General features: G+C 45.1%; 2 protein-coding genes across 2 annotated transcripts; one reads left to right on the forward strand and one right to left on the reverse strand.

Moving 5' to 3' along the window:
• Nucleotides 1–11,451: 11,451 nt before the first annotated feature.
• LOC309568556 (uncharacterized protein) lies at nucleotides 11,452–17,022 on the reverse strand. Its single transcript, XM_082274256.1, has 2 exons — nucleotides 16,373–17,022; nucleotides 11,452–12,744 (listed from the first exon to the last, which is right to left on the reverse strand). Exons 1-2 carry the CDS (start codon nucleotides 17,011–17,013, stop codon nucleotides 11,697–11,699), a joined length of 1,689 nt encoding a protein of 562 aa, XP_082130382.1. The 5' UTR covers nucleotides 17,014–17,022; the 3' UTR covers nucleotides 11,452–11,696.
• Nucleotides 17,023–26,129: 9,107 nt separating this feature from the next.
• On the forward strand, nucleotides 26,130–59,055 carry LOC309567676 (interferon-inducible GTPase 5-like). Its single transcript, XM_082273112.1, has 3 exons — nucleotides 26,130–26,270; nucleotides 51,437–52,092; nucleotides 57,400–59,055. Exons 2-3 carry the CDS (start codon nucleotides 51,440–51,442, stop codon nucleotides 58,511–58,513), a joined length of 1,767 nt encoding a protein of 588 aa, XP_082129238.1. The 5' UTR covers nucleotides 26,130–26,270; nucleotides 51,437–51,439; the 3' UTR covers nucleotides 58,514–59,055.
• Nucleotides 59,056–72,089: the final 13,034 nt, after the last annotated feature.

Here is a 72,089-nt window from a genome sequence, read left to right on the forward strand (position 1 = left end):
TGTCTATGGGAATGTTTGACCATTCTTCCAGAAGTGCACTCCTAAACCTTGTGGACAGCCTTCCCAGAAGAGTTGAAGCTGTTATAGCTGCAAAGGGTGGGTCAACTCAATATTGAACCCTACAGACTAAAGCTGGATACACACTATACAATTTTCTTTAGATTTTTTCCTTTAGACTTACCAAAACCATATAATATGAGGTCGAACCTAAACACTTTCAATTTGTATGCAATTAGGCAGGCCCTTGCACTACATAGTTGAAGGTAAATCTAAAGGAAATCGAACAACAAAAGTTGTATAGTGTGTATCCAGCTTAAGACGGGGATGCCATTAAAGTTCATGTGTGTGTAAAGGCAAGCATCCCAATACTGTTGACATTATATAGTGTGTGTGTGTGTGTGTATGTATATATATATATATATATATATACACACACAGTATCTCACAAAACTGAGTACACCCCTCACATTTTTGTAAATGTTTTATTATATCTTTTCATGTGACAACACTGAAGAAATAACACTTTGCTACAATGTAAAGTAGTGAATGTACAGCTTGTATAACAGTGTAAATTTGTTGTCCCCTCAAAATAACTCAAACACACAGCCATTAATGTCTAAACCGCTGGCAACAAAAGTGAGTACACTCCTAAGTGATTAACCATTTTCCCTACTGGTGTCATGTGACTTGTAGTGTTACAAGGTATCAGGTGTGAATTAAATTTGGTGTTATCACTCTCACTCTCTCATACTGGTCACTGGAAGGTCAACATGGCACCTCATGGCAAAGAACTCTCTGAGGATCTGAAAATTTTTTTTTTGCTCTACATAAAGCTGACCTAGGCTATAAAGAAGATTGCCAAGACCCTGAAACAGCACAGTGGCCAAGACCATACAGCGGTTTAAGAGGACAGGTTCCACTCAGAACAGGCCTCCCCATGGTCTAACAAAGAAGTTGAATGCATTTGCTCAGCGTCTTAGCCAGAAGTTGTCTTTGGAAAATAGATGTAGGAGTGCTGCAGAGGTTTAAGGGGGGGGGGGGGTCAGCCTGTCAGTGCTCAGACCATATACGCCGCACACTGCATCAAATTGGTCTGCATGGCTGTCGTCCCAGAAGGAAGCCTCTTCTAAAGATGATGCACAAGAAAGCCCACAAACTGCTGAAGACAAGCAGACTAAGGACATGGATTACTGGAACCATGTCCTGTGGTCTGAGGAGACCAAGATAAACGTATTTGGTTCAGATGGTGTCAAGCGTGTGTGGCGGCAACCAGGTGAGGAGTACAAAGACAAGTGTGTCTTGCCTACAGTCAAGCATGGTGGTGGGAGTGTCATGGTCTGGGGCTGCATGAGTGCTGCCGGCACTGGGGAGCTACAGTTCATTGAGGGAACCATGAATGCCAACTTGTACTGTGACATACTGAAGCAGAGCATGATCCCCTCCCTTCGGAGACTGGGCCGCAGGGCAGTATTCCAACATGATAACGACCCCAAACACAGCTCCAAGACGACCACTGCCTTGCTAAAGAAGCTGAGGGTAAAGGTGATGGACTGGCCAAGCATGTCTCCAGACCTAAACCCTATTGAGCATCTGTGGGGGATCCTCAAATGGAAGGTGGAGGAGCGCAAGTTCTCTAACATCCACCAGCTCAGTGATATCGTCATGGAGGAGTGGAAGAGGACTCCAGTGACAACCTGCGAAGCTCTGGTGAACTCCATGCCCAAGAGAGTTAAGGCAGTGCTGGAAAATATTGGTGGCCACACAAAATATTGACACTTTGGGCCCAGTTTGGACATTGTTCACTTAGAGGTGTACTCATTTGTTGCCAGTGGTATAGACATTATTGGCTGTGTGTTGAGTTATATTGAGGGGACAGCAAATTTACACTGTTATACAAGCTGTACACTCACTACTTTACATTGTAGCAAAGTGTCATTTCTTCAGTGTTGTCACACGAAAATATAGAATAAAATATTTACAAAAATGTTAGGGGTGTACTCACTTTTGTGAGATACAGTGTGTGTATATATAAATATATATATATATATATATATATATATATATATATATATATTGTTCACGGCATTTGTAGCTACTGAACTACTGTGCTGTCCTGACAGCTGTCTAATGATATGCTTACATGCTAGAACCACACACCTTCACATGCTATACAGACATACAGAATGTAAACACCGCAGTCATGTCATGTTCAACAGCAATTTCTTTATTAAGCAAATTACCATGACGAGAAACATGACGATATCTAGACAGCCATGTTATCGGCGTCTTACAACAGCGCACATCTGTTTGCTAGCAACATTCCTAAACACCCCCCCTAACAATGACATGCTGTAATACAGTAGAGAGACGATCTTTAATATAGAAAACACAGAGATGCGTATTGAAAGAGCTGTGATCGTAGGCGTGCCAGACTTGTACTGTGTAATAAAAATCTATAGGGCCCATTTACATTCTGTACTTAAAAAAATGCATGCCTTTTTAATATACTATTTCTTGTGCCTTACTCTGTGCATTTCCACGTGCATTTCTTAAGAAGGAGGTGACCAAACTTTTGCATGCAGCTGCAACAATGGAGGTGCAGGTAAATGCACTTTTTACATGCAGTGTCATTCATTCCAATGGAAGACATGTCTCCAGTGGCTCAATCCTTCCTGGTTAGAATTGCAGCGACTGGATTTGTGCAAGGCAGCCAATTGGTGACTCTATAGCACGTAAATTCCCCCCCTTGCTGTGGCTGTGACCCGAAGGAAATGGATCAGGCTACTGGATAGGGTGGGGAATAGGTGCCACTTATACTGCTCTGTTTAAGTAACAGAGGAAGGGTCTAGAAGAGAGTTATCTTTAGAGCTACTTTAAGGTATATCTAAAACCAAAACTTTATCTTTTTTTATTTTGTATAGAATAGGGAATGATTAAAAACCCTGTTAAGCTTGTTTTGCATTCTGTGTCCCAGTGCTTTAAGTGGGCCGGTATGCACTGGTACTCAGTACCGCCACTTCCAAATATGGCTCTTAGCATACCAGTACGCTCATTTTGGACATCTGCGCCCTCAATTGCCCCCCCAAGAATATTTCCCACTCCAGAGCCTGACCAGTCACCACCAGTGAGTCCCCCTGCTCTGGAGTCCCAGCCCAGGCCAGGGGGGGTGCTCTGTGGGGACCCTGATGTGGGGTGGGGGGCGAAAAAATGTATAGGCTTTAATAGAGTACCGGCACCTCTTTTGGGCCACTTAAAGCACTGCTGTGTCCCATTGGGTAAACTTCCCTTCACCCCTTGTTCTTTGGATACAATAAGAGGTCAGAAGGATGAAAACTGACATAACGAAGACCTTTATGACAGACTGTAGCATGTCACTAGACCCTCTCCTACTTCTTCCACTTAGTTTCTCTCTATAAGCAGCATAGTTATGACTAAGACCTTCATAACGAAGACCAAGACCTTCATGACTTAGACTTTCAGGACTAAGAAGGTAGCACATAGCCAGACCCTTTCCTACTACTTCCATTTGTTGCTCTCCAATAGGGGCATAGTTAAGACTAAGAAATTCATGACTAAGACCAAGACCTTCACAACTAAGAAGGTAGCACAAAGCCACACATTCCACTAGTTTCTCTCCATAAGGGGCATAGTCATGACTAAGACCTCCATGAGTAAAACAAGACCTTCATGACTAAGAGACATAGCTAGATGACTAATACCTTCACGACTGAGATGGTAGCACAAAGCTAGATCCTCTTCTACTACTTCCACTTGTTTCTCTGCATTAGGGTCATAGTTAGGACTACGAACTTCATGACTAAGACTGTAGCACATAGCTAGACTTTCTCCTACTACTTCCACATGTATCTTTCCAATAAATGCATAGTTATGGCTTAAACCTTTATGACTAAGACTGTAGCACATATCTAGACCCTCACCAACTTCTTCCACTGGTTGCTCTTCAATAGGGGCATAGTTATGACGAAGACCCTAATGGCTAAGGCTGTAACATATAGCTAGAGTGCTAGACCCTCTCTTACTGCTTCAACTTGTTTTTCTGCAATAGGGGCAGAGTTATGCCTAAGACCTTCATGACTAAGACCAAGACCTTAATGACTTAGACCTTTATGACTAAGACTACATAGCCAGACCCTCTCCTACTACTTCCATTTGTTTCTCTCCAATAGGGGTATAGTTATGAGCAAGACCTCCATGACTAAGACCCTTAGCTAGATGACTAAGACCTTCACAGCTAAGGATGTAGCATATAGCTAGACCCTCCCTTACTACTTCCACTTGTGTTGTTTCTCTGCAATAGGGGCAGAGTATTGACTAAGACCTTCACGACTAAGACTGTAGCACATAGCTAGACCCTCTTCTACTACTCCCGCTTGTTTCTCTCCAAAAGGGACACAGTTATGAAGAAGATCTTCATGACTAAAGCCCCGTACACACGAGAAGAAATTTGGCCGGGAAATTTCGTCCGACGGCCGATCTGCCGATTTTCGGCTTGTTAGTATGGTGCTTCCGACAGCCGACTCCGACTTTTCGGCCGAAAAAATCCTGGTGTGCAGGCTATATAATTTTTGTCGACCGTCAAAACACGTCCGATTTTCGTCTCATTAGTACAGATTTCGATGGGGAAAAATCTTATGAGCAAGACTAGGCATGCTCAAAGATGAAAGAACACATAGAAAGCAATCCAACACATGACATCACTTCTGAAGTAGAATTCTGTCGTACGGGAAAATTTGTGTGCAGTCTAAAGTACATTCCAACCAACAGACAGGACTCTGGACAAAAGATGGACAACCGGTCGGCGGAAATTCCTTGCGTGTGTACGAGGCTTAAGACTGTAGCACACAGCTAGACCCTCTTCTACTACTTCCGCTTGTTTCTCTCCAAAAGGGACATAGTTATGAAGAAAATCTTCATGACTAAGAGTGTAGCACACAGCCGAACCCTCTTCTACTACTTCCACTGGTTTCTCTTCAATAGGGGCATAATTATGACTAAGATTTTCATGGCTAAGAGCTTCTTTACTTATTAGACCTTCATGACTAAGCCCGTATTGAAGAAAAACACATGGAACCAGTAAGAGGGGGTCTGGCAGTGAGCAATGTTCTACAGTCTGGCTGTGTGAGTTTGTACTTCTTGCAATAATGCTCGTTGTATATCAAGAAAGAAAAAATTGGATGCACCCACACCCAATGCATGCCTGTAGGTCCACCCAGAGCAGTAATATCTTTATGTATGTTTACAGGAAGTCAGAGGAAAGCTCTTCAAAGTGAGAGAATCTTCACTGCAAAAAGTTTCTCCATCAGAAGAGTACACTACACCACCTGTTCTGGTGACACCTCAAAATTCTGGATTTTCCTTCACCTTCAATCCCGCTGACGATAATCACCAGGACAAATAGAAAGGGTGACCCTACTCAGGGGTCATGGACCAAAAAAAAAAAAAAAAAAAAAGGGTTACTAGCTCTTCCCTACTTTATCCAAAGCAAAAAAAAAAGTTTAAATACCAAGTAAAGTAAACAAATGTAAACGGGTGCCCTTGTAAAATAAAATTCTACAATTTTTAAAGCAGAATTCCAGGGATTTACTTTTAAAGCTAAGCACCCCCCCCCTTTTTAATAAATTATCAATATACAGTATATACAACCAAAAAAAAATAATAATAATAAATACCATAAAATGGCCATAAAAGTCACAGTCACTTAACCGCCCTAGTCTCCTTCTTCCCCTTTGCTAGTTGGGGTTTTGCTTGGAGCAGCAGAGAATAACTTCCTCCTGAACTTTGGATTAAGTTTAAGGACAGGTTTAAAAGAAATGGGATTCCACTACTTAGATCTGGTGGCTTTGCCCTCATCTTTTAGAGCTGTTATTATAAAAGGTAGGTGCCGATGTACGCAAATGAGAATTTATAAACGTGGCAAAAGATCTGAGAATTATTGGTCAGCCATAACAGTGAGTTATTAATGGGTTCCTCGTTTGCCTATAAAAATATACTCCATATATACACCCCTTTAGGCGATCCCTGAAAACCCTGCTTTTAGGAGAAGCTTATCCTGCCTCCACCTAACAACTGTACTTTTCTCCCCACAGCTATTACCTTTTGTATCACTTGACCCTCCCTTTTAGATTGTAAGCTCTAAGGAGCAGGACCCTTAGATTCCTCTTGAATTGTATTGTAACTTTACTTATCTGCCCTCATGTTGTAAAGCACTGAGCAAACTGTTGGCGCCACATAAATCCTGTATTATAATAATAATAATAATAATAATAATCATCATCATCATCATCATCATCATCATTCTACTAATACCATAGCCTATCATTGTGAAGTTTTTTTTTATAGCAAAACTTAATTTTCCTGAATTCTGAGGATATATGATGCCACATACAGGAAAAAAAAATGGCAGACAGAAGTTTGTGTCCACTTTCATTTCACCAACCAATATAGACATTCCACCTGATAGTGGTAAACGTCAGCCGGTTTGCAAGGTGATCAAGACAATCTAATTAAAATTCTATATATTTCAATAAAAACATATTAAAACAAAAAAAATAAAAGATATATGGTTTTGTTTTCCCTAATCATACTAACCCTAGGGGGATGCAGCATCGGTCCCCCGGCGCCTCTGCACTGAGAACCAATCGATTGAACACCACCGATCACTTGGTTCGAACAGCTCCCCGAGCAGAGAGCTGGTGACTGTCAGTCAACAGCTCTCCGCTCTACCCCCTCCTTGCTCACTGGAGCGCTGGGCTGTGGAGGTGTAGGGAGCGGCTGGTTCAGGCTCTCAGCAGCTCGCTGAGAGGCTGAGCCAGGTGTCCATCCAGGCACCTGGTGGATCCCGACTTCCATTGTCGTGATTGAAGTCGGGACCCTGGACCGACTTCTGTGATGTCAGCAGAAATTGTAATTTAGTGCTTTCTGCTGAAAACGCGTCACAGGAGTGCAGAACGAATTGCACTCCTGTGATCAATAGGAGATGTACAGCAAATGAGCTTTGGCTGTACATCTCCTTTAAGCCTAGGTTAAAACTAAATGTGGGTTTGAAATCGTGCGAGTACAGCTGAACTGGCACGATTTCAAACCGGCATTTCAGTCCGACTTTGGGGGCGATTTGAAAGACATTTGTGGGGGTTCATGCACAGATGTCTATTGAAATCGCCCCAGAAGTCGCCAGAAGTAGTGCAGGAACGATTCGGACGGTGCCATTGCCGGCAATAGGCTCTGATTTGGCATGTCAAATCGGCCCAATCTGAACGGGGCTAATAATTTCACATATAACAGTGTAAAGCCGAAGTTTAATCTGCTTATATTTTGTTTTTTCTGGTTACCTTTTTCTACCATCAACATGCTAATGAAATTTTGAAATGAGACGACAGTAATACCTTGGTTTGCCAGTATAATTAGTTCCAGAAATCTGCTTGTAATCCAAAGCACTCGTATATCAAAGCGAATTTCCCCATAAGAAACAATGGAAACTCAATTGATTCATTCCACAACCATTTATTCATACAAAAATTATTACGGCAATACAAAATACAGTATGAAGTGTACTGTAAAAATAAAAAAACTGCACTTGAAAATACAGTACTGTAGCTCTTATCAATGGCGAGAATACTGTACAGTACCTCTGTGGTGAAAAAAAAAAAAAAAGAATTACACTCATAATAAGGAGTCTGGTTTTAATCCATGTAAAGCCACTGTTGTATATAGTACAGTAAACCGCTGGTGTACAGTAAACAGTAGGGATCGACCGATTATCGGCAAGGCCGATAAGCACTTTCCCCGATATATCGGTATCGGCCCCGGAACTGCCCGATATTCTCAATATTTTTGTGACGTCATTCTGCCTTCTTAGGCCGTCTCCCTCGCATTGGACAGCCTCGTCTGGAGTCGGAACTAGTCTCGCGGGAGTGTATACCATTCATACACCCAGCCACAGCAGCCCGGTGCAAGCCAGCCACCAACACCCACAGGCCCTGTACCAGCCAGCCACCCACAGGCCCTGTACCAGCCAGCCACCCACAGGCCCTATACCAGCCAGCCACCCACACCCACAGGCCCTGTACCAGCCACCCACCCACAGGCCCTGTACCAGCCAGCCAGCCAGCCACAGGCATTGTACTAGCGAGACAGTCAGCCACCCAAAGGCCCTCTACCAGCCACCCACAGGACCTGTACCAGCCAGCCACCCACAGCCCCTGTGCCAGACACCCACCCACCCACCACAGGGTGACAGCCACCCACCACAGGGTGCCAAACAGCCAGCCACCCACAGGTCCTGTACCAGCCAGCAACCCACAGGTCCTGTACCAGCCAGCCACAGGCCCTGTACCAGCCAGCCACCCACAGGTCCTGTACCAGCCAGCCAGCCACAGGCCCTGTACCAGCCAGCCACCCACAGACCCTGTACAAGCCAGCCACCCACAGACCCTGTACAAGCCAGCCACCAACACCCACAGGCCCTGTACCAGCCAGCCACCCACAGGCCCTGTACCAGCCAGCCACCCACACCCACAGGTCCTGTACCAGCCAGCCAGCCACAGGCATTGTACCAGCGAGACAGTCAGCCACCCAAAGGCCCTCTACCAGCCACCCACAGGACCTGTACTAGCCAGCCACCCACAGCCCCTGTGCCAAACCCACCCACCACAGGGTGACAGCCAGCCATCACAGGGTGCCAGACAGCCAGCCACCCACAGGTCTTGTACCAGCCAGCCACAGGCACTGTACCAGCCAGCCGCCCACAGGCCCTGTACCAGCCACCCACCCACCACAGGGTGCCAGATAGCCAGCCAGCCATCCACCACAGGGTGCCAGCCAGCCACCCACCCACCCCTGAAGAAACCTGTTATACCTCAAGGCACCCTGGTTGAAAAAGGCTGCCCTAGCCACATACAGTACTGTACAACAGCGGCTTTACATGGATGAGCACCAGACTCCTTACCATTGTGAGTGTAATTCTTTTTTTTTTTCTACATTTAGGCTACGTTCACACGTGGGCGTGTTGGGGCGTTTTTCAGCTCTAAAGATCAGCGCAAAAAACGCCCAATAAGACAAATCCTATTCATTTCAATGGCCCCTGTTCACATCTGAGCGTTCCGACGCCTTGAGCAAAACGCCCGATGCTCCAAAAAGTACATGAGCTTCTTTTTGGGCAGACTGCATTAAGTCTATGGGGCAAAAATGCCTGTAAATGCTAGAAAGGCGATATAGAGTGTTTTACCTGTAAAACGCTTGTAAAAACGCCTATCAAAACGCCTATAAAATAGCAACGCCTAGAATGTGAACGTAGCCTAGAACTACTGCTTGTAGCTGAAGACAGATAAAAAAAATGTGCTTGTCTTGCAAAACGCTCGTATACCGCATTACTCACAAACCAAGGCATTACTGTATTCTAATTGTATTACATACCTTATTTTAGACCTAGTGACATCATCACTGGATCTCTGTGCTTCTTTATGCAATACAGGCAGATCATGACTGGTAGGAGGAGCTGTGCATGGCTGAAAACAGAAAGCTGTAGTAGAGACCACATGTGATACTGAACCGCCCTGATTAAAAGATCCAATAAATGAAAGGCGCAAGCCAGGGTTAGAAAGGCTGAACTCCAGCCAGGTAATGAGGCGGGATCTAACTAACTTGCTGCAGCTTCTAATGCATGCTGTGAAAAGCCCACTGTATGCAGTGAAATCAGGTTAAACGTTATCAGTACAACGGTGTAAGGCTGAAGGCAAGGCCGGAGTTCAGCTTTAAAAAAACATGTATGCATGCTTAAAAATGATGAAATCGTTTTTCAATTTAGCTACTGCATTTATTTTATATAGCGTCGTCATGCACCAGCTACAAGCTGACATCTGGCTTGCAATGGGAGTGTCATTTCCATATGGTGATAGGCAGGATATACACATGTGAAAGTAAACCGGTTATTTTGGCAGTGAAACTGTTTCGGTTATGGTCGGTTTCAATATATGTAGTTCAAAACTGCATTTAGTCAATTGGCTGATGCTGCCATTTAAAAAATGTTATTGATTTTTGAATTTTAAAAAAACGTAAATGGGCTTTTACATCGGTCTGGCGTTCCTCCTCATTCATTATTGCAGTCATAGGGGTATTGCAAAATCATTTACAGGCATAAAGTGCAAACATAAAACCATTGTCATACATGCTCAGGTGCAAAATAAAATGAAGCTGGGTCTCTAGGTTACCCACATCTATACTGTAGATTTAAAGGTTCAACTCATTTTTTGGGTATCCACTACTCAAGTTAGTTTTTCCGCAAGCTATAACGACTTGAGTTTCTTGTCCACCAAATCATGGGCCATTTTATTTACTGATAATTTTAAAAATGAAACTTGCACTAGATAAAAGGACAACTGTAAACTAAAAGCTTGGATATGCAGTGGTGTATTTTGGTTTTGTGCTGCCATAGGCAAGACTAAAATTGGGCGTCCTCCCCATGTCAATTTTCCCCACTCCTTTTTTAACGGATGTGTCTTCCTCCAAAATTGAAGGACTACAAGTCCCAGCATGAACCCCTGAGATCTCATAAGAGGGGGGGTGAGAAGGGGTGGGAGAGAGAGGGTGGTTGAGGGAGAGAGAGAGAGGGGGGGTGGGTGAGGGAGGGAGAGAGAGAGGGGTTGGGTGGGGGTGAGAGAGGGGAGATGAGAGAGAGAGGGCGGAATCGAAGAGAGAGAGAGAGGGGGGATGAGTGAGAGAGTGGGGGGGATGAGAGAGTGGGGGGATGAGCGAGCGAGAGAGAGAGGGGGGGTGAGAGAGAGAGAGCGAGAGAGAGTGGGGATGAGAGAGGGAGATGAGAGTGAGAGAGAGAGGGGGGTGAGAAAGAGAGAGGGAGGTGAGAGGGAGGGAGAGAGAGAGAGGAGGGGTTAGAGAGTGAGAAGGGGGGTGAGTAAGAGAGAGAGGGGGTGAGAGAGGTGGTTCTAGCAACCAGTGGCCAATAGAGTCTCAGGTGGTGGGGGTAGCTTTTTTGCTGCCCCCCTGCAAAGTGCTGCCCTAGGCCTGGGCCTTGTTGGCCTAGGCCAAAATACAGCACTGTGGATATGGTTGGCAAATACAGACAGGTCCTATTAGACATACCCTGTGTACTTGTATACAAGCCCCACCCATTTAGTATCCCCTAATAGTAATCTGAAGCCCAACTACAGTAAAAATTTGAATTCCAACATCTCCTTTATTAGGATCTAACTTGCCTACAAGATAATGCCCTTACAGCAGAGCTCCTATATTCACAGGCACTTTACCACTATTATAAAGATGGCCTACAAGAAGAGTTACCCTGTCTACAAGAGAAGCTTCTTGCCCACAGAAAGAGCTTCTTTACCACTAAGAGGAATACCTCTTTCCAAAGGGGAGATATCTCCTTGCCTATAGGATGCCCTAGCTTACACAAAGAGCCACTTCATCTAATAGAAATTCTACGATAGACCATTTATTTGATACATCAACATTTGTCACGAGATACTTTTAGGCTGAGAAAACAATCTGCACCCAAAAACTGCTGATTAAGATATTTTTTTTTTTTTTAACTACCACATAGTTTGGGGTGAAGGACAGCGCCATGCTTCCCACCTAGACAAAGATGCACCAAAGCATATATGTATAATGGTGTGCAAGTGCATTGACCTAGCAAGGTGAAGGTCCATGAGTGGTCTTGAAGATCACACGCAGGGCCAGTGACAGAAAGCAGTCCGTTCTTTGGCCACCTTCTGGTTGGTGCATCCGTGAAGCAGCACCCTCTCGGCATCCTCTGCCATCCCCCAGACGGCTTCCACAAGAAGTCGGTAGGTGCGTTCGTGAGACAATTTGGTGGGGGCCTCTTCTCCTCCTCCCCAGTGTGGGATGTAGCTCCAGACCAGCTCAGATAAAGACAGGGGCTGGGATGCCATCTGCAGCAGCTGTTCTACACCTGGGTCTTGTGCCAGGGGGCATTGTATCTCGGTGCGCAAATCCTCAGAGCTGCAGCCAGTGACTTGTGATATTAGTGTTAGTGAGTCGTCATCTAGTCCGTAGCGGGCACGGAATGATGTAAGAGTGGACAAAAGTTTAGCCAAAGCTTCAGGAAGCTCCCCTTGATATGACTGGGCACATATGTCCAGGCAAAGATCGTATATGCCCATCATTAGTCTTCTTCGCTCTCTCCTTACTAGCTGAACAATTATGGAGGAGATGGCATGCAGAAGCCTCTCTCTGACTAACTGAGGAGCTCCCTTCTCTAAAGCAACCCTTAAACCAGGAAAATCAGACCCATGGCGATCTGATTTTTTTCCCCCTTCCACATGCCCTTTGGCCTCCTGCCTATGTTTCCTCTCTTCATCTCCACCAATCAGCATACAGTGTTTGCCAGCAGCAACCAAGGCTTCAACCAGGGTGGCACGAGAGCTGTTGTCCATCCCCGAGCCTACAATCAAGTAGACATCACAAGCTTCTGTCTGTAAATTTTGCAAGTACTGTTCCACGGACATTGGTGGGGTGCCTGGACCAGGAAGGGATCTCACGATAAGTCCTGAAAGAGGGGGTTCACAAAGGGCACAAAGAATACCATCTTTATCAGTGCCAGTTATGCCTACAACAGCTGACACCGGAGGAGGGTTGTCTATAAAGATGCTGAGGAGAGAGCAGAATTCTGAAAGTCCCTCTTGATCGCACTGTACCTCGAATACTGACGCTAGGTCTTGGGTTTGAGGATCTGCCGTGTGACTAACTGGCCTGTAACCAAAAGTAGAAAATCGGTGTTAGGAAATCAACTTTCCAATGCAAAAAAAAAAAAAATGAAAATACTCTGTATTGTCAAGACATGGAATATTCTTTAAAGAAGCAGTACACAATCAAATAGAAAAGTTACAAATATCACAAATATGTATGGTAACTCCAAAAATTGCACAGAAGCTGAAATACTTTGTCTACTGACCTATGTAAGCAGCCATTGTAGACCATAACCGGAAGCACTATGTTTTTTTTTTTTCTATTGGTACACTATAATTACATGCCACGCTATGATTTTAGGATTTTCATTGGCCTTATTATTAGGCACCCCAAGAAGAAAGGGATTGGTTGGTGAAATAGGGAGTTAATGGTTAAGACCGCATCCCGAAACAAAAAAGGCCAGTGGAAAACCCCCAATGGGACTTTTAAGGTCTTAGACAATCATTTGCTGCTATAGTAGCAGTGAAAAAAATAGTAGTAATAGTTTTATATATAATAGTAGTATAATGTAATAGTAGTAATAGTTTTATATAATTTTATAATAAAAGGACAAAAAACACATACAGTAAACCCCCCTCCATTGCGGGGGGGTTACGTTCCGGACCCAGCCGCGAAAAGTGAAATTCCGCGAAATAGAAAAACCCTATTAAAATGCATTGTAGGCATGTTTATTTTACTGTCACTGTACGTGTAAAAGCATTTTAAGGTCTTTAAACACACTTTTAAAACAATAGAAACTCATTTAAACACATAAAAGATACTGAGAGACAGAGCAAGAGCTACGGAAAACACAAAAATATTTCATTTTTAATGATTTATATAGTAAAATAACATTACAAAAAAAAACGCGAATTACCGGGACCGCAAAAACTGAACCGCGATGGAGCGGGGGATTACTGTATATAGAACATGTAAAGACAAAACCATAGGGTGGCTAACCCAAAAATGACCACATCATGTAAATAGGGTACATAATAGCAAAACAGACAAATGCCGTAGGGATAGTATCTATCCCTACGGCATTCGTCGGTTTTGTTGTTATGTACCCTATTTACATGACGTGGTCATTTTTGGGTTAGCCACCCTATGGTTTTGTCTTTACATGTTCTATATATGTGTTTTTTGTCCCTTTATTATCTTTGAAATAAAATTTATATTTTTTATATAAAACTATTACTACTATTTTTTCACTGCTACTTTAGCAGCAAATGATTGTCTTAGGCCCCTTTCACACATGCTGTCATTTTGTCCGTTTTTTATCCATCCGTTGACAGATGAAAAACAGACATCAATGTATCTCTATGTAAAAACGGATGACAACGGATGATCATGAGTTAAAGCAGAGTTCCAGCCTAACCGCACACTCACCTGTCCCACGGTCCAGCGATGCGCCGTCTTCTCCCTCTCTGCTCTGCGGCGCCGGCATCATTGGTGTGGGCACCCGGCTGTGACAGTTTGCGGCTTCACAGCCGGGTACGCAATGCGCATGCGCGAGTTCGTGATTGGCCGGCAATCTTCTGGGACCTCTGACATGTCCCAGAAGATTGCAGGGAGGGAGGGAGAGAGGAGAACTTCCGCTCAGGGTGCCGCGGCGCTCCGAGCGGAAGTGGGAGCGGGTACCTGTCAAAACTAGGTACCCGCTCCCCCCCCCCAAAAAAAATGACATGCCAAATGTGGCATGTCAGGGGGTTAGGACTATTTAAAGCGGAAGTTCCACTTTTGGGTGGAACTCCGCTTTAACATCCGTTTTCATCCGCTTTGGTCAATGTCCGTTTTTTTGAACGGATGAATGCCCTTTTTTTCATCCGTCAAAAAAACGGATCGGACGAAAAACGGATGACAACGGATGAAAAACAGATGACAACGGATGAAAAAACGGATGACAACGGATGAAAAAACGGATGACAACTGACGAAAAATGGATGAAAAACGAATGGAAAACTGATACATTTTGACATGACTGAACTGATGAACTGAACGGACCGTATGTGTGAAAGGGGCCTAAGACCTTAAAAGTCCCATTGGGGGTTTTCCTCTGGCCTATTAGGCACCCCAAGGTCCAAACCCAGCTAATGGCCATGATCTGGCAAACCGTTGACAATGGTACAAACCATATTGCCACTTCAAGTGTCACCTTCCTGCAAGACGGATGACCACTTTCCTGCATGATGTCTAGTCTTGGAGTAACGTCAAGAGTTACCTTCTTCATGGATGGGGAGTGAACTTTTAGAAACACTTACAGAAGTGTTAAATATTGTATTATATACAAGTTTTGATATATTTTCTTACACACAGACAAGCAGGTGACATTTAACGGATGGGTATATGGTATGGTTTCTCAATGCAAAGTTTGGAATAGTGAGATCTGTGTTGGGGCACCACAAAGACCATGGAAGAACTGGTCCTGTATTTTTTATTTCTTTTCTGAGTCATAGATTTTTTTATGTGCTCTTTCTGAATTGATTTTTTTTTAATTCATGCCATTTCAAACACTTAATTGAAATTGCTAGGTTACAAAAACATTCAAACATTTTGAAGATCTACAATAAATATAAAAAATAACTCCTTACAAAAAGTGCCCAAAAAATGAACCTAGACTTATAATAATGCAAAGGCTGGCAAGGCTTGGTAAGTTCCAGCACCAAGAACATATAAAACACATTTGAATGTGCCAGTCATCATTGTGGGCCATGACCTTCTAACTGGCAGTCCAGAAATTGAAAAATTTGAGGGCTTCCATCCATCGAGGAAGCAGAAAAATGGTCACCAAACTGCTGCTACCACTTACAGTACAAGCTCCTAGTCAATAAGAATGGGACCTTGGTAGCACTGGGACCTGTTGTGTCTGCTGTGTCCTCCCCACATCACAAAGTTCTGACAGCCTGACCAGGGCTTTTTTTTCAGCAGGAACGTGGAGGAACGCAGTTCCGGCACCTTCAGAACTGAATGTATGTAATGGCAAGGGATGCTTGGGTGTGCTGGTGGGTCCGTTGATGCTGGCTAATAGGCAATCTATTTTTGCTGGAGGGGATCTATTTTTGCGGAGGATGGGGTCTATAGTTGCTGAGGAGGTCTTCTGTTGCTCATGGGGGATGTATTGTTACTGGGGTGGGTCTTATGTTGCTGGTGGGTCAGTTGTTGCTGGGAGGGATTTATTGTTTAGGGAGAGGTCTTTGCTGCTTGCTGCTGGAGGGTCTATTGATGCTGGCTACTGGGTAATCTAGTATTGCTGGAGGGGATCTATTTGCGCAGAGGATCTATTGTTGCTGGGGAAGTCTGTTGTTGTTGGTGGGGTAGGGTATCTATTGTTGCTGGGGTGGGTCTTATGTTGCACGGCATCAATCATTGCTGGGAGGGATCTACTGTTGAGGGAGGGGTCTAATGTTGCTGGCTGTTGGATCTATTATATTGACTTTCTTGTTATTGTTAATTCTCTAAAAGGGGTGGTACTGGGAGGTGGGTAAGAGGTGAAACCATGGTATTCGGAGGTGGGTAGGGGACGGAGTCAAGGGGTGACTCAGAAGGGAGGAGTTCCTGCACCTATTCTCTGAGAGAAAAAAAGCCCTGAGCCTGACACATATATAACAGGTTCTGCCAGTGTAATGCATGGCCTTAAACTCTAATGTCTTACCTCTTCCACTGCAGCAACTCCCTCTCAACATAATCCACCATCTCCACAAAGTCATAGTTCTGGGCTTCCAGGCAGGCCACCAGGAAGATGTGGGCTCCTTGAGGTCCACTTCCACCCAGCCTCTCCTCTGTTTTCCCTCTTAGGCCCAAAAGTGTTTGGCCTCTCCAGTAATTGCTCCCCTGCTGCCTCTTCTCTGTATGCAATATAAGGTCAACGTGGGTCTGCACCACACAATAGGGTTTTCCTAAATGTTTTAGGGCTCCCAAAAGTTGCAAGTCAGCATCAGAGATGACCTCCCCGACTGTCATCACCAGGCAGTGGACATTCTCAGTTTTAATGCCATCCAGGTACGCAGTGGGAGAATCGCCAGGATTGTACCCTGGGTAGTCCAGAAGAGTTACATTGGGTAGAGAAGGGTAAGTATGGCATGTGACTTCGTGGGATCCTTCATTTCCTTTAAAATATGAGTCCAAGAACTTGGGACCGAAGTGCTCAGTTTGGTGGCAAAGAGATCGGACTAGTGTGGTTTTTCCTGATCCTCGCGGCCCGATAATGGCAACACTAAAACTGAGCGATTCTGGTGCAGCCAGTGAGTCCAGAGCTTCAGATAATGCCTCTGTAGCTATCTCCACTTCAGCCATGTCTACTCCTTTCTGGAAGAAAAAAACAAAAAGATAAAAAGGTTCAGATAAAATAGAGATATGTCCATGTGAATGAGGCCTTATACTCAGCATGCTGTGCTGCCGCCATTTTAAGGTTCTTTAAATCTGCAGCTTTTATTAAAATTATTCCTGGAGATCCTATGGTGAAGGTCCTTTTTCAGGAACTTTCTCATATTGTGTGACAACACTGAGTCCTTGTCCCTCAGGTTGACCCTGTGGTAACTTCCAAATAGCTAGACATGCAAAACTTGTTCTGACCTAAATATGTATGCCAGGGGTAGGCAACCTTTCAGAGGTTGAGATCTACCTGGACAACATGGAGGAAATCAAAGATCCCCGGCAGAAGGGGGTATAGGAGGCCCCTTTAAAAAAAGATTAAAGAACCTCAATAAGCTCCCAATAAAAAGACGGCACGAAGAACACATAGCATGTCACAGTAGTGTCCTCTGCCGCCCTTCACATCACCCTCCACAGTAGTGTCCTCTGCCCCCTTCACATCACCCTCCACAGTAGTGTCCTCTGCCCCCTTCACATCACCCTCCACAGTAGTGTCCTCTGCCCCCTTCACATCACCCTCCAAAGTAGTGTCCTCTGCCCCCTTCACATCACCCTCCACAGTAGTGTCCTCTGCCCCCCTTCAAATCACCCCCCAAAGTAGTGTCCTCTGCCGCCCTTCACATCACCCCCCACAGTAGTGTCCTCTGCCGCCCTTCACATCACCCCCCACAGTAGTGTCCTCTGCTGCCCTTCACATCACCCCCCAAAGTAGTGTCCTCTGCCGCCCTTCACATCACCCCCCACAGTAGTGTCCTCTGCCGCCCTTCACATCACTCCCCACAGCAGTGTCCTCTGCCGCCCTTCACATCACCCCCCACAGCAGTGTCCTCTGCCGCCCTTCACATCACCCCCCACAGTAGTGTCCTCTTCCGCCCTTCACATCACCCCCCACAGTAGTGTCCTCTGCCGCCCTTCACATCACCCCCCACAGTAGTGTCCTCTGCCGCCCTTCACATCACCCCCCACAGTAGTGTCCTCTGCCGCCCTTCACATCACCCCCCACAGTAGTGTCCTCTGCCGCCCTTCACATCACCCCCCACAGTAGTGTCCTCTGCCCCCCATTCACATCACCCTCCATAGTAGTGTCCTCTGCCTCCCTCTACATCACCCCCCACAGTAGTGTCCTCTGCCCCCCTTAACATCACCCTCCACAGTAGTGTCCTCTGCCCCCCTTCACATCACCCCCCCACAGTAGTGTCCTCTGCCGCCCTTCACATCACCCCCCCACAGTAGTGTCCTCTGCCGCCCTTCACATCACCCCCCACAGTAGTGTCCTCTGCCTCCCTCTACATCACCCCCCACAGTAGTGTCCTCTGCCCCCCTTAACATCACCCTCCACAGTAGTGTCCTCTGCCCCCCTTCACATCACCCCCCCACAGTAGTGTCCTCTGCAGCCCTTCACATCACCCCCCCACAGTAGTGTCCTCTTCCGCCATTCACATCACCCCCCACAGTAGTGTCCTCTTCCGCCCTTCACATCACCCCCCCACAGTAGTGTCCTCTTCCGCCATTCACATCACCCCCCACAGTAGTGTCCTCTGCCGCCCTTCACATCACCCCCCCACAGTAGTGTCCTCTGCCGCCCTTCACATCACCCCCCCACAGTAGTGTCCTCTGCCGCCCTTCACATCACCCCCCCACAGTAGTGTCCTCTGCCGCCCTTCACATCACCCCCCACAGTAGTGTCCTCTGCCGCCCTTCACATCACCCCCCACAGTAGTGTCCTCTGCCGCCCTTCACATCACCCCCCACAGTAGTGTCCTCTGCCCCCCATTCACATCACCCTCCATAGTAGTGTCCTCTGCCTCCCTCTACATCACCCCCCACAATAGTGTCCTCTGCCCCTCTTAACATCACCCTCCACAGTAGTGTCCTCTGCCCCCCTTCACATCACCCCCCCACAGTAGTGTCCTCTGCCGCCCTTCACATCACCCCCCACAGTAGTGTCCTCTTCCGCCCTTCACATCACCCCCCACAGTAGTGTCCTCTGCCACCCTTCACATCACCCCCCACAGTAGTGTCCTCTTCCGCCCTTCACATCACCCCCCACAGTAGTGTCCTCTGCCCCCCATTCACATCACCCTCCATAGTAGTGTCCTCTGCCTCCCTCTACATCACCCCCCACAATAGTGTCCTCTGCCCCTCTTAACATCACCCTCCACAGTAGTGTCCTCTGCCCCCCTTCACATCACCCCCCCACAGTAGTGTCCTCTGCCGCCCTTCACATCACCCCCCACAGTAGTGTCCTCTTCCGCCCTTCACATCACCCCCCACAGTAGTGTCCTCTGCCACCCATTCACATCACCCTCCATAGTAGCTTCCTCTGCCTCCCTCTACATCACCCCCCACAATAGTGTCCTCTGCCCCTCTTAACATCACCCTCCACAGTAGTGTCCTCTGCCCCCCTTCACATCACCCCCCCACAGTAGTGTCCTCTGCCGCCCTTCACATCACCCCCCACAGTAGTGTCCTCTTCCGCCCTTCACATCACCCCCCACAGTAGTGTCCTCTGCCACCCTTCACATCACCCCCCACAGTAGTGTCCTCTTCCGCCCTTCACATCACCCCCCCACAGTAGTGTCCTCTGCCGCCCTTCACATCACCCCCCCACAGTAGTGTCCTCTGCCGCCCTTCCCATCAGCCCCCACAGTAGTGTTCTCTGCCGCCATTCACATCACCCCCCACAGTAGTGTCCTCTGCCGCCCTTCACATCACCCCCCACAGTAGTGTCCTCTGCCGCCCTTCACATCACCCCCCACAGTAGTGTCCTCTGCCGTCCTTCACATCACCCCCCACAGTAGTGTCCTCTGCCGCCATTCACATCACCCCCCACAGTAGTGTCCTCTGCCGCCCTTCACATCACCCCCCCACAGTAGTGTCCTCTGCCCCCCTTCACATCACCCCCCCACAGTAGTGTCCTCTGCCCCCCTTCACATCACCCTCCACAGTAGTGTTCTCTGTCCCCCAATAGTAGTTTCCTCTGCCCCTTCACATCAGCCTCCCACTGTAGTGTCCCCTGTCCCCCTCCCCCCACAGTATTGTCCTGTATTTCCCAAAGCAGTGTCCTCTGCCCCTTCACATCACCCCCCCACTGTAGTGTCCCCTGCCCCCCCCATAGCAGTGTCCTCTGCTCCCTCCCTCCAGAGCAGTGTCCTTTACCCCCCCCAAAGCAATGTCCTCTGCCCCCCTTCACATTAACCCCCCCACTGTAGCGTCCTCTGCCCCCTACCCTACCCCCTAGTAGTGTCCTGTACCCCCGAAAACAGTGTCTTCTGCCCCCTTCACATCACTCCCCACTGTATTGTCCTCTGCCCCTCCCATAGAGGGAGTGGGAGCTGCCAGAGTTAAATTTTCAGAATAAGCTGGCGATTCGTTACTAGGACCAACTAGCAACCAATCATCTGCTGTTTAACTTGAAAGGTTAGCTAAGGGAGCTCCCACCCCACTACCCTCCATCCATGCTGCCATCTTCACTCCACTCTGTAGTGAACATGAGACTGGGGGAGGCTGGGGGGGGGGCAAACTCACGTTCGCGATCTACCTGTCGGCTCCCCCCGGCCGACTTGTAGATCGCAATCAACGGCTTGCCCACCCCTGATGTAGGCTGTCATTGCTGATCTCTTTCTGAAAAATGCTGTATAGGTAGTGTGTGTGCATGCGTGTTGTACTTAGTGATTTGTTTTTCTTACAATAGTAAGCACAGCATTTTTTCTTGTTTACTAAAGCATAATAACCACTTCCCCTCCGGAAAATTTACCCCCCTTCATGACCAGGCCATTTTTTGCGATACGGCGCTGCATTACTTTAACTGACAATATTGCAGTTGTACAACAGTGGACTCAGATAAATTTGATGTTCTTTTTTCCCACAAATAGGGCTTTCTTTTGGTGATATTTGATCACCTGTGCAACTGCCAATTTTGAAAAAAAATATATATTTTTTACTTTAGGCTATAAAACCTATCCAGTAAAAATCTAATTTCTTCATAAATTTAGGCCAATATTTATTCTGCTACATATTTTTGGTAAAAAAACATCTCAATAAGAAAATATTGATTTGTGCAAAAGTTATAGCGTCTATAAACTATAGGATATATTTATGGAATTTTTATTTATTTAATTTCTTTACTAGTAATGGTGGCGATTAGTGACTCAATATTGTGGAACTGTGATATTGCGGCGGACAAATTGGACAATAACTGCCACTTTTTGGGGACCAGTGACACTAATACAGGGATTAGTGCTAAAAATATGCACGGTGACTGTACTAAGGATAGTGGCTGGGAAGGGGTTACCATCAGGGACAATTAAAGGGTTAACTGTGTGCCTAGCTAGTGTTTTAGTGTAGTGTGGGAGGTGGTTTTACTAGGGGAAGGCATGGATCTGTGTCCCTGCTTTGCATGAACACAGGATCTACGACAGAACGGCAATCTGCCTTGTTTACATAGGCAGACTTTCACTCTGCCTGTGTAGCGAACGATCAGCGGATGCCGGCAGACATTGTGTCCGCAGGACTCACTGATCGGCTCCTGTGGTGTATAATCACAGCCAGAGCAAGTTGCGCCACCCCGGAAATGCTGGATCATGTATATATACACACGTTATCCTGCGCAGCGAAGGCCACCCTGTAGCAGTAAAACTGCTATTGCGATGGGCAAGTGGTTATTATACCACAGAGGTTTCTATGCTTCCTTGCTTTTACTGCAAAGAACTTTAAAAGACCCAATTAAGCAAAACAGAATGCTGTACCGATCCACTGATTTTTGGGGGTGTCAATGACCCAGAATTTGTATGCTACTCAGGAATTCTGACTACTGTGGCTGCAGGCTTTACAAGGTCACTCAAATTATTAAATGCTAGAGAGACTCAGGCAGCTAGCATTTTCAGATGGAGGACAGCAATGGCAGCCTAGGCATTTCTTTCAGTTAGGCCCAGGCTTTTGCTCATAGCACTTGCTCAAGATTTGCAGAACAGGCCAACCCAAGGTCCTCCTAAAGCCTAGTACACACGCAACGATTATCGGCCGACCGATCGTCCGTCTTTTGTCCAGAGTAGTGTTTTGTTGGTTGGAATGTGCCTAGACTGCACACGAATTTTCTCGCCCGACAAAATTCTACTTCAGAAGTGATGTCATGTGTTGGTTTGCTTTCTTTCTTCTCTGAGCATGCCCAGTCTTGCTCATCAGATTTTTCCCTGTCGAAATCTGTACTGACTGCGCGAAAATCGGATGTGTTTTGACGGCGGACAAAAATTTTATAGCCTGCACACCAGATTTTTTTCGGCCGAAAAGTCGGAGTCGGTTGTCGGAAGCATCATACTAACGAGCCGAAAATAGGCAGATCGGTCGTCGGACGAAAATTCCCTGCCGATTTTCGACGCATGTGTACGAGGCTTAAAAAGGTACACAAGCATGTATAACCTGGTATACCACCCATGTCACTGTCCTAATCCCCCTAATATATGGAAATGCAGGCCTGTTATCAACTGATCCATGGGTGTTGATGGTGCAGCCTAGGCAGGTCCCGATGGTCTCTTATGGGAGCTGCTGTACTGCACATGTGAAGCTCTTTACCAGTGACTTCAGTGAAGGCCACCTCTGCCTGTAGACCTACTGGGAGATGAACTGTAACTTGAGGACCTTAGTGAAAAGAAATAAGCCAACACATACATAGTCCATCAGCTACTGCAAGAGATGAGTGGCGCTCGACGTAGACTGTAACATCAGTATCCAGGGGTTGTCCAATATGATACCTTTGTTATTATATACTTGGGTGGTCGGAAGGGTAAGGTGGGGCAGTTGGGTAGATAGTTTACTATTTTATTTTGAAAAGAGTTAGGTAGAGTTAAAGTGGTTGTAAACCCTTACATATACCCAGTGCAGTGACTATCCTCAGGTGATAACACAGGGATGAAACAAATCCTCCTACATAAGTTGTACCTGTCTATCTGCATTTCTATACAAGTGTATAATTCATACAGCTCGTCTGAGCTTTCAGAAAACAGGAGGCAGAGAGCTAAAATTACACACTGCAGAGCTCAGTGAAGAGAGCTCTGATAACTGATTGGAGGGAAAGGACACAGACCACACCCCCCCCCCTTCACACAGGAACAGAGCTGAGGCTGTTAATCACAGGCTGTGTGCTGGAGGTCCCTCCCCTGTCACCTTTTTTCTCTTGGTGTCAGGAAAACTTGTCAGAAGTGCTTCATGCAGATAGAGTAAGGCTGGGTTCACATTGATGGAACCACAGCAATTCCTACCAGGTTCCCGCATCACATCGGACTCGCAGGCAGTTTACACTACTCTCTGCGAACCGCTGCAGGTGTCAATGTAAAGTTAATGACACCCCCAAATCAGTTCGCAGAACACAATGCGAACTGTGAGATTGGACGGGAATCAGATCATATGGGTCTGAACACCCATGCAATCCCATTCCAGTGCAGACCAAAAAAGTGTCCTGCTTTCGTGATTACAGCCATACAGTTTGCACCACACAGACATCGCATGTGATGTGCACAGCAATGCGGTGCAAATCATATGTGATGTCTGGCATCCCATTAGTGTGGACCCAGCCAAAGGAGACGGCAGACACTTAGTGCTCTTATTGCGACAAGTACACACTATAGAGCAGTGATGGTGAACCTTGGCACCCCAGATGTTTTGGAACTCCATTTCCCACAATGCTCATGCACTCTGCAGTGTAGTTGAGCATCATGGGAAATGTAGTTCCAAAACATCTGGGGGGTGAAGGTTCCCCATCACTGCTATGGAGGGATATGCTTTGCTCTAATTTCATTTTTGAGGTCTACAACCACTTTAAAACCACTGCCAGTTTTTATGTGCCTCATTAGGGAGATTTCCTCTAATTTCCTGCTCCGTATACTCAACAGGAAGTAAGAGGACATCTTTCTAATGTGAGGGAAACACCGTCTTAGACAGCTGTATCAGGAACAAGTGTCCCCATTGGAAGATTTTACCTCTATTCTAGTTCTGGTGTCAATTCAAGTTTTTGGATTTTCCAAGCACTTTCATTCCCAGTGATACTGGTGATTGGGGGAACCCCATTTTATGGCATGCCTAAAGCCTCGTACACACACAACTAATTTCCGCCGACCGGTCGTCCGTCTTTTGTCCAGAGTGGTGTCTGTTGGTTGGAATGTGCTCTAGACTGCACGCGAATTTTCCCGCACGACAGAATTCTACTTCAGAAGTGATGTCATGTGTTGGTTTGCTTTCTTTGTGTTCTTTCATCTCTGAGCATGCCTAGTCTTGCTCATAAGATTTTTCCCCATCGAAATCTGTACTAATGAGACGAAAATCGGACGTGTTTTGACGGTCGACAAAAATGATATAGCCTGCACACCAGGATTTTTTCGGCCGAAAAGTCGGAGTTGGTTGTCGGAAGCATCATACTAACAAGCCCAAAATCGGCAGATCGGTCATCGGACGAAATTTCCCGGCCAAATTTCTACTCCTGTGTACGGGGCTTTAGACATGGTGGCATCACAGCTATGGCATGATCCTATTCACCTAAAAAGTTGACATTTGGCAGCAATACAGCCTGCCAAAAGCTACACAATATCTAAAAATTGCATAAATGGAGACAAATGTGCCACCAATGTTAAATTGGTGGAGTGGTAAAAAAAAAAAAAAAAAAACGCAAATCAACCTCCTGTTTTTCGACCGCCTGTGTGAACGAGGTCTTAGCAGGAGTGGTGGCCTTACCTGCAAGTAGCCATAGCAACTGATCTGCCCTAAAGTGGTCTAAGGCCAGGTTCACATTGATGTGGTGTGGGACACCGCATATAATTCGCACAGGGATCGCAGTACATTCCCGTGTGAGTTACATGCAGTTTCTCTGGGGTGCGATTTGAGCCATTGACTTGTATGGCTAAAAATCGCACCACATTTGCACCAGACTCGTGCAGAATTCTTTTTTTGTCCGCACCAGAATCGGATCCCCCACACAATCCGATTCTAGAAATTGCAAACCGGTTGCAGGGTGTCGTTAACTTACAATACACTCTGCAATCAGTTCGCATTAACCAGTTGTGACTTTTATGCGATGTGGAATACGCTGTGAATTCGCAACCGCATCTAGTGTGAACCGCGCCTTAAGGCTACATTCACACCTGAGCGTAGCGTTTTTCGCGCGTTTTTTACCGCGATTTTACCGCGATTTTTGCGGCGTTTTTTACCGCGATTTTACCGCGATTTTTACCGCGATTTTTGTGCAGGCGTTTTTAGATTGAATAGAGATCAATGGAAAACGCCTGTAATCTGCCCAAAAAGAAGCTCATGTACTTTTTTGAGCGTTGGGCGTTTTGTATACAGCGTCAAAACGCTCAGATGTGAACAGGGGCCATTGAAATGAATAGGATTTGTCTTGTTGGGCGTTTTGAGAGCTGATCCTAGAGCAGAAAAACGCCCCAAAAACGCCCCAAAACGCCTACATGTGAACGGAGCCTAAAGGCCCTTGCCGACTTGGTTGCTATGGGCGCCAAGGAGCGTCGTTTACAGGGAGATAACCTCCTAAAACATGGTTACCAGTGCCTATGTTGACATTAGATGACAATATTTACAAACAAAAGACATAAACATACACATCAACTATCACTATTTACAAACCTTCTGATGATCCAGAAAACAAAAACAAAACCTTTCGGTGAAATCTGGACCCCTTCAGGTTACCCTAACGATGGGAGAGTGAAACAGCAAAATGAAAACAACAGCACAGGGGCCTCAATTAGACAGCCCAGGGGCCCCATCTGCACCTGACATGGGCCTTAAAATTAAAAATCTGCAAGCAATGCAGCAGAAACAAGGAAGATGGTAAGGCAGCAGAATGAGAATGAGGATGAGGATGATGATGATGATGAGGATGATGCTATATTATCCCTTAGGGCATGCATACTTGTCATATACTCGCCTGCCGAGCAGAAGCTGGATGGTGAGACTGTAGAGAGAAGCAGACAGGCCTGGTCTGATCTGGGAGGGGAATACAATGACACTGCATAGAGGAGGGAGCAAAACAGGAACATGTGAGAGGCTGGAGGAGGAGGAGGAGAGAAGCACAAACACAGCAGACCTGTATATGAGCTTCCTGCAGAGGAAAACCGGGCCCTAACAATCCAGGGGCCCCTCCATCCATCAGGAGGACCAGCTGCTGCACCCTATGACCAGTGAGGAGGAGAGGGGGGGCTCTGATATAGACATAACCTGCACCCCCACCCTGTGATTGCCTCTGCTTATCCCATCCCATATATTCCTCTGCAACCGCCTGCAATAATCCCCTGTACAGTGTGATATGTGTCCCTGTCCTCCCCTGTAATCTGATATCTGTCCCTTTCCACCTCTGCATCCCATAATATGTTATATTTCATGTAATCCTGCACCCAGTGCATAATAATCCCCTGTATTCTGTTATATGTCTCTGTCCTCCCCCCCGTATCCCATAATATGTTATATTTCATGCAATCCTGTACCCAGTCCGTAATGTTCCCCTGTAATCTGATACGTCCCTTCCACCTCTGCATCCCATAATATGTTATATTTCATGCAATCCTGTACCCAGTCCGTAATGATCCCCTGTAATCTGATATCTGTCCCTTTCCTCCCCCGCATCCCATAATATGTTCTATTTCATGTAATCCTGCACCCAGTCTGTAATGTTTTCCTGTAATCTGATACGTCCCTTCCACCCCCGCATCCCATAATATGTTATTTTTTTATGTAGTCCTTCCCCAAGTGCGTAATAATCTCCTGTTAATATATCTGTCCCTGTCCTCCCCGCATCCCATAATATGTTATATTTCATGTAATCCTGCACCCAGTGCGTAATAATCCCCTATATTCAGATATCTGTCCCTTTCCACCTCCACGACCCCTAAATATGTTCAATTTCATGTAACCCTGCACCCAGTCTGTAATGTTTTCCTGTAATCTAATATGTTCATTACATCTTCGCGTCCCGTAATATGTTATATGTCATGTAGTCCTTTACCCAGTGCGTAATATTCTCCTGTATTCTGATATCTGTCCCTGTCCTCCCCTGCATCCCATAATATGTTATATTTCATGTAACCCTGTACCCAGTCTGTAACGATCCCCTATAATCTGATATATCCCTTCCACATCCCATAATATGTTATATTTCATGTAATCCTGTACCCAGTGCTTAATGATCCCCTGTATTCGGATATCTGTCCCTTTCCACCTCCGCATCCCATAATATGTTATATTTCATGTATTCCTGCACCCAGTGCGTAATAATCCCCTGTATTCTGTTATATGTCTCTGTCCTCCCCCCCCCCCCCCGCATCGCATAATATTTTATATTTCATGTAATCCTGCACCCAGTCTGTAATGTTCCCCCTATAATCTGATATATCCCTTCCACATCCCATAATATGTTATATTTCATGTAATCCTGCTCCCAGTGCGTAATGATCCCCTATAATCTGATATATCCCTTCCACCTCCGCGTCCCATAATATGTTATATTTCATGTAGTCCTTCGTCCAGTGCGTAATAATCCCCTGATATCTGTCCCTTCCACCACTGCATCCCATAATATGTTATATTTTATGTAATCCTGTACCCAGTCTGAAATTAATCCCTATAATCTGATATATGCCTTTCACATCCCATATTATGCTATTGAATGGGAATAAGGAAAAAAGGGGGAAGGAAGGGGAAGCGGAAGAAAGGGAAAGATGAGGGAAATGGGACTTTAAATGAGTCTCGTGCCATAGAGTCTCCATCCCTATTAATCATGAACGTAAAATGAACATGAGGAACACATAGTGTTCAAAAATAAAATGTTCAAAAATAAAAGGGTGGGACTTTGTATGAGGTGTGGCCAGTTGACACATGATGTTCTAATGGTAGTACATATACATTTGCAGGTAGGCATAGAAAGGCATATGATCAAACATCATGTGTTTATTGACATGTAAAATGGCAGTTAGCCTAGATACAATAGATACAATAAGTTCAAGGGGAACATACACAGTATACAGCTAAATAGTACGGTAGAATCATAATGAAAAATGACAATGATAGACCAACAAACATAGACTTTGTACAACATGATAATTGGATGCATGCTAAGATGATATTGAGTGTACATGGCCTCTTCAGCTCGACGCGTTTCGTGAAAATCGTTTCACTTCATCAGGAGCAGGGGCAATTGAACTCTACAGAAACATATAACTATGTGTTCCTTATGTTAATTTTACGTTCATCCCATATTATGTTATATTTTATGTAATCCTGCTCCCAGTGCGTAATGAGACTCTGTTATCGGATATCTGTCCCTGTCCTCCCCCACATCCCATAATATGTTATATTTCCTGTAATCCTGCACCCGGTCTGTAATGATCCCCTATAATCTGATATATCCCTTCCACATCCCATAATATGTTATATTTCCTGTAATCCTGCACCCGGTCTGTAATGATCCCCTATAATCTGATATATCCCTTCCACATCCCATAATATGTTATATTTCATGTAATCCTGCACCCAGTGTGTAATAATCCCCTATAATCTGATATATCCCTTCCACATCCCATAATATGTTATATTTCCTGTAATCCTGCACCCAGTGTGTAATAATCCCCTATAATCTGATATATCCCTTCCACATCCCATAATATGTTATATTTCATGCAATCCTGCACCCAGTGTGTAATGATCCCCTATAATCTGATATATCCCTTCCACATCCCATAATATGTTATATTTCCTGTAATCCTGCACCCAGTGTGTAATAATCCCCTATAATCTGATATATCCCTTCCACATCCCATAATATGTTATATTTCATGCAATCCTGCACCCAGTGTGTAATAATCCCCTATAATCTGATATATCCCTTCCACATCCCATAATATGTTATATTTCATGCAATCCTGCACCCAGTGTGTAATGATCCCCTATAATCTGATATATCCCTTCCACATCCCATAATATGTTATATTTCCTGTAATCCTGCACCCAGTGTGTAATAATCCCCTATAATCTGATATATCCCTTCCACATCCCATAATATGTTATATTTCATGCAATCCTGCACCCAGTGTGTAATAATCCCCTATAATCTGATATATCCCTTCCACATCCCATAATATGTTATATTTCCTGTAATCCTGCACCCAGTCTGTAACGATCCTCTATAATCTGATATCTGTCCCTTTCCTTCTTCGCATCCCATAATATGTATTAGTTCATGTATTCCTGCACCCAGCATCTAATGATCCCCTGTATTCTGAATACACTCATATATATTTCCTTCTCCTCCCCGCATCCTATAATCTGATATATTTCCTGTAGTCCTGAACCATCTCCTCTACTCTGATTCCAGTTTCATATATATATATATATATATATATATATATCTATATCTATATCTATATATTTCCAATTCCTCCCCCGCATCCCATAATATGTTCTATTTTCATGTAATCCTGCACCCAGCATCTAATAATCTCCTGTACTCTCATCACAGTGTTCTATATGTCCTATTCCCCCTCGGCATCCCATAATATGTATTAGTTCTTATATTTGTGCACCCCTGTACTCTGATCCCAGCCTTCTATATGTGTCCTTTTCCTCCCATAATCTGATATATTCCATGTAGTCCTGCACTCATCCTGTAATAATGATTACTGATATATTATACTGTATATGCAGTTTTCCTCCTCTGCATGCTCTACTCTCATATCTATACTCTGATATATTCCAGGTTATCCTGCAACTGGCCTGTAATAATCTCCTGTATTCTGAGGACATGTTTCCTCCAATGATCCTATAATCTCATATCAATACTCTGATAGATTTCATATAATCTCGCACTCAGCATGTGATAAATAGCATGTGATAAATATGTTCTTCTGATTACAGTCCTATATATGATCCACAACCTTACATACATTATCTCACAGAAGTGAGTACACCCCTCACATTTTTTTAAATATTTTATTCTATCTTTTCATGTGACAACACTGAAGAAATAACATTTTGCTACAATGTAAAGTAGCGAGTGTACAGTTTGTATAAGGCCCCTTTCACACAGGCGTGTATTTTTCAGGCGGATCTAAACGGATGCATCTCTATGGGGCAGCGGATGTCAGCGGTGACTTGTCCGCTGACATCCGATCCTGTCCGTCAAATCCGGACGGATGGAAACCCTATTTTCCATCCGTCTGGTGGATCGGATGAGAACGGACAGGCGGTCCATTCTCATCCGATCTCCCCATAGGGGACAGCGGGGATCTGACAGCTCCGTCTCTGCACACAGAGCGGAGACGGAGATGTCACCCGCATGCTCAGCGGGGATCGGTGGATCGATCCCCCGCTGAGCAGAACGGCTCCGTCGACGGAACGGAGCCATGGGAAAGGGGCGTAACAGTGTAAATTTGCTGTCCCCTTAAAATAACTCAACACACAGCCATTAATGTCTAAACCGCTAGCAACAAAAGTGAGTACACCCCTAAGTGAAAATGTCCAAATTGGTCCCAATTAGCCATTTTCCCTCCCCGGGGTCATGTGACTCGTTAGTGTTACAAGGTCTCAGGTGTGAATTGGGAGCAGGTGTGTTAAATTTGGTGTTATCGCTCTCACTCTCTCATACTGGTCACTGGAAGTTCAACATGGCACCTCATGGTAAAGACCTCCCTGAGGATCTGATAACAAGAATTGTTGCTCTATAATAAAGATGGCCTAGGCTATAAGAAGATTGCCAAGACCCTGAAACTGAGCTGCAGCACGGTGGCCAAGACCATACAGCAGTTTAAGAGGACAGGTTCCACACAGAACAGGCCTCGCCATGGTCGACCAATGTAGATGAGTGCACATGCTCAGTGTCATATCCAGAGGTTGTCTTTGTGAAATAGACGTATCAGTGCTGTCAACACCAAATTTAACACACCTGCTCCCTCTTTACACCTGAGACCTTGTAACACTAACGAGTTACATGACACCGGGGAGGGAAAATAGCTAATTGGGCCCAATCTGGACATTTTCACTTAGGGGTGTACTCACTTTTGTTGCCAGCGGTTTAGACATTAATAGCTGTGTCAGGGGCATAACTACAGAGGTTGCAGGGGTTGCAATTGCAACCGGGCCCCATGCTCCTGGGGGCCTGTGCGGCTCCCCTGTACACCTGGATTGGAGGGGCGGCGGGGGCAGCATGTAGAGAAATCACTGTCCTCCTTTTTCCTTCTGTAACTGCAGGAGGAGAATGGAGGAGATTGGTTCCTCTGTATGCTGCCCCCGCCACTCCTCCTATCCAGTTCACTTGTGTTCTGCTGTCTCTGGGCCCCTGTGTGCTCCCCTGCCCCCCCGTGATCCCCCACTGTGCTCCCTCCCCTCTCCTGCCAGCTGCTGCAGGGGATGTGTCACAATAGAGAACCAGGAAGTGGTCAGTAAATATGTAATTTACCAGCTCCTTCCTTTTCTGAATGGACAGAGTCATAGTCAGTGACATTGTAAAAAAATAAAATGATAAAAAAATAATACAATTAAAACACCAAAAAATAAAAACTACTGACATCAGCGGGTGAACTTCCAGGATCTCAAAGGTCACACTTGCAACCCGGCCCTGGCATTCCACCACCGTGGGGAGGCCCCAAGATGGCAGGAAGGGGGCCCACTGCAGAACTTGTGAAAGGGTCCCGCCGCAGGACCATAATAAAGGGCCCCACAATGGGAGTAAAGGGCCCCAGGATCAGTGGGAAGAGCCCTGGCTTGAAGGGAAGGGCCCCCGGCAAGGGGTCTGGGGGGCCCTTCATGGTTTCTTGCACCGGGGCCCTGAAGGTTCTAGTTACGCCTCTGGGCTGTGTGTTTAGTTATTTTGAGGGGACAGCAAATTTACACTGTTATACAAGCTAAACACTCACTACTTTACATTGTAGAAAAGTCTCATTTCTTCAGTGTTGTCACATGAAAAGATATAATAAAATGTATACAGAAATGTGAGGGGTGTACATTAGTATATTGAGTATATTATATCCCTTTTCTCCAATGCATTCCATAATCTGATAATTTTCATGCAATCCTGTGCCCCGTCTGCACTTTTGTCCTATACTCTCATTACAGTATATATGTTCCTTTCCTCCCATATATTCCATAATCAGATATTTTCCCTGCAATCTTGCCCCTGGGATATACTTTTCTCTGATACTTTTATTGCATTATTATTTACTAGACATTAAGCCCGGTAAATTAACGGGCGCTAGAACATATGTGGTCAAACATTTTTTCTAACAACGCGAGAGCCGCATGACGTAGCCAGCTCTGCGCATAGCGTCCCTGTTGCCCTAGCAACATCGGGGACACGCTCAGAGCTGACCGAGCGGCTCTCGCATGCGAGCGCGCACTCGCCTCGTGCCCGCGCACACCTGCCGCTTCAAGAGTTTCGCCCGGCCACTCGAAGTCTCTGCGCTCCAAGTCCCAACGGCTGTCCGTGGAGCACATGTGCAGTAGCGCAATCCCACGGACACAGGGACTGGACGCAGAGACACTTGGACTTTATTATATTAGATGTCCCTTTTCTACCCCTCATCCCTAATCTATTTCCTGTAATTTGCTCCCGGTCTGTAATTTTCTTCTGCTTTCTAATACAGTGTTCTAGTATCTGTCCCTTTCCTTTCATGCATCCCATAATCTAATATACACCGAACAGCTTAACTTTACGACCACTGACAGGTAAAGTAAACAACATTGATTATCTCCTTACAATACCATCTGAAAGTCAGTGGAATATATTAGGGAGCAAGTAAACATATTGCCCCTGAAGTTGATGTGTTGAAAGCAGAAAATAATGGGCTTTGCAGTGTGTTGTGTATGGGGCTGGGTGGCCACAGACCGGTCAGGGTGTCCATGCTGACCCGTGTCCACAGCCAAAAGTGCCTACAGTGGACATGTGAGCATCAGAACTGGACCACCGAGCAATGGAAGAAGGTGGCTTGGTCTGATAAATCGCGTTTTCTTTTACATCATGTGGACGGCCGGGTGTGTGTGCACTTACCTGGGGAAGAGATGGCACCAGGATGCAGTACGGGAAGCCAGCAGAGGCATTGTGATGCTTCGGGCAATGTTCTGCTGGGAAACCTTGGGTTCTGCCATTCATGTGAATGTTACTTGACACGTACCACCTACCTAAACATTGTTGGTGACCAAGTACGCCCCTTCACGGAAACGGTATTCCCTGATGGTATTGGCCTCTTTCAGCAGTATAATGCACCTTGCCACACTGCAACAATGAGTTTGAGGTGTTGACATGGTCTCCAAATTCTCCAGATCTCAATCCAATGAAGCATCTGTGGGATGTGCTGGGAAAACAAGTCTGATCCATGGAGGTCCCACCTCACAACTTACAGGACGTAAAAGATCTGCTACTGACGGCTTGGTGCCAGATATCACAGCATACCTTCAGAGATCTAGTGGAGTCCATATCACAATGGGTCAGGGCTGTTTTGGTGGCAAAATGGGAACCTACTCCATATTAGGCAGGTGATCATAAATGTTATGGTCAATTGGTGTATACTTCTTGTAATCTGCGCCCAACCCCATCATTGGTGTCTGTGAGATGAATAGTGCCCCATCGCTGGTGTCAGTGAGAGGAATAGTGCCCCATCGTTGGTGTCAGTGGGAGGAAAAATGCCCCATCATTGGTGTCAGTGAGAGGTATAGTTCCCCATCATTGGTGTCAGTGGGAGGAATAGTGCCCCATCATTGGTGTCAGTGGGAGGAATAGTGCCCCATCATTGGTGTCAGTGGGAGGAATAATGCCCCATCATTGGTGTCAGTGGGAGGAATAGTGCCCCATCGCTGGTGTCAGTGAGAGGAATAGTGCCCCATCATTGGTGTCAGTGGGAGGAATAGTGCCCCATTATTGGTGTCAGTGGGAGGAATAGTACCCCACCCTTGGTGTCAGTGGGAGTAATAGTGCCCTTTCATTGGTGTCAGTGGGAGGAATAGTACCCAATCCTTGGTGTCAGTGGGAGGAATAGTTCCCCATCCTTGGTGTCAGTGGGAGGAATAGTGCCCTTTCATTGGTGTCAGTGGAAGGAATAGTACCCCATCCTTGGTGTCAGTGGGAGGAATAGTACCCCATCATTGGTGTCAGTGGGAGGAATAGTACCCCATCCTTGGTGTCAGTGGAAGGAATAGTACCCCATCCTTGGTGTCAGTGGGAGGAATAGTACCCCATCCTTGGTGTCAGTGGGAGGAATAGTGCCCCATCCTTGGTGTCAGTGGGAGGAATAGTGTCCCATCATTGGTGTCAGTGGGAGGAATAGTGCCCCATCATTGGTGTCAGTGGGAGGAATAGTGCCCCATCATTGGTGTCAGTGGGAGGAATAGTGCCCCATCATTGGTGTCAGTGAGAAAAACAGTGCCCAGAGGGCCAGATTAAAGCAAGCAAAGGGCCGCACCTGTCCCCTAGGCCGCATTTTGGAGACCACTGATCTTTGGCTTAATTAAATACAGTATATACTCATTTATATAATCTGGCATCCCACCTATATTAATCAAATATGCTCTGATTACAGTCCTCTATGTGTCTGTTAACTTTATTGCATGTATGCCTATTACTTATTCATGTAATCAGGTACCCGGCCCGTAATGATGATCCTTTTCTCCTCTTCATTCCCTAACCTTACATATCATTACTTTAAAATAATTCATAACCACCCCCCCGCTATACTCTGAATATAAAATTCTATACGTCCCTTTTCCCTTCTGCAGCTCACAATCTCATGACTTTATATTTGTAGCGATCCTGCACTGTCTGTAATGACTGCACATACTGATTATTCTGCACCATGTTATATAACAATCTCATATATACATTTCTCCTCCTCTGCATCCCTCAATGCCACCTCACCCTCATATAGTCCATGAAATTCCACGCTAAGCCTGTAATACTCTATATTCTCTCTGATTATAGGGGTTGTAAATGCTTCTTTCTACCCCTGCAGCTCATAATCATATATATTATTATTATTCAGGATTTATATAGTGCCAACAGTGCTTTGTAATACAAAAGATACATTTAGGATTCGTTCATATGTGCGGCCAAGGGGCAATATGGTTTTACTGCCCGCCTGAACACTAACTTTTGCTACTCGCAGCAAAATGTAAACAGCATTTTTGGTGTGGGGTGCCGAACACAACTAAGGCCGTTCTTTGGGGCCGCCCCATAACCACACGGAATTGTGGCAAGGTAGTACAGGTAAATCAGGTAAATGCAGTTAAATCAATAGGGTTAAATAAAGCAGTGAGGAACTGTCTGACCTTTACTTCTGAAAACGATCTGAGCGTGAATCGCTTTTCAGAGTAGAGGCAATCCCTGCCGCACTTGTTAACGAGCTCTTACAATACAATTCAATGCAAGAGGGTTGAAATGCTTGGAACACCAATCTAAAGCACTAAAGTCTATGCTCCAGTGATCCACACTGGTATGGGTGCTAGCCACAGGTGTGAGCTGCCTATTTCATTAGGGTGTGCACCCCAAAGCTCAAACACATGCATATTTGTGTGTGTATATATATATATATACACACACACAGAGACACATGCCAGTCTTTACCTAGGCCAAACGTGCCTTTTGGCAACCAAATGGCAGCCAGCACCTCTGCCAAACTGAGCCTCGAGGGTTAATACTTAGCGCATTGGATAATAAGTGCCCCTGTATAATGGCTGCTTGCTGCTCGATCAGATGCAACTGCGATGCCAGGTATTTCAATATGTAAGAAATGAAGTTTATGCACTTACAATAGAATACACAAGTATAGAGTAGGGCAGTGGTCCTCAACTCTGGTCCTCAGGGCCCACTAACAGGCCAGATTTTAAGTATTACCTTGGGGAGATGCAGACTAGAGTACTGCAATCACTGAGCAGCAAATTATATCACCTGGGATGTATTTCAGTTATCTTGCAAACCTGGCCTGTTAGTGGGCCCTGAGGACCAGGGTTGAGGACCACTGGAGTAGGGCACAAGACTCTGACGCCGCTTGGATCTGCAGCCGTGCGGGATTACGTCACTGCAGAAGGCTCCACCCTGACATGTTTTGTCCAATGACGTCTTCAAGGGACAACAAATAATGCTAAGGCTCCACCCTGACATGTTTTGTCCAATGACGTCTTCAAGGGACAACAACAAATAATGCTAATGCGCACGGGGTGATTAGGGTGTGCCCTAATCTGGCACACCCCATGCTCCTATAGTGCTGGCATCTCTAATACTCATCCAGAAGTAGATTGCAAAAGCAATGTAAAAGCGCCGCTCTCCTGACTGCCCGATCTCAAAGGATAGTAACGAAGAGCTTCAGCCTTGGCTTTTTCCTAGCCATGCCCCCTGATGCTATGTGAAACGAGGCTGACGTCGTTCCTTGCTATCCTTGGAGATCGGGCTGCCAGGAGGGTGGCACTTTTACATTATAATTCTAAGGGTAGTGGTGCGCTTCAGGGATTGGCTCTAATGGATCTCTATTTGGGTTGGTGGCAGTGATGTGTACAATTCTTGCTTTCAAGGTGCTCCGCGTGATAAATATAATATTTATGTTTTTAAATAATTAGGTGATGAAAGTGCAAATGTATTAATAAAATCAATCAATGTCGAGAATATCTTAAAATAAATAAATATATGAGTACGGTGTGTATCAATGAATAAATAAATAAATAAAAATCAGAGTGCTACTTCTTTACCAGTGATATCAATAAATAAATTATAAATCCAGTGTTGGTCTTCAATCTGATTCATAAACAATAAAACACATATATATTGTGCTCAAAATAAAGTGCTCCATGCAATTTTCTATTAAAAATGGTGCTAGAAAAAATATCTGTGAATAATTCAATTGTGATCCTTCAAATATAAATATTTAAATGAAATAGTCCAAAAGAAAAAAATTATATAGAATAATCCAAAATGGCTTGTGTGAATACGTTCCTCGCTTATATCCGTGCTTCACTCATGCAATTAAGTGACTATGATCTCCTTCACCTTGTGTGTCACCTCTGAGTGCTCTAGCCTCTCACCTTATAGGCAAGATAAATTTGCCTTTGGTATCTATCCAAGCTCAACGAAAGACTCAATTTCTCTCAATCCCGGTCCTTTCTTACTTAGTGGAGCTGCTTTCTTGTCTTGATCGTTTTTTGTACTATCCTCTTTGTCCGATCTTTAGTGTGCCTCAGAGACAAAGACTATTCATGGTGCAGTATATCCAACTCATTTATTAAAATATAAGGATTTACACTTACAATTTAGGCATGATGCTTCAGCATGTAAACAAAAAACCAGCCGCCGCTGTGGAGATCGGGCTCCGTTGTAACGTCACTTCCGGCTCCTCCTACGCGTTACGTCACGAGGTCACGTGACTTCCTCAGTCGACAAAGAGGATAGTACAAAAAACGATCAAGACAAGAAAGCAGCTCCACTAAGTAAGAAAGGACCGGGATTGAGAGAAATTGAGTCTTTCGTTGAGCTTGGATAGATACCAAAGGCAAATTTATCTTGCCTATAAGGTGAGAGGCTAGAGCACTCAGAGGTGACACACAAGGTGAAGGAGATCATAGTCACTTAATTGCATGAGTGAAGCACGGATATAAGCGAGGAACGTATTCACACAAGCCATTTTGGATTATTCTATATAATTTTTTTCTTTTGGACTATTTCATTTAAATATTTATATTTGAAGGATCACAATTGAATTATTCACAGATATTTTTTCTAGCACCATTTTTAATAGAAAATTGCATGGAGCACTTTATTTTGAGCACAATATATATGTGTTTTATTGTTTATGAATCAGATTGAAGACCAACACTGGATTTATAATTTATTTATTGATATCACTGGTAAAGAAGTAGCACTCTGATTTTTATTTATTTATTTATTCATTGATACACACCGTACTCATATATTTATTTATTTTAAGATATTCTCGACATTGATTGATTTTATTAATACATTTGCACTTTCATCACCTAATTATTTAAAAACATAAATATTATATTTATCACGCGGAGCACCTTGAAAGCAAGAATTGTACACATCACTGCCACCAACCCAAATAGAGATCCATTAGAGCCAATCCCTGAAGCGCACCACTACCCTTAGAATTATATTATTTACTGCTTTAGTATCAGTCCCAGTGGCGCTGCAGCAGGGAGTCTCTAGCCACCTCAGACAGCGCAGGGATCACACACACCCCCTGATTGATTGCACTTTTACATTGCTTATCCTCTATGCACTGACAGTAAGCAAATACGCTGCCTCTTGGCGGGGTGGGCCTTGGTGCCGAGCGGTCTCATATATTTGAGTTCATTAGGGCAAATACAGCTGTGCCGAAAGTGTGCATTCTGCGGCTAATGGAAAGCTCACGATCAATGCTTGCGATCGGGAGCTTTCTGATCATGTGACCACGTGACAGCCAGTCACAGCATTCACATGATCCTAAACCCCACCTGCCTCCCGGCATTCTAAAGCCCTTGCAGGGGTGTCCAAACTATGGCCCTCCAGCTGTTCAGGAACTACAATTCCCATGAGGCATTGTAAATCTCTGACATTCACAGACATAACTAGGCATGATGGGAATTGTAGTTCCCGAACAGCTGGAGGGCCATAGTTTGGACATAGCTGCAGGGTCAGGAGGTGCAAATAAAGAGGGTCAGGCAACATTCTCATGGGTGAACAGGAGTGGGCGCCAATGAAAATCAATAGATTCTTGCTAAGGAAGCTCAATGCTGTACGCACAGATTTGTACTCCGCAGAAATCAATGGCCATCGCCGCAGCTGTTCACACGATTCCAGACAATTTTATTTTGGCGTTCGATAAAGTGGGGAAGAAAATTATCTTTCAGGTTTTATTTCCATTTGGTCCCCATTGGGAGAGATTGATTGGGGAGGAAGTCACTAGGATAAGAAGGCACAGACAACCTTTTAAAAATGATCAGAATTCCTAACACATCCTCGCTCTACAAAAAATGTAAATTTGTATTTTTTTTTATGTTTGTGTCCCTATTGGAGTGAATAAAACAGTGAAATGTCACCAGCACACCATGTAGAATACAAATCAGGGCATTTTGCGACATTTTGGGGCCACTGAGGACCCTTTCCTCCTGCAGTAGTGACAGCGAGGGGTCCTCGGTGGCCCTGAAACATCACTGTTTGGTCTGTGACAATAAATAAAGAAAAGGCTTTTTTTGTATTCTGCATGGTGTTCTGGTGACATTTCGCTGTTTATTTGTTTGTTTGACTCCTTTGACAGGGCCATCCATCAATGGCTCACCATAACACCCATGCTAGTAAAGGTTTATGGTTTTAAGGAGTGCACTGTAGTCTATGCATTTTTGGCCCCTATTGGAAAGAATTCTCACCAATTCTACCCCAATAAGGCACATAGGGAAGTTTGGCCCGTCACCACCAAATCCCATGTTTTGGGAGCCTTGCTAGTGGACCCATATGCGATCAGAGATGTACAACGTATGTCCTGAAAGCAGAATTCCAGTGTTTGGGGCATACGTCCTTGAACGTAAATAGCTCTGAAGGCACGTACCATATGGTGCCCCATCCAGCTCCCACATAGCCTGTAATAGATTTCAGCTGGAGGTTGCACCTGTGCCTCCCGGGTGCCCGAAAACACCAGGACCTGCCACTGATAGGCCAAACCATAGGCTAAGTGTACCAGACCATGGAAATATACACCTATCAGTCGTAACATTATAATGTCCAACCTAATATCGAGTAGGTCCCCCTTTTGCCTGACCGACCAATCTCAAAGGATAGTAATGAACAACCTCAACCTTGGCTCCTCCCCAGCCATGCCCCCTGACGCTGGTTGAAATGCACCAGGGGGTTTGGCCGGGGAGGAGCCCTATTTCTCGCAAAAATAGCCCTGACCCATTGAGGCGTGAACTCCACTAGGCTTCTGAAGGAATGCTGTGGTATCTGGCACCTAGCCTCCAGTAGGAGATCCTTTAAGTCCTGTATGTTGTGAGGTGGGACCACCATACATAAGACTTGGTTTTGCAGCAGATCCCACGGAGGCTTAATTGGATTGAGATCTGGAGAATTTGGAGGCCAAGTGAAAACCTCAAATGTGTTGTGTTCCTCAAAACATTTTTGCAGTGTGACAGGGCAGGTAACCACCCAATCCCAAGTTTTGGGAGCCTTGCTAGTGGACCCTGTTGAAAGAGGCCGCTGCCATCAGGGAATACCATTTCCAAAAAGGGGTGTACTTGGTCACCAACAATGTTTAGGTAGGTGGTACATGTCAAGTAATATCCACATGAATGGCAGGACCCAAGGGTTCCAGGCAGAAGATTGCCCAAATCACACTGCCTCCGCCGGCTTGGTAAGTGACGCACACACACCTGGCCATACACATGATGTAAAAGAAAGCGTTATTCATCAGACCAGGCCATCTTCTTCCATTGCTATGTGGTCCAGTACTGATGCTTACGTGCCCATTTTAGGCGCTTTTGGCTGTGGACAAGGGTCAGCATGGGCACCCTGACCGATCTGCGGCTACTCAACCCCATACACAACAAACTGCGATGCCTATTTTTTTGCTTTCAGCACATCAACTTCAGGGACAGCATGTTTACTTACCTTACCTTCTCAATATATCCTATCCATGTCCAGATGCAGCACCGGTGCTTCCACTAGGCAAACTAGGCAGCCGCCTAGGGCGCATTGCCACCTAGGGGCGCAGCCATAAGTCAGCACTCACTTCCTGTCATGAATGATCCTTGTGAGCTGAGGGGAGGGGCGGCAGTGGGGGAGGAAGAAGGGACAGAGGAAGATGCCAGGTGTCTGGGGCAGTGGCAGAACTACCAGGCCCTGGCTTTCCACCATTGTTGGGGGAGCCCCAAGGGGCAGGAAAGGAGCCCACCGGAGTGCTACCTGCATGATGATCCTCTTTGTCTGGAGCTGACTCTCTACACTGAGCTGGTGGGCAGCCGTTCATTTCCCTGGATTGGTATTAAGCAGGGAGTGGAGGAGAGCTGAACCTGAGCCGGAGCTCAGCACTGGAGGACAGCACCTTTACTGGAGCAGAAGCGACAAGGCACCGGAATGGTCTGAGGATGTTGGTGATGAAGGAGGTGCGGAGCTCTTTGACTGCTGCTTTTCCCTCCACCAGGAGCCGGTTGGAGCTGTGGTGAGCACTGTGGTCCAGGAGAGGAGCTTCCTGTGAGAAGAAATAAGCAGGATGACGGTGAAGGAGGGCAGAGTGCAGGCCACTCTCTTCATACTGCCCAGTGAGTGTCCCCAGAACAGGGGATCAGGGTCCTTGGGTGTGACATAGAGGATCCCTGGTGTGAAAGAGAATTGGGGTCACCAGCTGTGCCTTGGGGAATCGGAGTCACCAGGTGTGACATGGGGGAGAGGGGTCACAAGTGTAACAGGGGTTTGGGGTCACCAGGTGTGCCATGAGAAATTGGGATCCCTGGGTGTGCCATGGGGGATTTAGGTCCCCAGGTGTGACATGGAGGACCATCAGGGTCCCCATGTGTGACATGGAGGAACATCAGGGTCCCCAGGTGTGACATGGAAAAACATCAGGGTCTCTGGGTATGACATGGAGGAGCATCAGGGACCCCTGATGTGACATAAAGGAACATTGGGGTCACTGGGTATGACAACATGACATGGAGGAACACAGGGGTCCCTGGGTATGACATTGAGGAACATCAGGGTCAGTGGGTATGACAGCAGTATATGGAGGAATAGGGGTCCCAGGATGTGACATGGAAAAACATCAGGGTCCCTGGGTGTGACATAGGGGGACATCGGAGTCCCCAGGTGTGACATGGAGGAGCATGGGGGTCACTGGGTATGACAGCATTACATGGAGGAACCATCAGATCAGGGTCACTGGATATGACATAGAGCAGTTTTTAACCCCTTCCCTTTTTATTTTTTATTTTGGGGGGGGGGGGGCGCAAGTAGCTGATCTTGCCTAGGGCGTAAAACAGTCTAGCACCCGCCCTGTCCAGGTGCCATTGTACCTACAGTAGATAATCAAGGAAACAGTTGTGTGATTGCGCTGCTCCAATAGTACATGCCACTAAAAATTAAAATACCACCCGTCCCTTAATAAAATCCTCACTAATTAATACATTTATATATTGGTAATAAATCCACCTTATTGTTATGGGTACCTTAACTACCTGACGCCCGCCCACCGTCAAATGATGGCGGAAAGGTGTGTCTCTCATTCTGGGAGGTCGTAATATGGCAGCGCGGCGGTCGCTCCCGCGCTGTGTGCTAAGAATCCAATAACGTGGCTCTTTACCCATGAGATCTGCTGATCAGCGGCTCCTCCTCAAAGGGGAGTCCAGGAAAAGTAATCTGGGTACTGATCATCAGTGCCCTGATTACAGTTAAGCATAAACACCGGCATCAGTGACCCCAATCAATGCCCACCAGTGACCTCAATCAGTGCCCATTAGTGATGCCAGTGAGTGCCCATCAGTGCCTGCTCATCTCACCAGTTCTTAAAAAGGATATCGGGGAACTGGAGAATGTGCAGAGAAGGGCAATCAAACTGATAAGAGGCATGGAGGATCTCAGCTATAAGAAAAGATGAGAGGAACTGAATTTATTCACTTTAAGGTCAACACAGAGGGCAAGGGGGCACTCTTTTTGCCTAGAGGAAACAGATTTAGTCTTTAAATATGGAAATGTTTCTTTACAGTAATAGCTGTAAAAATGTGGAATAGACTCCCTCCAGAGATGGTTCTGGCTAGCTCACTAGATTGCTTTAAAAAAGGCCTGGATTCTTTAATGGGTGTGCATAATATAAATGGGTACTAATATTTATAGGTAAAGTTGACCCAGAAAATATCCGATTGCCTCTCGGGGGATCAGGAAGGAATTTTTTTCCTCTGCTGAAGCAAATTGGATGATGCTTTGCTGGGGTTTTTTCGCATTCCTCTATATCAATTGCGGGTATAGGATTGTGTATATGGGATTGTAGGGTTGGGTTTTCTTTACTGTTTTTTTTGTTTTTTATTGGTTGAGCCAGATGGACTTGTCTTTTTTCAACCTTATGTAACTATATCTGTGCTACCCATCAGTGCCACCTATCAGTACGGCATTTAAGTGAATCCTCAGTGCCAGCTAATCAGTGCCCTTTAGTGCCCATAAGTGCCACCCCATTAGTGCCAATCAGTGCAGCCCATCAGTGCCGTCTCATTAGCGCACATCTTCTGTCTTTTTTTTTTTTGGGGGAAAAAATAAAAAACCCAGCGGTGATTAAATACCACCAAAAGAAAGTTCTATTTGTGTGAAAAAAATGATAAAAATTTAATTTGGGTACAGCATTGCATGACTACGCAATTGTCATTGAAAGTGTGAAAGCGTTGAAAGCTGAAATCTGGCCTGGGCAGGGAGGGGATGAAAGTGCCCTGTATTGAAGTGGTTAAGGGGGGTTCTTGATCACCCTACCGTGGGTGAAACTTGGAAGACTTGCTCTAAGATCTTTCAGACCTCTCATATTGCTCTGATGCCTTCAGCGCTCCCCTATTGTGAGAAACCCTACCTTTTAGTCCCAGGATCCACGACCCTAGTTTCCAAAGACTGAAAGCCGCAGGTGTTTTTCAGGCTTGGCATTTCATAGTGAATAGACATTGGGTCTCTAGCCAGCAAATTTATAGATAGCCCGTCTTATGCGAGTTTGCCGTTCTGACAAAAGCTTCAACTGGCTGATTTCATTAGATCTATGCCCCAGCCAGACGCCTTTAGACGACGTCCCACGTTATTCGAGTTCTTATGTCAAGTGGTGTCTCTGACCAATCAATTGCTGGTGTCCACACCACCGTCCTTCTGGCCCCCACATATTTCTAAGTGGGAATGTGACTTGGGATTAAGCTTTTCAGACAAACAAATTGGGAAAATTCTTCTGTTTCGCCTACAAAACTTCCATCTGTTAAGCGCCAAGAATCTAATTTCAAGGTGTTGATGTGCTGGTATCACACATCTGTTAAGATCCGTAAGATGTGCCCTCATTGCACGGACTTATGTTGGAGGTGTGGGGAGAAGACGGGCTCACTTCTCCATGTCTTCTGGTCCTGCCGTCACCTACAGGCAAATTTGGACGTACGTCCATCGTATTACTCAAAAATTCACTGATTATGTTTTGCTGAAGGACCCCGCCATTTTCCTTCTGCATCATCATCACCACTTCTCTGGAAAGGCCTACAGGTGCTCTATCTTTCCTTTACTGATCACCATGGCTAAAGCCCCGTACACACGCACAGATTGTTGGCTAACTGATCGGCCAACTTTTGTCCAGTGTTGTTTGTTGGTTGAAATGTGCTCTAGACTTGCACTGGACTTTTGTTGGCCAACAAAAACCAACTTCAGAAGTGATGTCATGTAATGGTTTACTTTCCGTGTGTTTTTTCTTCTCTGAGCATGCCCAGTCTTGCTCATCTGATTTTTGTCTGCCAAAATCTGTACTGACTGAGGAACAATCGGCCGTTCTTTGTTGGCCAACAAAAATTTTATAGCCTGCACACCAGATTTTTTTTGGCCGAAAATTCGCAGTTGGTTGTCGGAAGCATCATACTAACAAGCCTACAATCGACAGATCGGACGTTGGCCAACAATTTACGGCCAACAATCTGTGCATGTGTACGGGGCTTTAGAGTTGCATTCCCCTCTTTTGGAAACAGACACAGGCACCGCCATAGCCGTTTGGTTGAAAAGAGTTGCTAAAATTAATGAAATGGATGATCTGGTTGCCAGTGAGAGGTGTTTGTAATAAATTCCTCAAAAAGTGGTTCTTCTGGCACAAATTAGTTTATTCTGAGGAGTACAGGGCCTTACTGACCTAAATTATTTGACCTGGAGATTGATCCGAAGGTTCCTCTCTGCTTTGGGTTATGTGAGATGGCGGATTGACTGGTTTCCCCTCCTCTCTCCCCTCTCTCTCTGTACCTTTATCTCCTCCTTTCCTCTCCCCCCCCCCCTTTTTCCCCCCCCTCTCCCTTTTCTTCCCCCCCCCCCCCCCCTTCTTTGTATTATGTGCTTTTCTCTGGCTATTACCTTTTTTACTGTGTTTCTCTCTGTGCAAAAAGCCACACGAGATTCAGGGACTCCTTATTGCACGGTTACTCGGGCTGCTTTTTCATATGCTCTTTTTGACTTTGGTCCAGCTATGATCAGCTATTTGTTATGTTTTGTAGGATTAAGGTTGAAGGGGGGGTTTTTTCTTTTGCACACAAAAGTAGGTGTTGCCACCGTCCCTGATAGAATATATTGGGGTTTTTTTGGTGCCTCAAACCAAATATGGATGGGACTTTACGGGCAAGTAGAGGAGGTGTATATAATGTGGGTTATATAACAAATGCTCAAATAGGCAGAAAAAAGGGAATAGTGTTTGAAAAAATCAACAGAAGTTTATTTACATATAATTCCAAGTATTATTAATACCGTAATGGTGAATAATGTGCTTGGGTTAGAGGCCCAAGTGTGAGGAAGTAAAAAAGAGGTTGATTCTGAAGGAATCAGTGACAATAGTGCAAAAGTGACATGTTCTTGAGAAGTTTGTGGGGTTGTTTTCCCATAGATGTTGATTTTTTCAAACACTATTCCCTTTTTTCTGCCTATTTGAGCATTTGTTATATAACCCACATTATATACACCTCCTCTACTTGCCCGTAAAGTCCCATCCATATTTGGTTTGAGGCACCAAAAAAACCCCAATATATTCTATCAGGGACGGTGGCAACACCTACTTTTGTGTGCAAAAGAAAAAACCCCCCCTTCAACTATTTATCGGATGGACAATACATCCACTGCCTCGTTTTTCTTTTGTTTTCACATCTAAATTTTAGAATACTCATAAATACCTACTAGGGTCTAAAGCAGGACCCCACCCTAAATTTTTTATCTAAGGGCCCTGGAAGTAGGGATTTCTACCACTCCCTTGGTGTGACCAAGAGTCCCAAGGGTAAAGGTAACCCACATAACCAGTGAGCCCCAATCTCCCACTTTAGTGAGAGACCATGAGTGCTCCCGAAAGGGAGGACCCACCCACAGGGAACTTGATTGGAGATGGATGGAGCAGCTTGATGCTTGACATCCAGAGGAGTTTCCGGGGTAATGAGCAGCAGGAGTCGGATGTTTTGGCTCTATTCAGCACACTTAGAAGACAACTCGAACGAAAATCAGCATTATTTTGGCATATCAAAAGTTTGGCTTTGTCAGGAAGTAACTTCCTTTCAACAAACATACTGCTCTATTGGTGGTTATTCCCTCTGCTGCATGAAATTGCCCCTCTTAAGGAACCCATAACGAGGTGGATTTATGTGGAGGACTATTTCTTGGGATGTGAGATCTTAATGAGGATCTCTTCATAAATGTGTTATTGACCTGTATTTTATATGGGTGCACTAGCAAGGTGAGCGTGCACTTCACAAGGTGGTGGAGCACAGTTTGTTTTGTGGTGAAGCACCAAGTGAGCGACTCAGCAAATGAAAAGTTAATATTAGAAGATGCTCTATTAGAGCACTTTGGAAATTTTGGACTTTTATACATTTGGGACATTTTGATATTGATGTCGCCTGTCTATATAGATTCATTTACATGTTTCCAAAGACTGAAATCCGCAGGTGTTTTTCAGGCTTGGCATTTCATAGTGAATGGACGTTGGGTTTCTAGACAGCAAATTTTATAGATACCCCGTCTTATGCAAGTTTGCCGTTCTTCTGGCACAAATTAGTTTATACTGAGGAGTACAGGGACTTACTGACCTAAATTATTTGACCTGGAGATTGATCCGAAGGTTCCTTTCTGCAAAATGCCACACGAGATTCAGGGACTCGTTATTGCATGGTTACTCGGGCTGCCTTTTCATATGCTCTTTTTTACTTTGGTCCAGCTATGATCAGCTATTTGTTATGTTTTGTATGATTAAGGTATTTCACTGGACATATGTGTTAGATTTGTCTCTGTACTTTTCGTGCGCATTTAAATAAAGTATTGAATAAAATAATCAGGCCGCTACTGACAGCAAACTCAAATCTTGGCACCGCCTCCACGCGTTACGTCACTTTCCACGTGGCTTTGTCAGGAAGTAACTTCCTTTAAACAAACATACTACTCTATTAGTGGTTATTCCCTCTGCTGCATGAAATTGCCCCTCTTAAGGAACCCATAACAAGGTGGATTTACGTGGAGGACTATTTCTTGGGATGTGAGGATCTCCTCATAAATGCATTATTGACCTGTATTTTATATGGGTGCACTTGCAAGGTGAGCGTGCACTTCACAAGGTGGTGGAGCACAGTTTGTTTTGTGGTGAAGCACCAAGTGAGCGACCTAGCAAATGAAGAGTTAATATTAGAAGATGCTCTATTAGAGCACTTTATTTGGACATTTTGGATTTTTATACATTTGGGACATTTTGATATTGATTTTCCATGTGTATATGTATATCGATTCATTTACATTTATTTATTATTTGCCAAGTTTTTATTCTATTATTATTATACAGGATTTATATAGCGCCAACAGTTTGCACCGCACTTTACAATTCAATACAAGAGGGAGTAGAGGGCCCTGCTCACTACACGATGAATTGCTGTCTGTATATTCAATTTATCAATTAGTGAGAATTTTATTGAGTGGTATTTTATTTTTTGTGCCATGTACTATTCTAACAGCGCAATCACGCATCTTTTTCATTTTTTTTATACTTCTGTGGAAACACATTTAGTGGTTGCAGCAGCTGGAATTTAGTGGATCTTGTGTAGTTGGCAGATCAACATCTGCACCTTATTAGTAGATAATCAATGTTATTCAATAATGTTATACAGTAGTTGATTGGTATACATCTGGCTAAAGCTCTAACCCTTTCCTGCTCTTTCGAAAATGAAAAAAATTGTAACTGCTCCCCTGGACGGAAATTCCCCAGAGGTGGAAAAATGAATATAGAATGCGGGGACCATTCAGTTCAGATGATTACCCAGCAGGCGTTTGTAATGACCCAGGACCATTGATAACCATAGGAAAGGTTCAGAAGATAGAGGAGGTTATGGCATTCATTTTTGATGAGGCTCCTGGGGTTTGTCCAACTTCTAGATGGAATAATATATAATATACAGGCTCTTCCCGTTTATAGACCGTACAGACTATGAGCCAAGCCCTCTGAGGATTCTGAGCCTGTTGAGCTCCACCAGTCATGAAATAGCTTGTGTAAGACGGGGATGGACAAATCCCATGAGAAGGCGAGAAAAGAAGTTTTGCAGTTGAGAATTGCTACTTTTAATTAAATTTGATGGTACGGCTTTCACCCAACATTCACGATTCCGTAGGTTGACTTGTTTCATTCCAGCTGTCGCTGGAAGCAGATGTTACCTGGTTCCTGGAATTTTAAATTTTATTGCCTTGCAAGCAAATCCGAAGAGCCAATTTGTCTACCAAAACATAGCGAGCACCTGAACTAAAGGCAATTTTCTTTTATAGTTTTGGATTTAGTGGAGAGAGATTAGAACACCTGTCAGGTTTTTGTTTTGGGTCTATGTTATGCCCCTTTCACACGGGCTTACACAGGGGGACCTGATCAGATCGGATGCTCCATGCAGCCCTATGGAGTAGGGATCGACCGATTATCGGCAAAGCCAATATATCAAGGGCCGATATGCACTTTCCCCGATATATCGGAATCGGCCCCGGAGGTTACCGATATTGCCAATATTTCGGGAAAGTGCTGTACCGGAGTGATGCTTGCAGCTAAAGGCATCACCCCGGTACTGGCATCCATAGTCGACGGTCGGCTGTCTTTTAATGACAACCGATGCAGCTGAGGAGCCGCTCGGCTGTCATTGCAAGGAGCTGGAGGGGAGGTCCCCTCCCCCCCGCCGCCTTCCGCGGCTCGCCTGGTGGGACAGGAGACCCGGGCAACTAGCCTGCACGGCCGCCGAAGACCCAATCAAAGCCGCATTCGGCTCTGATTGGGTCTCCATGCAAAAACCCGGAAGTGATGTCATGACATCACTTTCGGGTCCTCGGTGCCAGATTAAAAGTAATTACGGCATTCAAAACAGCCAAACTTGGCGTTTTGAATGCTTTGAAGTGCAGAGGAGGGGTTTGGGGTCTTTTAGACCCCCAGATCCCTCCACAACAGTACCTGTCGAGTGATTAAAAAATATTTAAATGTACAAATATATTGGCTGATACCGATATTCAGTGGCCAAAATATCGGTATCGGCAACAAAAAAAACCATATCGGTCAATCACTACTATGGAGCAGCGGATGTCAGCGGTGACATCTCCGCTGCTATCCGATCCTGTCCGTGAAATCCAGACGGATGGAAACCCTATTTTCCATCCGTCTGGAGGATCGGATCAGATGAAAACGGACAATCGGTTCGTTTTCATCCGATCTGACCGCTCCGTCTTTGCAAAGTAAGCGGAGAGGGAGCTGTCATCCGCCTGCTCAGCGGGAATCAGCGGATCAATCCCCGCTGAGAAAAATTGAGTCCGCCCTTGCGCACCGCTTGTGTGACTGAGCTGCGGTTTTACCGTCTCAATGACCACCCACCATTACAGCCTGACACGCCATTTTTTAATTCGACCATTGGGATCAATAAGGCCTCACCACAAACATGAGCCAAATAATTGGCTCACAGTAGCAGCATGGTCCCGCAACGTAAAATTGCTGTTCGGCTATAATAAAAAAAAAAAAAAAAACAGGCATTAGGAGGCAGCAGTAGCACCTCCTGAGTCCTGAACTCCTTTCAGCTAAGCAGCAAAAGCAGGGATGAGATACTAAGAGATCTCTTAGTAAAAGCATTCTTATTAAAAAAAGTTTTATTTATATATATATAATATATATATATATATATATATATATATATAAATATATAAATATTTTTTTTTCACTTTCTGCTATATAACATTCCCAAAAAAATAAAAAATTGAATTTAACATTTTAGGCCAATTTGTTTTCTGCTATATATTTATATATATATATTGGTTTGCGCAAGTTATCGCGTCTACTAACTACAGGAAAGATTTATGTCATTTTTATTGCTTTTTTTTTTTTTTTTTACTAGTACTGGCAGCGATTTGCGATTTTTAGTGGGACTGCGACATTGTGGCGGACAGATCGGACCCCCTGACTGACATTTTTGACACTTTTGGGGGACCAGTGACATTACTACAGTAATCAGTGCTAAAAATATGCACTGTTACTGTAATAATGACACTGGCAGGGAAGGGGTTAACACCTGTGGGTGATCAAGGGGTTAAATGTAAGCCTAGGGGAGTGATTCTAACTGTATGGGGGCGGGGCTTGTGAAATGATCACAGAGACCTGTGATCCTATATAGAAGGATCACAGGCACGCTGTGATCATTTCAGAGAGAAGAATGGTCGGCTGTGTTTACAACAGCTGCCCGTCCTTCTCTCTTAGCGGGGAGTGATCGCGGAATTCAGGCGGCAATTCAGGCGACAATCAGAGTCCATGCATCGGAGTCCCCACTGCCGGCAGCGAGCGCTCGCCCCCTAGCTGCAGGCGCATGACCGACGTATACCTATGGCGGTTCATGCAGGAGGGCAGCCTGCCGCAGTATTTCTGCGGCGTGCGATCCGAAAGCTGTTAATAACTCCTTTTTCTCTTACTCCATTTAATTATTATTTTCCTGCTTATTTTATTATTTTATTTACTTCTATTTTATAAACTATTAATTACAACTTTTTTTTTTGTTTGCTTTGTTCATTAATATTTTTACACCTTTAACATATATTAACACGTTTCACATTTAAAAAAAAAAAAAAAAAAAAAAGAAAAAGTGCAAAATTAAAAAAAAAAAAAATGTATTTCATTTGTAAAATAAATAAATCTTTAAAATAAAAAAGTTGTTTAGAATTGTGATTCATATTCTAAGCAAAAAATTGTGATTCTCATTTTATCCAGAATCGTGTAGCTCTAGCAGAAAGTAAAAAAAAATATTTTTTGGTTTATACCGCAAACAATATAAAGACCAGTGGTGATCAAATACCAGCCAAAGAAAGCTCTAATATGTGAAAAAACATATAAATTTAATTTGTGTACAGTGTTGCATGACTATGTAATTACCTGTTAAAGTAGCGAAGTCCTGAATAGCTAAAAATTGCCTGTCATGAAGGTGCAAAATCTGTGGTTAAACCTGTTCTAATATTGTTGATGGAACGCATCTTCTTGATCCTAAAAACTCATTTGTCCAGATTGGCTGCAGTAACAATACATGTCCCCAATCTGTGTTTTTATTCCAAAATAGTCTTTTTTTTTTTTTTTTTTTTTTTTTAAATAAAAAAAAATAAATAAACTTTTTCTTGCAGATTATGGAGACTTTCAGTGAGCTAAGTCTTACGGAACACGAAGTTGAGATAGTCGTGGCTACTAGAGAGGAGTCTGATGATCCTGATTGCTCTCCTCCTGAAGATTGCTGGGACTTTTCGGTGGCGGTTGCAGGTGGTCCCAGCGTAGGGAAAACAGTCCTGATACAGGCCCTTCTGGGCTTCACTGAGGATGGGCAGCATTCAAGAGCAGCTTTCCTGCATCCTACCAGGCCTGGTGGACCATTGCTGTACCTTCATCCTTCCCACCCAGGCTTGACTCTCTGGGAACTTCCTCTAGAAGACGGCTGTCCTGAAAAGTGGATCTCCGAAGCAGACCTCCTTCTTCTGGTTACCGACGGTCAGTTCTCACAAGCTCATGTTGACCTGGCTAGCAGTGCCTTCAACCAGGGCAAACGGCTCTGTCTTGTACGTACTAAAGTGGACTGCAACCTCCATACCCTGAAGAGGAGGATGAAGGAAGAGTACAACCGGGTGGAAGTGCTGTCCGCGTTACGTATGGTCACCATACAACCTTTCAGCAAGATGACCAAGGAAGAGGTTCCACCGCTGTTCTTGGTGTCAGGCTTTGAGCAAAGTAAGCTGGACACCCCAAAGCTGAAGGCAGAGGTAGAGAGAACATCAAGAGAATGTGGAAGGTAAGAGGGCTGTGGAGGGTGGAGGTCTTAGAAATGGCGGTAATTACATTTTAACAACTTGCCGACCGCAATATGTATATACAGTATCTCACAAAAATAAGTACACCCCTCACATTTTTGTAAATATTTTATTCTATATTTTCATGTGACAACACTGAAGAAATGACACTTTGCTACAATGTAAAGTAGTGAGTGTACAGCTTGTATAAGAGCCCATTCCCACTAGCGCGACTTAACAAAAGCAATGTTAATCAATCAGTGCCGTCTTAATTGGCACTACTGAAGTCGCTCCGACTTCAGAAAAGGGTCCTGTACTACTTTGAGGCGACCTGTGATCCGACTTGTCCCATATACTTCAATGGGAGTCGCCTCCTTATCTTAATTGAAGCACTGGTGGACACTGGTTCGTGGCACTGATATGTGGCACTGGTGGACACTGATAAGTGGCACCGGTGGACACTGATTCGTGGCACTGGTCGACACTGATTCGTGGCACTGGTGGGCAGTGGCACTGGTGGACACATACGTGGCACTGATGGGCAGTGGCACTGGTGGACACTGATACGTGGCACTGGTGGGCAATGAGGAAATTAGTAAAAAAAAAACAGAAAAGGGGAATTAGGTCACAACATATCATATTCTGATTGGCCAAATACAAAGTCGTCTGTCATATAAGTCGCGCAAAATAATTCACAAGTCGCGCTAAAGTCGCGGTAAAATCGCGGTAAAAAGTCGCTCCGACATGGGGCGACTGATGGTCGTGGCAGTGTGAACCTGCTCTAACAGTGTAAATTTGCTGTCCCCTCAAAATAACTCAACACACAGCCATTAATGTCTAAACCGCTGGCAACAAAAGTGAGTACACCCCTAAGTGACAATGTCCAAGTAGGGCCCAATTAGCCATTTTCCCTCCCCGATGTCATGTGACTCGTTAGCGTTACAAGATCTCAGGTGTGAATGGGGAGCAGGTGTGTTAAATTTTGTGTTATCGCTCTCACTCTCTCATACTGGTCACTGGAAGTTCAACATGGCACCTCATGGCAAAGAACTCTCTGAGGATCTAAAAAACTAAAGAATTTTTGCTCTATATAAAGATGGTCTAGGCCAGTGGTCTTCAAACTATGGCCTTCCAGTTGTTCAGGAACTACAGTTCCCATGCCTAGTCATGCCTGTGAACAGTTTTACGATGCCTCATGGAATGTGTAGTTCCGTAACAGCTGGAGGGCTGTAGTTTGAGGTTCCCTGGTCTAGGCCAATGATGGCGAACCTTTGCACCCCAGATGTTTTGGAACTATGTTTCCCATGATGCTCAACTACAGTGCAGAGTGCATGAGTATCATGGGAAATGTTGTCCCAAAACATCTGGGGTGCCAAGATTAGCCATCACTGGCCTAGGCTATAAGAAGATTGCCAAGACCCTGAAACTGATCTACAGCACGGTGGCCGAGACCATACAGCGGTTTAACAGGACAGGTTCCACTCAGAACAGGCCTCACCATGGTAGACCAAAGGAATTGAGTGCACGTGCTCAGCGCCATCTCCAGAGGTTGTCTTTGGGAAATAGACGTATGAGTGCTGCCAGAGGTTGAAGGGGGGGGGGGGTCAGCCTGTCAGTGGCTCAGACCATACCCTGCACACTGCATCAAATTTGTCTGCATGGCTGTCATCCCAGGAGGAAGCCTCTTCTAAAGATGAAGCACAAGAAAGCCCACAAACAGTTTGCTGAAGACAAGCAGACTAAGGACATGGATTACTGGAACCATGTCCTGTGGTCTGATGAGACCAATCACTGTATTAGTGTAATTTGTCTTCAAAAAAGTGTCAGTGTCCAGTCTGTCTGCCGCAATATCGCAGTCCCACTATGTCGCTGATCACCCCCATTACTAGTAAAAAAAAAAAATTCCATAAATAAATCCTATCGATTGTAGACACTATAACTTTTCTTTAGCGCAAACCAATCAATATACTCTTATTGGGATTTGTTTTACCAAACAATATCTAGTAGAATGCATATTGGCTTAAATTGATGAATGAATTGTTTTTTTTTACATTTATTTTTATTGGATTTTTTTCTAACAGAAAGTAAAATTGTATTTATTTTTTTGTCAAAATGTCAGTCGTTTTTTGTTTATAGCGCAAAAAAACACAGAGGTGATCAAATACCACCAAAAGAAAGCTATAATGGTGGGGAAAAAAAGGACAACATTTTTATTTGGGTACAGCATCGCACAAACGCATTGTCAGGAAAAGTAACGCAGTGCCGTATCGCAAAAATTGGCCTGGCCATGAAGGAGGGTAAATCTTCTGAAGCTGAAATGGCTAACCAGTTCTGGACCGGAAGTATTTGCCCCCTTAATGACCAGGCTATTTTTCGCAATTCGGCACTTGCGATACTTTAACGGAAAACTGCGCGGTCGTGTGACGCTGTACCCAAACAAAATTGATGTCCTTTTTTTCCCCCCCACAAATAGAGCTCTCTTTTGGTGGTATTTGATCACCTGTGCGATTTTTTTTTTTTTTTTTTTTTTTTTTTTTTTTTTTTTTTTTTCTGAAAAAAAAAAAACAATGTTTTTCACATTCTGCTATATAATATTCCCGAAAAAAATGTAAAAATCTAATTTTTTTCCTACTTATAGGCCAATTTGTATTCCGCTACATATTTAAGGTAAAAAAAAAAAATAGCAATAAGCGTATTTTGATTGGTTTGCGCAAAAGTTATCGCGTCTATAAACTTGTGGAAAGATTTGTCATTTTTATTTATTTATTTATTTTTTACTAGTAATGGCGGCAATCTGCGATTTTTAGCGGGACTGCGGCATTGCGGCGGACAGATCGGACCCCTAACTGGCATTTTTGACACTTTTGGGGGTACCAATGACATTACTGCAGTAATCAGTGCTAAAAATATGCACTGTTACTGTAATAATGACATGAAGGCACCGCTCCCGCGTACCAACTTACCCATACGTTGATTCGCGCAGCCAGCCTGCCGCAGTAGATATGCGGCGGGTGGTCGGCAAGCGGCTACTTGCAACTGGATGACAGTCCCAGCACGTTTTGCCAGCCACTTTGGCTTCTTCAGGGGATATTGAATTATCACACCACTGTGCGTTAAGACACAGACTAATCATCCAGATTCTCACTTATTTTATAAAGTGCGATCCGTTAAACACCAGTCAGCTTACTTCCGACAAAAGTCCACAGGTAGGTACTGGGGCTAAGCTTTCGGCTAAGTTCACATGTGGGCGTAGCGGATCGCGGGCAGAACCCCCGCGATTCTGCCCGTGATCCGGAAATCATTGCAAATCGCGGGACGCCTGTGCGTTGCCCGTGATTTGCAGTGGCACCCCAAACGCTGTGCGATGTTGCCACGATTTCCGCCTGCCGAATCGCGGTAACATCGCGCAAACAAAATCGCGGGACGCATGACGTCATGGGGCGTCATGCATCCCGCGATTTTGTTTGCGCAATGTTACCGTGATTCGGCAGGCGGAAATCGCGGCAACATCGCACAGCGTTTGGGGTGCCATTGCAAATCACGGGCAACGCACAGGCGTCCTGCGATTTGCAATGATTTCCGGATCGCGGGCAGAATCGTTGTGATTCTGCCCGCGATTCGCTACGCCCACATGTGAACATAGCCTTCATGTGCTGGCCGCAGGAAGGATAAATCCAGCCCGAAAAGAATCAATTACTCCCGGAGTATCCACTTCTATATTGGGGAGTCTGCTTCACGAGTCCACTCCCAAGCCGCCCATAGCTACAGAGGGGATTAGTTACTACTGTGATCTTTAACAGATGAATCAGCGTGACTGATGTTAGTCACGGCTTTTCCGCCAATCCCGCTTTTTAGACCTGATTTTTCAGATCGGGGGGGGGGGGGGCACTAAACATTATATATAATGGCATAATCGATAAGTGATACCTTAGATTAAGACTCATCTGGTTGGGGAGACCCGGAGGGGTTTGAGGAGCAGATAGATAAATATGTAAAGGTAGTTTTAAACGTGGTCCACGGGGACCAAGTTGCCGAAAAAGAATCCAGCTTGTCATGAAATATATGAGAAAGCTCTTCAAAATAACAAATTTGATCAATTTTTCGTAGCCATTGATCAACAGGAGGGGTAGTCGAGCCACCCCAAAAAGGCAGGATGAGATCCTTGGCTGAGTTCAGCAGGTCTGGCATGAGTGAGCGTTTATAACGAGGTATCGGTTTGGTGGTACAATGTAGTAACACAGTCCAAGGATCCGAAGAGAGAGCCTGCCCTGTAATGTCTTGTATAATGCGGAGTACTTCCGCCAAGAAATTGAACATAAAGCAGCAGAGGAAGAAGCTGCAAAGCATGCAGGGAATCCAGGAAGTTGTGGAAAAGGGCAGACCGGTAGCAGTAATAACATAAAAGGAGATTTTTTAAGTAAGCTTATATTGGATTGTGAAACATTACTATTGTTTGTATTACTATAACAGTGATGGCGAACCTTGGCACCCCAGATGTTTTGGTACTACATTTCCCATGATGCTCATGCACTCTGCAGTGTAGTTGAACATCATGGGAAATGTAGTACCAAAACATCTGGGGTGCCAAGGTTCGCCATCACTGTACTATAATAATGCTAGAACAAAATGGCCCCTCTGCGATTAGGTCCCAATTTCGGTTAAACGTGTTGGGTGCAAACCAACCTGAAGCCATTTCAACATAGTTGTGATTGCTAGTGTGCTTGGACAGTGTTCTACCAGGCACCATTTTGTTGTAGTCCTGATTGAGCATGACAAGCCTGTGTTCAGCCCAACCAGCACTTGGAAGCAGCATACTGGGGCATTGGAGCAGTACCGTTTTAGCTTTGCTTTTAGGTGACTATTGCAATGCTGATGTTAAAAAATGAAAGTGTAAGCATACACCTTTTAGCCGGTTCACATTAGCGCGACATGACACGACTCCTTACTACTTCGGGGGCGACTTGTGCATTACATTGCACCACGACTTCGGAGCGACTTGCAGGGACTTCACATAATGGAAGTCTATGCAAGTCGCTCCGAGGTCGCCCCGAAATAGTACAGGACCCTTTTTCTAAGTCATAGCGACTTGTGTCGATCCTATTAGAACGGGTCCTGTAGCGGTCAATGGACCACGAGGGAGCGCGACTTGTCAGGCTGACAAGTCGCCTGACAAGTCGCGCTAATGTGAACCGGCTCTTGGACATTTTTTAATTGTGTTTTGTTTTTTCTAATATGTTGTGTAAATCTTTTAAAAAATGTGCTTTTGATAACCTACCATGCTAACCTACATCAATATCATTTTCCCTCAGACCTCTTTGTCTTGCCCAGCAAGGGTATGAAGTTATTGGCTATGAAGAAATTGCTGAGTTGCAGTCTGCGTTGGATAGAGGTGGGATTTCAGAGATGGTCAGATTCATCCAGAGCAGCCTGGACTCTCTACTGAACACTAGATTTGACCTTGCGATGATGGGTGGTAACCCTGAGTTTCGCCACTCAATTCTAAACTCCCTTCGGGGACTAATCGTTATAGAGGATGGAGCAGCTCATGGTGGAAACCCAGAAAACCCCATAGAATATCCCTGTCTAAAGTACCCCAAGGCCAGCTTGTGGGACCTCCCTGGAATGGAGAGTCTGGAGTCCCAGCCGAAGAAATACCTAGAAAGTGTGCACATCAACCACTATGACTTCACACTGCTGTTCCTTACACCGTGGCAAGAGGCCTCATCTAGTTACAAATCCTTAGTTCTTGAATTGAAGAAAGAAGGAAAGAAAAGTGCTTTTGTTCAGGACTGTGGTGAAGATGATAGCCAGCAAGGAGCAAAAGATAGTGACGTCTTTGTCCTGTCTCCTAGTACAATTCCAGGTCCTGAGTTCCATAGGTTTTTGAGTTTTCTGGAGAAGAAGCTCTCCAGCCAGAAGCTACGAGCCTTCATGCTTTCACTCCCAAACCTCTCTGCAGATGTAATTCAGAAAAAAATGGAGGCGCTTTCCCAAGAAGTATGGAAGGTAGCCTTGCTCTCCAGCCTGGTGGCTACCGTACCCATCCCTGGGGTAGCAGTTGCATGCGACCTGTCCTTACTGACTGCACGATTGGACACTTATCGCCAAGAACTAGGACTAGATGCTGACTCATTAGCTAATCTGTCCCATAAGTCAGGGGTTCCAGTGCCTACACTTATGTTAGAGATCCAAAGCCCCGCGGGAAAAGGAGTAACGAAGGAGCTTGTTGGGAAAATGCTCGGCTCTTCCACGGGTATTGGTTTGGAAGTTGCAGGAGTGTTCTTACATAGATTCCCATTGCTGGGTCCTTTGGCCACCGGAGGAATCGCTTTCCATGCCAGTTATTTAATACTTACCCGCTGCCTGCAGGCCATGTCAGAGGATGCCCAGCGGGTACTTGCCAGAGCACAGGCACCTGCTTAGGTTATTAAAGGTTTAGTCCACTCAAAATGGATATTTTAGGCACAGGTGAAGCCTGGTGGGCTTAGTAGGCCTCTAGGTTCCTATTTGTTTTGGACACTCTAAATGCAAGATCTCCCTGCCATTATTTCTGAATCTGTTCCTGTCCACCTCCGAGTTTTGAGTGTTCCTTCTGATCTTTGTGTGTTCCAGCTCCTCCTGTTACTTTCCCCTTAGAATAAAAAAATATACAAAATCCAACAGAGAGAGAATGGAACCCCCAATAATGACTTCAGCAGATGTGCAGAGATCCAACCAATGGAGTATCCGAGATATATTTAAAAAATGGTTTAACCCATAAGCTTCTACCAAAAACTGAAATATCAGTTCTGGGTGGACCAACCTTTTCATGAACAACTTCACCCAAAATCTATGTCTCTGGTTTAGGTGGATTGGGGCACAGTTTGATCCTCCCCCATGGCTTCACTGCTGTCTAAGAGATTGAAGTGGAAATCTTTCCCCACCTCGCACACCACCTAAAATTGAACATTTTTTTAGCCAAGACACTTGTGTCACTGTGACACACTATCTATTTATATGGAGAATCCACCAGAGGGACTCATGAAACCGTATTTCTGACCCGTTGAGTGGGTTTTCCATCGTAATATAAGGAGAAGGCAGTCTTGCCTCACAGCCATACCACTTATGGGTAGGGGGTGAAACCTTGTCCCACTCCACCTAAAACAGACAAATTTATCTATTTATTTGCAATTGTATTTTTACGTTGCTTACAATGACATATATCATTACTGTGCTTTTTAATTGCCCATGCATACAGTAAATATTGATGCTAATACCATCTAAAGGGTGTACTTCTAGTGTAAATCCACCTTCCAGGCTACTTCTGAATTCACAGCAGTGAAATATTAATTACTGCACATATAATACATTTCTTGATCTCTTATGTGTGTATGGACTCCAAAATTTTAAGGAAACCCCCCCCCCCCCCCCCCACTGCAGCCTGCATACTTACCTGCCTCCCCATTCTAGTGATAGTTACCAAGTGGTCCTGTCTGGCACTGCATAGCCTTTGCAAAGAGAACATCCTTGTCAGGTCTTCTTCCTACTGCACATGGCACCACAGTCCCATTCATCCCTGCAGATGAGCCATACTCTACTGAATGGCTGGAGGCCACTCTGTTCTGCAAATCAGTAACCTTAGCCAAATCAACCACCACCACCAAACGTTCATCAGACAACTCACTGCTTTGACAAAGAACCATTGATGAACTTCCAGGTTTGGAACATGCACTCCCCCTGTCTACCACAATTCGATGTTTAAGCTAACCATGCATGGTCTTTTCGGGCTAATCGGAAAAAAACAAACAAACGGATTCTCCCATCCACACAAGCGAGGTGAATGGAGGAATCCTCCCTGTTGCACTATTGTATTCTGACAGCAGGCACTCCTCTGATTGGCTGCATGTGCTGATCCAATAAAAAATTTCCAACAGCCCGGTTCGAGAGAAGTTCATTTGATCGACTTTTCCTAAACGGGAACAGCCATAGATAGATTTAAATTCAGCCAGTCCTTGCCCTACTGGCCGAATTTTGATCCATCTATGGCCAACTTTAGGTCCCGTTCTCACTTGTGGGACTGCAAAGTTGCATGACAAATCGTACCCTATGTTTTCCAATGAGTACCACTCATATCTATGCCACTTCAAAGTAGTTCCTGCACTACTTTGGTCTGACTTTGATGCAACTTAAGGTGCATTGACCTCAAGATTACACAGGCATTGCTTTAAGTAGCGTTAAATTTGCGTGACTTTCAAGTCATACAAGTGTAAAAGGGGCCTTAATGCCCGAATGACCTATTGCTATGTCCTTCCTTGCACTGTCACATGGTAGGGACTAGGGATTGACCGATTATCGGCAAGGCCGATATTGACTTTTGCTGATATATCTGTATTGGCCCCGGAACTGGCCAATATTGCCGATATTCCAAATATTGCTCATGTAAGGGTAAAATGATGTCACATAACATAATTCCGTTTACAAATGTTATTAAATATGCTACACACATATGTACAAATTAAAGATATAAGCAATTCCACATTAGCAGATCGGTATCTCTCACCCACTTGCCGTAAGTGACACCCGGGTGATACTGCTCCGTCTGGCATACCATGACGATTTCGGAGGTCACGTGGTCATGCTGGGCATGACCACGCACGTGACCTCTGAGATTGTATGCCGGACGGAGCGGTATCACCTGGGTGTCACTTATGGCAAGTGGGTGAGAGACGGAGTGGTATCGGGTGGGTGGAAGATGGAGCGGGTGAGAGACGGAGCGGTATTGAGTGGATGTCGAATGGAGCGGTATCACCCGGGTATCACGGCAAGTGGGTGAGAGATACCGATCCGCCAGCAGATCTGCTAATGTGGAATTGCTTATATCTTTAATCTGTACATATGTGAGTGGAATATTCAATTAACATTTGTAAATGGAATTATGCTATGTGACATCATTTTACCCTTACATGAGCATCACCACCTAATGGTTGGAGGAGGAGAAGACTAGTCTTGGACCCTGACATAAGATGTACAAAATATCGGCCGATACCGATATGCGATGGGCAAAATATCGGTTTCCGTATCGGCAACGATTACTTACTGTTACAGTTACTGTAAGCAATACAGTCTGGTCACTTCCTGCCCCATGCCCTGTGATTGGCCAGGGAAGGAGCATCAGTAGCAGTGATGATTCAACCCTGTGTTCGGAGATGTGAATATTCTCATAGACACAGTGTGTATGCTGTGTCTACAGTTCAGCTATTGGAAGGGCCGGTGTTAGGAAGGGTCCAGGACAGGCTTGTAGAATAAAGAGTTTTTATTTTAGTGGTATTGTGGTGAATTAATTCTGCTGATGTGAGACAAAAACAAGATAGGTTCTTGATTGGTGTAAATTCCTACTTTTAGGAAGAAAAACTTTTTTTATTGATCAAGGCAAATAGAATTTTGAAAAGTTTAAGTCAATGAGCTAAAATACAGCACATTAATTGTAATGTGCCCATGTACATAGGCGCATAAACAAGCGCCGTGCATTCTTCAGTAAAAACAAATAGAAAAATCTGCATTTTTTTATCAGTAATTTACGCCTCCTGCGTGAAAATATGCGCAAATACATTTAAAAAAAAAAAAACAGATGAAAAAGTAGATGCTCAAACAGGAGTATCGTGTGCAAGAGGCCTAAAAAAATAATTGAAAAGAGAAAGTAAAATCAATTGAAAAGCTATTCATTTTGCTTCAATTACTTTAATATATATTCTGTGTAATCTACAGTAGCCAGAATCCAGAGAGCTTCCCACAGGGTCACTGGAAGTGTATTTCCTGAAGCCTTTAACTTCTCTCTGCTTCCTGAATCTTCAAACTCTGAAAGGAGATTTGATTCTGATTGGTTACTGAAAGAAGCTCCAAGTGCTGTACTTTTTAACATAAAGCTTTCACTGTGGGCACAGACAACCAGAGCCTGTAGGGAGTGTGTTTGAGAATTTATTTCCTGCATCACAGTAAAGTGTTCTCAGATCAACAGATTACTGACAAAATAGATTGGGAGGAACTGGGGTGGATTGGGACACTACAGCAATGCCTGTATGAAACTACTGATCAGGTAGGGTGTACTCTCTGTATGCATCTCAAGTATTTTTTGGTTTTGACTGTAGTTTTAATTTAAAAGCCAACATCTCTAAATACGTTTTGAGTGGCTGCTGGTTGGCAGCTTTAGGGTGATTCCAGCTGCAGGATTTTGCGCCAAAATTTGTGTCCCCTCCGACAAGGCTCTGGCAAATATTTCTCTCAGCCTGGGGGATTCACCAGTTGCCTATTCTTCATTAAGCTCCAACCGTTACGTTGTTTTCAATGTTAGAAATTTGTCAGATAATTGGATAATCTTGTGTTATTGATTCACAAATAAATCCGTCCAATCCATTTGAATATGATTACACAATCTCTGTATAATCTCCTTTTTAGAGTTACAATGTAAAGGCCTAAATAACCAATTCATTATGCAAACAGTCAAGTCCTTACACACATACCTGGGAACTTGCCGGATATCGCCTGGACATGCCGGCTTTTCATGTGGCTTTCTGGCTCGTCTCTGGCCTGTCGCAGGTATTTAACATATCGGCATTTTATAGGTCAGAAGGGGGCGGTGTGGATTATTATGGAATTGGGGGTGTTGTGGAGGCAAGGCATGGCATTCCGTTGTTAGGACTGTCACTCAGAAGGGGCCAGTATGAGTTATGATGGAATCTGGAGTGTGGTGAAGGCAAGGCATGGCATTCCCTTGTTGGGACTGTCCTTAGGTATTTCGCCCAGAGATTTACCCCTCATGCCAGTCACAGAGTAGAGAGAGGAAACACGAACACATCCCCTTCATTCATTCATTCCCCCAACTTCATCGCTACCCACCTCACTCTTCCTCATCCACCCACCTCCATCAGCTACTGCTACCAAAAAACTCCCCACCCTGCTGAAATCTCTGACTTGGGCAATTCAAAAAGTTTAATATACCAGAAGCTTGTTGGTCAGAAGATGGCAGTGTGAGTTATGATGGAATCTGGGGTGTGGTGAAGGCAAGGCATGGCATTCCCTTGCTAGGACTGTCACCCAGAAGGGGCCAGTGTGCGTTTATGATAGAATCTGGGGTGTGTTAAAGGCAAAGCATGGCATTCCCTTGTTAGGACTGTCACCCAGAAGGGGCCAGTGTGAGTTATGATGGAATCTGCGGTGTGGTGAAGGCAAGGTATGGCATTCCCTTGTTAGGACTGTCACCCAGAAGGGGCCAGTGTGAGTTATGATGGAATCTGCGGTATGGTGAAGGCAAGGTATGGCATTCCCTTGTTAGGACTGTCACCCAGAAGGGGCCAGTGTGAGTTATAATGGAATCTGGGGTGTGGTGAAGGCAAGGTATGGCATTCCCTTGTTAGGACTGTCACCCAGAGATAGACCCTGGAATTCTCCATGCCAGCCGAGGAGTAGAGGGAGGAAACACAACCCCCCCCCTTTTCTTCATTCACCCACCTTCATCGCAACCCACCTCACTCTTTCTCATCCACCCACCTCCATCAGCTACTTCCCCCAACCAACTCCCCACCCTGCTGAAATCTCTGGCTTGGGCAATTCAAAAAGTTTAATATACCACAAGCTTATTGGTCAGAAGGGGCCAGTGTGAGTTATGACGGAGTCTGGGGTGTGGTGAAGGCAAGGCATGGCCTTGCCTTGTTAGGACTGTCACCCAGAAGGGGCCAGTGTGAGTTATGATGGAATCTGGGGTGTGGTGAAGGCAAGGCATGGCATTCCCTTGTTAGGACTGTCACCCAGAAGGGGCCAGTGTGAGTTATGATGGAATCTGCGGTGTGGTGAAGCCAAGGTATGGCATTCCCTTGTTAGGACTGTCGCCCAGAAGGGGCCAGTGTGAGTTATAATGGAATCTGGGGTGTGGTGAAGGCAAGGTATGGCATTCCCTTGTTAGGACTGTCACCCAGAGATAGACCCTGGAATTCTCCATGCCAGCCGGGGAGTAGAGGGAGGAAACGCAAACACACACCCTTTTTCTTCATTCACCCACCTTCATCGCAACCCCCCTCACTCTTCCTCATCCACCCACCTACATCAGCTACTGCTACCAAACAACTCCCCACCCTGCTGAAATCTCTGGCTTGGGCAATTCAAAAAGTTTAATATACCAAAAGCTTGTTGGTCAGAAGGCGGCAGTGTGAGTTATGATGGAATCTGGGGTGTGGTGAAGGCAAGGCATGGCATTCCCTTGTTAGGACTGTCATCCAGAAGGGGCCAGTGTGCATTATGATAGAATCTGGGGTGTGATAAAGGCAAGGCATGGCATTCCCTTGTTAGGACTGTCACCCAGAGATAGACACTGGAATTCTCCATGCCAGCCGAGGAGTAGAGGGAGGAAACACAAGCACACACCCTTCTTCTTAATTCACCCACCTTCATCGCAACCCCCCTCACTCTTCCTCATCCACCCACCTGCATCAGCTACTGCCACCAACCAACTCCCCACCGTGCTGAAATCTCTGGCTTGGGCAATTCAAAAAGTTTAATATACCAGAAGCTTGTTGGTCAGAAGGTGGCAGTGTGAGTTATGTGGAATCTGGTGTATGGTGAAGGCAAGGTATGGCATTCCCTTGTTAGGACTGTCACTCAGAAGGGGCCAGTGTGAGTTATGATGGAATCTGGGGTGTGGTGAAGGCAAGGTATGGCATTCCCTTGTTAGGACTGTCATCCAGAAGGGGCCAGTGTGGGTTATGATATAATCTGAGGTGTGTTAAAGGCAAGGCATGGAATTCCCTTGTTAGGACTGTCACCCAGAAGGGGCCAGTGTGAGTTCTGGGATTTGGTGAAGGCAAGGTATGGCATTCCCTTGTTAGGACTATTACCCAGAGATATACTCTGGAATTCCCCATGCCAGCCGAGGAGTAGAGGGAGGAAACACAAACACACACCCTTTTTCTTCATTCACCCACCTTCATCGCAAAACCCCCTCACTCTTCCTAATCCACCCACCTGCATCAGCTACTGCCACCAACAAACTCCCCACCCTCCCTAAATCTTTGGCTTGAACAATTCAAAAAGTTTAATATACCAGAAGCTTATCAGTCTGAAGGGGGCGGTGTGGGTTATGATAGAATCTGGGGTGTAATGAAGGCAAGGTAGGGCAATCCCTTCTTAGAAAGGTCACCCAGAGATATACCCTGCAATTCCCCATGCCAGCTGAGAAGTAGAGAGAAGGAACACAAACACATCTCCTTCATCGGATTTGTCGCCCTCCTAACACTTCACCACCCACCTGCATCAGTTGCTGCCGCCAACCAACTCACTCCCCACTTTTCAGAAAGCTTGGGCACTTCAAAAAGTTCCTGGGTATGGTCACACAGCATAATTATCTGTAGATCTAAAAAAGATGGTACAAGAAAGATTGTAATGTGTATGGTCAACCTGAGCTTTGCCCATGAAGGTTCCCTTAACTGCCAAACCCCCACCCCCCAGCAGCACGAACTTACCTTTCCTTCCTAATAACACAGCATTGTCAGTTTTTATCGGTCTAACTAGCCTATGTTACAGAATCCATTGTGTTCATTTATTTATGTGTGCAATGTCTATAGTAAAATGAATTTGCAAGCCGTGTAACTGTTAAAGCTATTAAAATTGAAAATTCCACAAGAAGCCATTTGTACTTTTTTTTTCCTTTTAAGCCTGGGGAGAAAACAGTTATGCAGAGTCCTCTGTGTAGATTGCAGAGTTTAAAGAGAGGGAGTCATCAACGGGCTGGGAAAAGTGAACCCTAAATCCCATGACCCCCAACTTTGGCTGACCCTAATGCTTAACCCTCCCCTCAACTAAATCCTAAAATGTAATGATGCCATGAATTTGAATTTCCTTTGTCTAAATTCGTCTTGGCAGCTAGGCTGTAGCCAGCCTGAGCTTTGTTTACATCAGGGGTCTCCAAACCTTCTAAACCAGGGATCTCCAAACTACGGCCCTCCAGCTGTTGCGGAACTACATGTCCCATAATGCATTGTAAAACTCTGACATTCACAGACATGACTAGGCATGATGGGAATTGTAGTTCCTGAACAACTGGAGGGCCATAGTTTGGAGAACCCTGTTCTAAACAAAGGGCCAGTTTACTGACCTTCAGACTTTAGTGGGGGGGGGGGGGTACTAGGGCCAGGAGGAGTAGAAAATGTCCTGGTGTCCAGTGGGAATAAACAATGCCCTATATTTGGTGTCATTGGGAGGACTAGTGCCTCATGGTTGGGGCTGAGTAGAGGATAGATATCTTGAGGGACATTCTTGAAGGGCCCTGGCCTCCTAGGCTTTGTCTAGACGGAATGTCTGTGAGAGGTCTAAGGACCTTGACTCCCAGTCCTGCTGCTTGGGGAGGGTGTAACTGCATAAAGAAAGGTCCAGTCTGTTCATCCCAATGCTTTTTGCCTGGGAGAGGAAGCTCAGATAGTTGTCCATCCTTAAGGTCAAAGTTTAAGCTTTAAGGTCCACAACTGGCCCATGAGAGAGTTCATAAAGCCAAGTTCCATCTTTACTTTTACTTAGTAGGAATCCAGGAGGGTCAACATTAGGAGCCAATATAGCTCTCCGGCATTACACAGCTCTGCCCTTTTTAGTACTTGCTGACCAAAGAAGAGAGTAGTGGGAGGGCAATGACAATACCATAAGCAGGGTGATGCTTCTTCATAGTCCAAACAGCAGTCTGGTGCGGGTAGGTGACCACAGGGCAGCCATCAGGGGGGTACAGCCCATACACATGTAGGGGGCCCAGGGGTTCCAAAGGGCCCAGCCGCCCAGGCCCCAACCAACAAGACCGAGTTGTTGCTGCTGTAGTAACTAGCAATTGCTAAAGCATGGCAGCGGCAGAGTAAGCCGATGCAGCTGAAGGGATGTCTCTTTGCTAAAAATATGAGTCTGTCTCTTTGCTGGATTGGGATATCTCTTTGCTTAATATATGAGGCCATCTCTTTGTTGGATTAGGATGTCTCTTTGCTGAATATATGAGGCCATCTCTTTGCTGGATTGGGATGTCTCTTTGCTTAATATATGGGGATGTCTCTTTGATGGATTGGATTCATTTTCATTCATTAAGTTGTAAGAGTGTTAAAACAGAAGTGGGTGCACTGAAGGACTCGGTGGGATGGCCAGTGGGCAGATTCGGTGGGACGGCCAAAGGTCGGGCCCCACAAAATGTTGGTGGTCCGGCCCAGAGGGGCCCAGGCCTAAAGCTGTGTAAGGGGCCCCAAAATTTCTGATGGCTGCCCTGGGTGACCAAGGTGTATTCCTTTATTGCAAAGCAAAAAAGTGTAGTCGCTGTCCTGGCTGTGCTGTTTTGGCAGGAGGGCTTGGATCATAAGAATGGTTGAACTGAATTGCAAACCTTTTGTCAGGTAAGACTTTTTTTTATAGCTATTTTATCTGTGTATTTAGCTTCTAGCTCAGAGTTCAGCTTTAATTTAAACCCTGCTTGTATGTGCAGCACATCATTTTTAATCTAATTGTAGAAAAACAATAGCCAGGTCCGTATCTTTAGCTCCTCATTATCCAGACTTGTTCCATTCTCCGGAATCACTGATTCACTTTCTATCAGGGAAGATATGACAGCATGTAAGTGCTGCTGGGATCAAGCTGAATAAATAACAATAAGCCGACAGACTAGAACAAATCCACAACGAAATAAAAACAAAATCAAGCAAATAAAAGGCAGCAGAAGCGGAATTCTCAATGTGATATGTATTTATTGACTTTGCAGAAAGGTTACGAAGATATCCAAGATAGGGGTGATGTAGAATCGGCAACCTCTGTGTACGGTGCAATCCTTCATAAACAATGACTACACAAGGACCGTCAATCCGTCATGGCCATTATGTCCCCGGTATACTTTACTTTAGTCTTTACAAACACTTTATCCATCATACTGACAAATAATGTTTTTTCTTTCAATAAAATAAAAACGTAGATTACTGATGGAAATAAATGAATTTTCTCTTCCGATGAAATATTGACGGTATTCACTGAGGTTTTTTTATAAGGCGAAGGATTTAAAGAGAATGGATAGTGTTTTTGTATTTTATTTTGTTGGTTTGCTGATGGGAACATATAGGATGCCATTGCTGAGCTGGCCTGAAAATGGCAAGCTGATTTTGAAGTGGTCCAAGATGGTGGTGGCTAACTTTTTATGATAGTAGGCCTTGAGTGTGGCTCCCAACCTCACCAAGCAGCAAATAATATTAAGTGGATGTAATACTATAGGAAGCTATCAGAAACTGCAGACATGCAACAGGAGATGGTCATAGGCTGCTGAAATTATATAGATGTTAAAGACTGCGGACATGGTAGAGGGGATGGTCTGTTGGTAGCCCTGATTTGCGGTCAGTTTTTGCTGAGCTGGCCAAGGGCACCTTCCCTCTTCAGGATACACACACCGGCTGTAAAGTACCTATTGTTACTCATATTCTTCTGGCTTGAGGCCCACCTCCATTGCAGTACTCACATACTCCTGGCCTGAGGTCCACCTCCATTGCAGTACTCACATTATTCTGGCCTGAGGCCCAACTCTATTGCAGTACTCACATTTTCGTGGCCTAAAGCCCACCTGCATTGCAGTACTCATATTCTTCTGGCCTAAAGCCCACCTCCATTGCAGTACCCACATTCTCCTGGCCTGAGGTCCTTCTCCATTGCAGTACTCGCATTTTCCTGGCCTGAGGCCCACCTCCATAGCAGTACTTGCATTCCCCTGGGCTGAGGTCCGCCTCCATTGCAGTACTCTCATTCTTATGGCCTGAGGCCCAACTCCATTGTAGTACCTGCATTCTTCTGGCCTGAGGCCCACCTCCATTGCAGTACTCACATTTTCCTGGCCTAAGGCCCACCTGCATTGCAGTACTCACATTCTTCTGGCCTAAAGCCCACCTCCATTGCAGTACCTGCATTTTTCTGGCCTAAGGCCCACATCCATTGCAGTACCCACATTCTTCTGGCCTGAGGCCCACCTCCATTGCAGTACTCCCATTCTTCTGGCCTGGGGCCCACCTCCATTGCAGTACCCGCATTCTTCTGGCCTAAGGCCCACCTCCATTGCAGTACCTGCATTCTTCTGGCCTGAGGCCCACCTCCATTGCAGTACTCACATTCTTCTGGCCTAAGGCCCACCTCAATTGCAGTACCCGCATACTTCAGGCCTGGGGCCCACCTCCATTGCAGTACTCCCATTCTTCTGGCCTGGGGCCCACCTCCATTGCAGTCCTCGCATACATCAGGCCTGAGGCCCACTTCCAATTGCTGTACTCGCATTCTTCTGGCCTGAGGCCTTCCTCGATTGCAGTACTTGCATGCGCCTGGCCTGAGACCTACCTTCATGAATAAAGGAATGTCGTCATGAGTAGACTTTTAAAATTTTAGTGAAGAAATAACATTTCCACGACTCTGTACAGCAACACCTTCCTCTTTATTCTTTCAGTTTCAGTAGAACAGAACAACTGATAATAACACTGAGCCAAAACTGTCCAGCCATCTCTCCTACATTTCACTGTAAGTTCTCCTGCAGTGGATCCTCATCCGGAGTTACTCTGCAGCCTAGTCTTGAAGGGCCCCCTCCTTCCAAGTTACAGACCTACATCATTTATTTCAGGGTAACCTATTCCCATGTTCCGTCTGCCTAAGACTCCTCTCACACCAGATTATAGAGGAGCACAGGACTCCACCCACTAGCATCACCCAGAGGTGGGACCTCGGGAAAAGGGGTACTAATCCCTACCCAAAGGACAGAGACTGCTGACATGGAAGAGGAGATGGTCAGAGACAGGGGACATGGTATAAGAGATGATCAGAAACTGTGGACATGCAACGGGAGATAGTCAGAAACTGTAAACATGGTATACGAGATGACCAGCGACTGTGGACATGATACAAGAAATGGTCAGCAACTGTGGACATGACACAAGAGATGGTCAGAGACTGTGAACATGCTACAAGAGATGGTCAGAGACTGTGAACATGCTACAGGAGACAGTAAGAAACCGTTGACATGCTACAGAAAATGGTCAGAGACTGTGGACATGCTGCAGGAGATGGTCAGAGACTGTGGGCATGCTAAAGGAGATAGTCAGAAACTACAAACATGGTATAAGAGATGACCAGCGACTGTGGACATGCTACAAGAAATGGTCAGCAACTGTGGACATGACACAAGAGATGGTCAGAGACTGTGAACATGCTACAAGAGATGGTCAGAGACTGGACATGCTACAGGAGACAGTAAGAAACTGTTGACATGCTACAGGAGATGGTCAGAGACTGTGGACATACTACAGGAGATGGTCAGAGACTGTGGGCATGCTAAAGGAGATAGTCAGAAACTACAGACATGGTATACAAGATGATCAAAGACTGTGGACATGCTACAGGATGGTCAGAGAATGAGAATATGCTATTGGAGCTGTTGGAGACTGTGGACAAGTTTCAGGAAACAGACACATTACATGAGACTGCTTGAGGTCACAAATATTTAAAAACGATTGCTTCAACATCAGTGCTCTCATTGCTGGGCCTGTAGAAGAAGAGTCCCTTACTATGGGAGCCATGCTGTAATGGGAGCCCAAGGTTGGTCCTGCCTCTGCATTGTCAGGCCATCTTCTGCACCGTGCAGGACTGCGCTGTCATACTGATGGCTCAGTCCTGCAGATTACACTGGTAGATCGCAGCTTTCCCTCTTCTAACCAGCGCCCTTCGCTCTGATGAATGGCATGTCACTCTCTGCTCATCCGGCCATGATGTGCTCCAATGTGGTCAATAATTGGGTCACCAATCTCTAGGCCCTACACTATCGCCTGGGGCCAGAGTGCTTAGCTTTTGTGTGAGCTCCAACCCAATCTTACACCTAGATTCTTCTTTCCATTCCTGTGGGTAAATGGGGGGCAGGATAGCAGAAAAGGGGTACAGCCAACAAAAATAGAAGAAAGAAAAAGATGGGGCTTTACAGGCCAGTGGGAGCAGAAGGATCAGAAGCAAAACCAGTATTTGTAAAACCAAAGTTACATTTTATTGATAAACATAGAATAAAATACGCATGGACAACCATGCATTCTTGAAAGATGACAAACTTAGCATATATAAGTAAAAACATATAAGGTCACTAGCAGTACAGAAACAATCCCCGAAGGGGATATGACCACAGAAGGCTGTGTAGGATGGAAGATGGGTCTCAAGCTGGATTCGGTCAATGTAGGTCCCCAGCAAGCCGACGCGTTTCGCTCAAGGCTTCCTCAGGGCCTGAGAGACCATAACAGACCGGTGTTTCCTTATTGGTAGTGACTCATACTAAGCGACAAGGTTCTGGTGATGACAGATGCTGTTTGGAAGATATTGCTTCCGTATTCTCAATATGAAATCTTATATAAATATCATCGACAAATTAATTGCACTGGATCTGCTACTTTGGAGTCCCGACTGCGTACACCAATGGCAGGGCTATTTCTACACAGGAGTGGCTTCAAGCGGGACAAAGGTCAACCTTCTCTTTGCGATTCAAGAGACGCTAATATTCACGGTCTAAAAGCCCTGGGAGGTGGCAGTGAATGACCTCTTCTAAGCATATGGAGTGCTCCAGGCAGGAAAGGGGGTGCATGTATGTATAATTTTCATTTATAAGGACCATTGGTCCTGGGCTGATTAGCCCTCCATCTTCAGCTTACCAGACAGCCTGCCTCAAGCCAGGGTACAGCCAATTGATCCACCAAGTGATCCTGTCGCTTTAGGAAAAAACTCATATTGCTAAACTTGTGTCAGTCTATATTAAATAATAATTTGTAAAACAAACATTTTTATACATAATGTCAATAAAAAATGTATAAACTAATAAAAAAAATGTTCACAAACATGGTTTCACTTTTAAAAGCTCTGAAACTTCCAAAGAAAAAAACAATATTATTGTAGTTATTGTGTAGCCTAGTGCCCCATGCAATCAGCTGTGAATACGAAGCCGACACATTTTCAGTATGACTAC

The sequence above is a fragment of the Pelophylax lessonae genome (genome assembly GCF_965119305.1).
Source record: "Pelophylax lessonae genome assembly, chromosome: 12".
NCBI lineage: Eukaryota > Metazoa > Chordata > Amphibia > Anura > Ranidae > Pelophylax > Pelophylax lessonae.

Coding starts and splice junctions, on each gene's coding strand:
- LOC309567676 (XM_082273112.1), top strand. CDS start 51,440: ATGGAGACTTTCAGTGAGCTAAGTCTTACGGAACACGAAGTTGAGATA. Junction 52,093..57,399: donor ACATCAAGAGAATGTGGAAG/GTAAGAGGGCTG, acceptor ATTTTCCCTCAG/ACCTCTTTGTCTTGCCCAGC.
- LOC309568556 (XM_082274256.1), bottom strand. CDS start 17,013: ATGGCTGAAGTGGAGATAGCTACAGAGGCATTATCTGAAGCTCTGGAC. Junction 12,745..16,372: donor GAGTTGCTGCAGTGGAAGAG/GTAAGACATTAG, acceptor TTTTGGTTACAG/GCCAGTTAGTCACACGGCAG.